This window comes from Anomaloglossus baeobatrachus, chromosome 4, assembly GCF_048569485.1.
Source record: "Anomaloglossus baeobatrachus isolate aAnoBae1 chromosome 4, aAnoBae1.hap1, whole genome shotgun sequence".
NCBI lineage: Eukaryota > Metazoa > Chordata > Amphibia > Anura > Aromobatidae > Anomaloglossus > Anomaloglossus baeobatrachus.
Genome location: NC_134356.1, coordinates 38,338,325 through 38,410,413, shown reverse-complemented (window position 1 = coordinate 38,410,413; position 72,089 = coordinate 38,338,325). Strand labels below are relative to the sequence as shown.

The 72,089-nt window shown below is 46.7% G+C and overlaps 1 protein-coding gene across 1 annotated transcript; it reads right to left on the bottom strand.

Annotated features, from left to right (window-relative positions):
* Positions 1 to 19,392: 19,392 nt before the first annotated feature.
* On the bottom strand, positions 19,393 to 46,165 carry FGF6 (fibroblast growth factor 6). Its single transcript, XM_075342194.1, has 3 exons — positions 45,486 to 46,165; positions 41,286 to 41,389; positions 19,393 to 23,872 (listed from the first exon to the last, which is right to left on the bottom strand). The coding sequence occupies exons 1-3, from the start codon at positions 45,820 to 45,822 to the stop codon at positions 23,696 to 23,698; spliced, it is 618 nt and encodes a 205-aa protein (XP_075198309.1). The 5' UTR covers positions 45,823 to 46,165; the 3' UTR covers positions 19,393 to 23,695.
* Between the last annotated feature and the right edge of the window lie 25,924 nt (positions 46,166 to 72,089).

Below are 72,089 nucleotides of genomic sequence, written 5' to 3'. Positions count from 1 at the left end.
AATAATGGCTGTGAACCCTGTACCCAGAATAATGGCTGTGGACCCTGTACACAGAATAATGGCTGTGATCCCTGTACCCAGAATAATGGCTGTGAACCCTGTACCCAGAATAATGGCTGTGATCCCTGTACCCAGAATAATGGCTGTGAACCCTGTACCCAGAATAATGGCTGTGGACCCTGTACCCAGAATAATGGCTGTGGAACCTGTACCCAGAATAATGGCTGTGGAACCTGTACCCAGAATAATGGCTGTGGAACCTGTACCCAGAATAATGGCTGTGGACCCTGTACCCAGAATAATGGCTGTGGACCCTGTACCCAGAATAATGGCTGTGGACTCTGTACCCAGAATAATGGCTGTGAACCCTGTACCCAGAATAATGGCTGTGAACCCTGTACCCAGAATAATGGCTGTGAACCCTGTACCCAGAATAATGGCTGTGAACCCTGTACCCAGAATAATGGCTGTGAACCCTGTACCCAGAATAATGGCTGTGAACCCTGTACCCAGAATAATGGCTGTGAACCCTGTACCCAGAATAATGGCTGTGATCCCTGTACCCAGAATAATGGCTGTGAACCCTGTACCCAGAATAATGGCTGTGAACCCTGTACCCAGAATAATGGCTGTGGACCCTGTACCCAGAATAATGGCTGTGAACCCTGTACCCAGAATAATGGCTGTGGACCCTGTACCCAGAATAATGGCTGTGAACCCTGTACCCAGAATAATGGCTGTGGACCCTGTACCCAGAATAATGGATGTGGACCCTGTACCCAGAATAATGGCTGTGAACCCTGTACCCAGAATAATGGCTGTGGACCCTGTACCCAGAATAATGGCTGTGGACCCTGTACACAGAATAATGGCTGTGGACCCTGTACCCAGAATAATGGCTGTGAACCCTGTACCCAGAATAATGGCTGTGAACCCTGTACCCAGAATAATGGCTGTGAACCCTGTACCCAGAATAATGGCTGTGAACCCTGTACACAGAATAATGGATGTGAACCCTGTACACAGAATAATGGCTGTGAATCCTGTACCCAGACTACAGGCTGTGAACCCTGTACCCAGAATAATGGCTGTGATCCCTGTACCCAGAATAATGGCTGTGAACCCTGTACCCAGAATAATGGCTGTGAATCCTGTACCCAGACTACAGGCTGTGAACCCTGTACCCAGAATAATGGCTGTGAACCCTGTACCCAGAATAATGGCTGTGGACCCTGTACCCAGAATAATGGCTGTGGACCCTGTACCCAGAATAATGGCTGTGGACCCTGTACCCAGAATAATGGCTGTGGACCCTGTACCCAGAATAATGGCTGTGAACCCTGTACCCAGAATAATGGATGTGAACCCTGTACCCAGAATAATGGCTGTGAACCCTGTACCCAGAATAATGGCTGTGAACCCTGTACCCAGAATAATGGCTGTGAACCCTGTACCCAGAATAATGGCTGTGAACCCTGTACCCAGAATAATGGCTGTGAACCCTGTACCCAGAATAATGGCTGTGAACCCTGTACCCAGAATAATGGCTGTGAACCCTGTACCCAGAATAATGGCTGTGAACCCTGTACCCAGAATAATGGCTGTGAACCCTTCCAAGCACCGCTCCTAAAGCTGCTTACCGTCTCTTGTGTTTTCAGTTGAGCAGATCCTTTTCTTTCCTACGGTCCCCCATCACTGGCCGACACTGTAGTCACTCACGCAAAAACCTCTTACTAGCAGGTATCACACACTTGCAGGTATCTTAGATATCTGTTCCCACTAAAACGTCCTTGCAGGACTTGCTCCCTTATCTTGACACACACACCCAACACTTGTCTCCTTACCAAAAGGTGTCTACTTAACTAAACTCAACCATAAACTGACTCACCCTAATCTCTATCAGTCCTCCTTCTCCCTGGCTGACTAGGTATTAACCCTGTCATTTCCAAACAAGAGTCTATATAAGAGTAAAAAGGAAGACAGTGACCTCTAGTGGCCGGTGGTTAGTACTGCAGCCCACAGGGAAATTAACACTAGGTATTAACCCTGTCCTTTTCAAACAAGAGTCTATATGAGAGTAAAAATTAAGGCAGTGACCTCTAGTGGCCGGTGGTTATTACTGTAGCCCCCAGGGAAATTAATACTAGGTATTAACACTGTCCTTTCCAAAAAAAGAGTATATAAAAGAGTAAAAAGAAAGACAGTGACCTCTAGTGGCTGGTGGTTAGTACTGTAGCCCACAGGGAAATTAATACTAGGTATTAACACTGTCCTTTCCAAAAAAAGAGTATATAGAAGAGTAAAAAGAAAGAAAGTGACTTCTAGTGGCTGGTGGTTAGTACTGCAGCCCACATAGAAATAAAAACTACGGTAGGTATTAACCATGTCTTTTCCAAACAAGAGCCTATATAAGAGTAAAAAGGAAGACAGTGACCTCTGGTGGCTGGTGGTTAGTACTGCAGCCCACAGGGAAATTAACACTTCTTACCACAGGATAACATTGCATAAATACAAAGATTACACAAAGACGATTAGTATCTTCAAGGGAAAGTGTCAGCCTGTCCACCTCTTTACATATGTATTTGACTTAAGAGATATATTAAAGGTTGACCTCTGTTCTTGGCAAATGATGGTCCATCAATGTGATCCTGAGCTTTTTTTATGGACTTTCTATTTCTTGATTGGTCGCTATTTGTAATTTTTTAATGCATTAGAGGAGGTAAAACAGGTTAAAGTGATTATTCACAAAAGATCACGTAGCCACCTGTATATTTTGTATATTTTGGCTGTTTGCATTGAAGTTCAAAGGATTCACCTGATCAAATGATCTTGGTCTTTTTGGATAGTTATTCCATGGCAATCATTAACAACACGTCTTCGCCAAGCTGATGTTAGATATTGGGTGAGTTATATCGATCACTCCATTTACTAATATAGAGTATCTTCTTTGTATCACCTGATCACTATCTCTAATGTTGTCATCCAAGTACAACATGGACTTTCTGGATCAGAGACAAGATTGACCTTGTTTGTTTTTAAAGCAATGGACAAGATAAGTCACGCAAACACGAGTTCATTCACGTCTGCAGAGTAGATTCGTCTTCAGCGTCTCTACAGAATGGTCTTTCGTTGTCAATACTGGTGGTCACTAATCTAGGAGGTAATAAGGGTAACCCAGTAATGCAATTGTGGCGCCCCTGAGGCTCTGCTCGCCACAGGATACTGCACCTCAATTAAGGTGCGGTATCTATCTCAGGTAAGGGGGTTGGTTAATCACCGGTGTTCCACATTCACACTCTACATACAGCTTAGGAGCCTTCACACAGAGTGGGTTGGCTCAGGGTAGGCAGGGGGATGGCCATCACGATCGTGGGACTTCCCCGGTCACTGAAGCCAGCCACCTGAGGGGCGAGTTCCACCTTGGGGTAGAAATAGGTGCAACACACTCAAACACTCAGATCCGTGAGGACCATAGTTCTATCAAGACATCTCTGGAGGGCTTGGACTTTATTAGGCCCGGGGCTTGGAGCAGGAGCTCAGCCATGGTACCTAACTGCTGAGGGGGACACCCTAGAAGTAGGACACTCTCTCTCTCCTTCTCTCTTCAAATACTGGTGGTGGCCCCTTGCTTGCCTGGGATTGACCAGAGCTCATCACGGAAGGGACCAGTGCTACTGGGATGGTGACCGAAGCTGTGAGTAAACTACACATCGAACCCACAGAGACTGTGTTGGCTTGTCCTTTCCGGCGTCGCCGCCCAGCGCTTAGGCGTCAACCGCCATTACCTTCCCTTTTCATCAACTCGAGGCCTGCTCTGCCTGTGGGGAGCGATAGCAGCCCAGCTGCCTTAATACCTGCCCCGGCGAGGAATCCTGCAGCGGCGGCTACTCCTGGCCACATACCATAGGTGACGTCACGACAAACTATCGCAAATACCTCGCTTTCCCCACCATCTACTGTACGCCTCAGGGCAACGGAACCAGGCAAGGCCACCCGTGACATCGCCTCACCTGACCCGCAACAACCCAGCAACGAGTAGGTTAACCACCTGCCCCGTGGGGCACTGCACAATAGTACAACTGTAATCAGGGATTATGTATGGGCCAATATGAAGTCTAGGTCGGAAAAATATCTTCAATGAATGCAATATCTTTCCAATTTTTAAAAGGGATGGACCATGGTGGCATCAGTGACTCCTTCTCACCAACATATATTCACAAGTGCGCATTTATGAAATGTCTTTACGTGTATGTCAATGTCAAGGAGACATCTTCTTGTGTATGAAAGACTGAGCTCTAAGTAGCTCTAAAGTCATCTTCTGAAGGTGTTATCTTCTATTGGACCTCACAGGACCTTGTATGGCCGAGCACCACTCGAGGACTAATATCTCGCTTGTTACTCAGTCTACCTAGTTTATTTTTGGTTTTTTTTTAGGTATTTTAGACTGCAAATATCTATTTCATGTTTACTAAGGTCATTTTGTGCTCCATTGGAACCCATATATTCCATTAGTGTCACGGCTGTCTCTCTGCATTATGATGCTTGTGACAGTTTCAGGGCTAGAGAGTCATTTCCATGCAAGACTCTCAATAGCAAATGTATTTCCTTTCTTTTGGCGGTCTAAGGGTTAATGTGAATTTTGCTTTCCAGCAGCTTCTGACTCCTGGCCTCAGATGTTTTCGATATGGGATCACTCCCAGTCCCTATATATACCCTCTGCTTCCAGCAGAGGGCACCAGTTATTCTGATTCATTTGGATGCTTGCCCTGGAGGTGGAAGTAGCTGGTGGAGCCCTGATTGCAAGGTGCTGTTTAGGTTGCAGTCCTGGTTTTGACTGCAGCTGTCTGTTAGTCATAGTCTTCCTTTGTTTCCCCTGGTGTTTTATTAGTGTAGCGGTGGGGCTAGCGTCCCTCACCTGCCAGCTCACTAGCCAGGGCTATTACAGGGTCTGCCAGGGTCTCAGGTATCTTGTTCGGCGACAGGTGCGAAACCTGTATAGGGATTGGTTAGGAGTGCAGGGTGCAGCTGCAGGTGATTGAAGGAGGTGTCCCATCTTCCCCATCACTAGCACTAGGGCCCACCGTTGTTATTGTTACCCTTTGTTTGTTGCCTGTCGTGTCGTACACCATACTTTCCAGTCACTCGCATGCCAATTAGGCAATAAATCTGCAACGTTGTGAAAATAGTACATTTATTTCCTTTGTACCCACTTTTCTGATGCCGTACCCCTGCTTGAAACTACAGCTGTTCTTCTCAACCTGTGGATGGTTCAATTCTTGTTATAAAATTCTGTCCAAGAATATTATTGCTCTCAGACTTTCTCTTCTTTGTTTCTTTGTTATAAAGTTTGAGATTAAAAATATCCATTATCTTTCTAAATAAAGAGTAAAACAATGTAGGATACAAAACCTGCGGATCAAGTAATAGTCATTTCACCGATTGTGCATTTTTATCAACTACTAAAATGCAATAGAAGTAATGGGAAGGAAACTGTGTGCTAAGAGGAAAGATAGGAATATGATATACAATGAGGGGGACACAAGATGTATGTGTAGATGGCCAATATACTAGGAGAAGGGTTGTGGTCTGTGGAAGAAATTTTGGCATGGTTGGATGACAGGCTCTGTAGGTCATTTAGTAAACTCTGTAATTATGTAATTATGAATGGAAAGATAAAGGCAACTATCATGGTTGTGTGAGAGTGTGAAGCTGACGCCTGCAGTGTCTCCTCCCAACCACCAGAGGGGCCTCTGTGCAGGCTGGACAAAAGACTGTGTGGTCAGGTACAGGGCGGTGTGTGGACCAGGCCCACAGAGTGCAGACTTTTGGTGAGCTGCTCTCGGCCCATTTATCAAGAGTACTGGATCTGATAGACTTCTGGTGAGCATGTGAGAGGTTGCCACAACGGGAAAGCATGCTCTTGTTGCCATACTGAGAACTGTATTCCAGAAGACATCCTTAGGTGTTGCTGGAACGCAACCTCTTGCTGTACCCATTTCTTTGGTGACCTTTTCTGGATAGGTGTTGGCCACCAAAGATACAGATCCTCCATTTGAATCTACCAGAGATATAGATACACCATTTAGATCTATAAATATCCCCTTCGACGAGTGGAACTGTAAGTCCTGAGCTCAGGCCCCGTACAGATATTCTTGGTGGGAACTGTGCTCACATCTGTTAGCTTTTGGCGCAAAACTAGTTTAGGACTGAACTTGTTCACACGTAAAACTAAAGTTACTATGAAACCTGGGCACTTGGGTAGCCTGTTACTGTGTGTGGGGTACAGGGGAGGTTAGCATTTTATTTAAGCTTGTAAGTCATTGTGCTGGCCCATTGACAGGTCTTTCTGTACACCCAGTGACTCTCACTGTGCACATAGAGTAGTAATTGTGCCCTTGTACTAGGCAGAGTGCCGGTTAGGTAAATTTATCCAGATATCTCCAGATACATTGGAGAGTGTCGCTGGGGCAGCACATTGGTCCTGGTCTTTCTTGGCCAGGTATATGTTATATTTAATCTCTGCAAGTTATTTTGCATTACTTATTTCAATCCAATTTGATCATAAAAACTTAGATCCCCTACATTGTCTGGTTCTTGATCTATGACCCATTGTATTCTGAAAGTAACGTCTCCAATTCACAGTGGGACGTAGTTTAACTTTTTTAGGTATGACTATGTCTTCCCTATTCTCAATAGGAGCAATATTGGCCCTAAGGGTTTGAGGGCAATTGGGGGTTGTAAGTTCAGGTGAAATTGGACCTTTGATTTTATTTTGTATTTCCTGAGTTGTTTCATCTTGTACTCTTCTAAATATCCACAATATGTACTCCAGGAGATAAAAAATTGCTCTCACATTCATTGACTCCATTCCAGCCCACGTAATGTTCAATATTTTAGCTGTTTGTATTGTAGTTCAAAGAACCTACCTGATCAAATGAACAGTCTTTATTAGATAGATATTCCATGACAATCATTAATATTTAAGTAATGTCTTTGCCAGGTAGATGTTTGACATGAGTGGGAGGTATATCGATGACGTAATTTAATAATATATTGTGTTTGCTTCATCTGATTGCTATCTCCTGACGTAATCAGAAAACGTGAGCGTCCCAATACAATGAGGACTTTGTTAATCTAAGGTAACAGTCAACCTATTTTGGAAAATAATACGATTAGTAAAAAAAATAAATAATTAACAGTAGTGGATTGTTTTCCATGTCTACGTTTTGTCAATGGTCTTTATGGAAAATCCTAAATTCTTTTTATCAATACTTCTTAGTGTTGGAAGAAGACACCACAATACAATTTTAGGCATGAGATCTGATTTGCATATGGAGTGATATATGTCTACCTGGAAAATATCTTTGAGGTTGACCAATCATTCTCATATTTTGAAAGGGAAGGACCATGGTGGCACCAGTTCTCACCAACATCTACAACTTTGATGGAACATTAGATTGAGTAATAAAAGGCTATTTCTATAGCTATTTATGAATTGGCATCAATAGGGGGTTGTCTTCTGTAGGACTTCTATCAAATCTAATATGCTAGACCCCTACTGTCAGAACTTGGGCCCGCTAAAGGATTCTCTTGCCCTTAGGGTGGATCCGTAGAAGCGCAGATCGGCGCAAAATGGCCATCGTCCGGCTCAGTGCTCCTATTTGTACCCTCTCCACTGTTTCCACGAATACTATGGTTGCTGTTTATTCACATACCTGGATAATTAAAAGAAGAAAGCTTCCATGACTGAAGTATGCCGCTGTTCTTCTGCGTTCTTGGATCTTAGAGCTTGTCCTTAAGGTAGTTGGTTCAAACAGTTGTGTAAGTATTTCTGAGAAATAACTATTACATTTTACCAAGATTATCCTTGCATCTTTGTCATCAATAGCTTAGGCATATCATCAAAAATAATAAAAAATAATGTATTTCATTACCTTTCCAACTCGTTTTCTGCTTGTACTTGCAGTTGCTTTTTCAACCTGTGAGTCAACTAATTTTTAGAGGATGAACAGCATGACTAGGATATGTGTGACGGGGAGACATGAATGGCACAGGGACTCCTAATGTAACCCTAAGACTGGGGACCCTGTGCTGTCCCTTATCCCAATGGTAGAGTTGAAGGTAGGCAGTGTCGAGCCTCCAACGTGGCCCTGTCTCCTATCCTGGATGTGATGACTGTCTGCACCACCCAAGGAACAGACCTGGACACAGATCCCAAAAACCCACCAACACAGAGCAACAGATGTGGGTAAACAAAAACACACACACACACACCGAAAACCTTCACCAGGGAATAACCAAAGGTGCACTGATAAGGGTACAAAGAACAGGATGTAGTAAAAACGACTTACTACAATCACAGCAGATAGCAACAGATACGTCCTCTCTGCTCCTGGGCTAGCTCCAACTGAGTTGAATATCAAGTAACCTCTCCAGGAAGCAGAGGGATTAATACAGGCCGGAAATGATCAATTGGATACAGAACTGCAGGTACTGTAACGAGAGTCTCACTCACGAGTATTATGAATGAGTAAAATAGTCACGAGTTACAAAGGAGGAGAGAAAAGGTTTTTTAGGTGTGATGGTCGGAGGGGAAAGTTGGGTTCGCAAACCCTGTTGAGGAATGTTACAAACTCAGAAGATACAGAACCAGTGAAGCTTTTAGTTACATTCTTGGCCCTTTTGGAGAGACACAATTGCTTAATAATGTTGCAAAAGTACTTATCATGGGGCACCTCCATCTCCAACATCCTATTCCAACATGTACTAAGGCACGAGCAGTTCTGGGTGCATATTGCTAATCCCTGCCTAACTGTCCCTAGTAGCATAGATAAAGAGATCTTTAGAAAAAGTATTTCTAAAGAACCTTTATAATATGTTAATGAGTGCAGGGACTAGTCACAAGGGCGTTAGTTCCCCTGACTAGTCCGCCCTCTTAGCATGTTAGCACACCCACAGGTCCATTTAATATGCATTCACTTGTTTGTTTTTTTGATCGCCAGTATGAGCGTAGTTTTTTGTTTTCTAGATGTTTGCAGAAAAATTCACAGCAAGAAAGGGCAACAATGTTTTACCTGCCTGGGCCACAGAATCAAATGCACTCACAGGATGGAGCAAAACCCCTTAGTAAAGATGGAGGCAAGAGGTGCAAAACACTGATGGAGCAACCAGTCACACATTGCAGTCCATTGAGGGGGTAATTGCTTAGTGTGATGGTGTGATATTGTGGCTTGTGTATCACTTTGTGTAGGATCGTATTTTAGGAGCCTTGCTTCATTCATTTGGTGTATTCCTTGTCTTGTCTGCAAGTTAATGATCTCAGCTCAGTTACCATTTGCTTACCTTGTGTGTACATTGCAGGTTAATCACCCTCTGCCAGGCTTTTGTCCCTAAGTCTGGGGGAGGTGGGCCTGGAATCCACCCAACCTCTCTGTTTACCTGGGGAATTATTCATTCTGGCTGAGAAAGACAAGAGAAAAGCAGTACGATTAATCCTCTGAGTGAGAAGCTGACACCCCACAGAGACTGTGAGAAGCCTCAATTTCTCTGGAAAAGGACTACTGAAGGATTGTGGCTCATCTCCGTGACATTTATGCCATTTCTGGACTAATTTACCCTCAGTGTGGTGGATTATTTTATGGACCTTCTAACTTGCTTTGAATAAATATTCTTTGGATTGTTCAATCATCCCTCGCTCTGTTGATTTTGTGATATCGGAGAAGGACCCCGTGACACTTCGAATTAAAATTGCTCGCAAATGGCTTGTATAGGGCGCCATTCACACATGTAGGTGCACAGTATCTGGCTTACAGCCTATGGATGAAGCCCATACTATTAGACTAGGCGGGCTGCCCAGCACTATAGAGGAACCGAGACCCTAGTTTACATGGCCCTACATTAATGGGCCTGGCTGCATCCTGTATAAAGATATGATAAGTGCAAAAAAATAGGTATGATAGCTCGCAACCGTATGTCAAGTGTCTTCATGCTTGTAAGTCCCTACACTAAATTTAAAAGCTAAACCACAAAAAGAGGAATTAATTTTTCCCCTAGGGTCTTCGTTCCTGTCTAGTGCACTTATATAGTGCTGTGCAGCCCGCCTAGTCTAGGTTGTAAGCCAGACACTGTGCACCTACATGTGTGAACGGCGCCCTATACAAGCCATTGGTGTGCAATTTTAATACTACGTAATCACCCCCTCCGTGGACTGGCCAGTGTGTAAGTGTTTGCCCCATCAGTGTTTTGCACCTGTTGCCGCCATCTTTATTAAGGGGTTTTGCTGCATCCTGCATCGATTCTGTGGCCAGGGCAGGTAATCATTGTTGCCCTTTCTTGCTATGAATTTTTCTGAATTTTTTAGGAAAATGTAATTCCTCTTTTTGTGGTTTAACTAGATGTTTGCAGCCAATTTATCAGTTGCCACTTTTAGAAAGAAAAAAAACTGCAAAGTTTGCAGCAAATGTACTCTAGATCCCTTCAAATGGCAAGCCTCAGCATTAACCTACTTAGGGGTTGCAGTTCCAGCTGATAGGTCCAAATTATTTCAACTTAACTACCTACCTCTCTTAAGGGGGCTTTACACGTTGCGACATCGCTAACGATATATCGTCGGGGTCACGGTGTTTGTGATGCACATCTGGTGATTTTAGTGACATCGCAGCGTGTGACACCACCAAGGAGCGACAGTCAACGATCGCAAAAATGTCAAAAATCGTTGAGCGTTGACACGTCGCTCCTTTCCATAATATCGTTGGTGGGGCTTGCCGCTGGTTGTTCCTCGTTCCTGCGTCGTCACACATCGCTATGTGTGACACCGCAGGAACGACGAACATCTCCTTACCTGCGTCCACCGGCAATGAGGAAGGAAGGAGGTGGGCGGGATGTTATGGCCGCTCATCTCCGCCCCTCCTCTGCTATTGGACGGCTGCCATGTGACGTCGCTGTGACGCCGCACGAACCGCCCCCAGTGACGTCGCAGGGAAGGTAAGTCCGTGTGACGGGTGTTAATGATGTTGTGCGCCACAGGCAGCGATTTGCCCGTGACGCACAACCGATGGGGGTGGGTATCCATGCTATATCGTAGCATGTAAAGCCCCCTTTAGACAAGTCCCTTAAAGATTTAAAAAATTATGCCAAAAGAAACTCTCTTGCTTCGGGCGAATCAATGTTTTAAAAATGGATATTCTCCCACGCTTTCTATATCTATACCAGACAATCCCTATAATCCCCCCCAACGTTTTTTTCTCCAAACTTCAGTCGGCTCTTAATAAATTTGTCTGGGGGGGTGGCAGACCCAGAATTGGAATTAACACACTATACAGAGCTAAGGAAGATGGAGGAGTGGAATTGCCTAATTTCAAACTATATCATAGAGCAGCAGTCTTAATGCGCCTAATAGATTGGCAGTTCCATAGCTCATCCAAACAATGGGTAAGCTTGGAACAGGAGTGCTCGGAGATTCCATTGAGGCTCCTTCCCTGGATCGGACCTGACCGCAGGGGGTTTGTAAAGCCGGAAGCAGAACTTCTGAGGGTGGCTCTAAGGTTCTGGAACTCGGGAGGGGGGTTCATGTGACGGGGTCGGGGCCCCATCTCACCCTTGTTCGCCAATCCGGATTTTCCCCCGGGTATGAAAGTTGAGAAATATCTCGGTTGGAGGAAAAGTCAAGATACACGATTTTTTCATATACTCAAGGGCTCAGATCCCCTCCCTCTCTCCGACTTGACTACCCCGGAGCAAGGAACCCCTTCCACATGGCTAGAATATCTCCAACTCCAGTCCTTTCTAAAAATCCAGCACAGAAACAAGGCCTACTCATCTATGCCCACGCCATTTGAAAAACTCTTTCTCCATCAAGATCCCCCTGAACATACCCTCTCGCTAATTTATAAACTCATTACCCAAAGGAGTAACAGCCAGGGGCTTCATTTCAAAAGGATTGAAGTTTGACTATCTCAGAGGAGGATTGCAGAAAAGCCTTTATACTTACCCACAAATTTTCTATCGCCTGTGCCTCGCAGGAAAAAAACTACAAAATCTTGTCACGTTGGTACCGATGCCCAGACACCCTTCAATCCATTTTTCCGTCTGTATCACTTAGGTGTTGGCATTGCGGTAAAGAGAGGGGCACTATGCTACTGTACCGCCCTGAGAGGGGTTCGGTTGCTCCGCTGCTCGGGCCGAGCCGCTCGTGGTCCGGGCTCGGGTTGTCGGTGGCTCGAGAGCCTCCGGACCGGGGGCACGTCGCTCTGTTAGAGAGAGGCAGTGGTGGCTGGTGGTGTCGGATGGGGTTCGCAGCCGGGAGGCCGCGTGGTTGCTGGGTGAGTCGTGACGCCACCCACGGGTCGTGGTGATATGGAACACCACCACTGCGGATGATGGCGGGGCTCCCGGTGAATGGTGTTGTGGCACAGCCTTGGTGTTAGCCCCTCCGTGGTTAGGGGCGGTGTGTCCTGGGGCCCGGTGGTTGGGACAGGCGATGTTGGGGGTCGCGGTGCAAGGGGCCGTGCGGCGGTGCCGTGCCGTGCCCGGGTGGCACCGATGTACTCACGATTAATTTGCACTCAGAGTCACTGGTAAACCAAAGTTCGGGGATGGTCGGGTCCCACAGCCGGCTGCCTGTGTCCCTTGTGAGGTTGATGGTAGTCCCTTTCCCTTGCACCTTTTGTTCTGTTTGGCTCCCCTGCCTGGACAGTGGTAGCCCGCTCCCCAGCGTTTAGCAGTCGGAGGAGCCCTCGGGCACTGATGTCTCCGGTGCTGCTGCTTCCGGGTCCGCAGTGCAGTGAATATTCATGAGCATAATGAGCGGCCCTGGAAGCAAGTGACAGCAACGCCGGAGACAGCAGTGCTTGAGACAAGTGAGTATAGAAAATAATTTTATTTCAAAGACACGTGGTCCATGTGACATCGATACTGACGGAGAAAAACTGACTTGTCTCCATTAAGAACACAAGGACACGCGTGTGCTCCATATTGACACACAGTTTTGTGAAAACACTGATGTGTGCACAGGCCCATTGATTTTAATGGGTTTGCGTACCGGAATCACTAACGTGTGAAGGAGGCCTAAGAAAAACTTATTATCCTCATAGAAACTCAAAGAAAAACACCGAAACGCAACACAATAGATACAAAATTTTATTTCAGGATTACATGAAATGTTTGTGCACAGCACATTTGTATAAAAAAATAGAAGCATAACCTTTTAGAAATACATGACTGGATATTTCTGCTGACCGAGAAATTTACAATCTTTTCCAGAAATCAGCGTTACTCCAAAATGAGGTATATTTCAGTGATAAGAAAATGATCAGTTTTTGTGTGTGCAAGAAATGTGGAATCGGAAACAATAAATTAAGAGGTAAACACCGGAGTGTTTCAAGGGGGTGATAACAAAATATACATGTTTGATCCATTTTGTTGGCTAAGACAGTGTTTAGGATGATTCCTCCTATGGGGGAAAGCTTCTAGAATCCTTCAGTGTGTCTCCTTCCCAGTGTTGGGTCAAGTCAACATACACTTGTCCTAGGGCAAGTGGACCCAACGTTACTTTACCTTCCAAGCCCACCCTAAAGTAGAAATTACCATAGAAAAGGGGTACAGATTCACACTATTCATATTCTTTTCTTCTGGAGCCACACTGCACCATGAGCCACATGGCACAATGAGGCAAACTGTACTATGACTCACGTGGCACCATGAGCCACCTTGCATCATGAGCCACATTGCATCATGAGCCACACGGCACAATGAGGCAAACTGTACCATAAGCCACACTGCACCATGAGCCACACGGCACCACAAACCGTACTGCACCATGAGCCGCACTACACCATGAGTCACAATGAACTACGATCTACATGACACCATGAGCGACACAGTACCATGACGCACACGGCACCATGAGCCACACGGCACCCTGAGCCACACGGCACCCTGAGCCACACAGCACCATGAGGCACATGGCTCAATGAGCCACATGGCCCCATGGGCCACACTGCACCACGAGCCACATGGCACCATAAGATACACTGCACCACAAGCCACTCGGCACCATGAGCCACAATGTACAATGAGCCGCATGGCACAATGAGCCACACTGCACCAGGAGCCACATGGCACGATGAGTCACACTGTATCATGACCCACATGGCACCAAGAGCCACACAGCACCATGAGCCACACTGCACCACAAGCTACATGGCACCATAAGCCACACTGCACCACAAGCCACACGGCACCATGAGCCGCACGGCACAATGAGCCACACTGCACCAGGAGCCACACGGCACGGTGAGGCAAACTGTACCATGACCCACATGGCACCACGGGCCACACAGCACCATGAGCCACACTGCACCACAAGCCATAAGGCACCACGAGCCATAATCTACCATGAGCCACACGGCACAATGAGCCACAGAATACCACAAGACGCCTCTTTCTACTTAATACTATGTTCATGATCTAGGTTTCAAGTGTAGACATGGCCAACTTTTTTCAATATAGGATCTACTTTTGTAGTGACTGAGTAACGAGATCTAAATGGGGTCATCAATAGTCACATACTGTGAGAAAGACCCTTTTGTAGATGCCTCATAATAGTGATCTTAGCTGGAGGTAATTCTATGTTGAAGGTAGCAAAAGGGAAACAGTCTGGTGAAAGAACAGAAAAATCAAGAGTTCCACTGGTAGACTGTCATCTACTATTCTCCACCGCTGGTTACAGTATTATTAATGAGTCTATAGTAGTATCAATCAGGGATGTAAGCGTTTGAAAACTGATCAAGCTGGAAAAGCAATTAATTTTACAGTACAAATGGGTTCACCCGTGTCAAAAAGTTTTTCTGATTTCATGCTCTTGAATAGAGTTGGCATAAATCGATTCGTGGGACTTGGTCCATTGGCCAATGCACGCTAGAAATCAGTGGCTGGTGGATGAAATTCTGAAGGCGGCCTCTTACCTCCTGGCATCTGCAGCCCTTCTTTTGATTAGTCAAATTAGCAAGACATCAGGAAGATCAGAAGAAGAGCTGAGGATGCCAGGAGGTAGGAGGACTTCCTCAATGCACCCTCCTAGTGGCCGCAGATTATTGACATTGCTGATGGACCAAGTACAGCAAATTGATCTTCACAAATACTCTACACATGAATTTAAGTTTAACCTACCAAATAAATCTCAATTCTCTTGAACAGCAGCTATGGACAATATAGGTGACCCATGGTATGGCTACGGACACCATGGTTCACTCCTATCAACTAAAGTATGGCTATGGACATTATGGTTTACATCTACAAGCTATAGTATGGTTATGGACACTATGGTTCACTACTATGACCTATATTATGGCTATGGACACTACAGTTCCCCCCCATGAGATATGGTATGGCTATGGACACTACAGTTTCCCACCATGAGATGTGGCTGTGGACACTACAGTTCCCCACCATGAGCTATATTATGGCTGTGGATACTACAGTTCCCCAACATTAGCTATGGTATGGCTATGGACACTACAGTTTCCCACCATGAGCTATGGTATGGCTATGGACACTAAAGTTCCCCACCATGAGCTATGGTATGGCTATTGGATGCTACAGTTACCCACCATGAGTTATATTTTGGCCATGGACAATACCTCCCCACCATGAGCTATATTATGGCCATGGACAATACAGTTCCCCACCATAAGTTATGGTATGGCTATGGACACCACAGTTCCCCACCATGAGATATGGTATGGCTATGGACACTACAGTTCCCCACCATGAGCTATATTATGGCCATGGACAATACTATTCCCCACCATGAGCTATATTATGGCTGTGGACACTACAGTTCCCCACCATGAGCTATATTATGGCCATGGACAATACAATTCCCCACCATGAGCTATATTATGGCTGTGGACACTGAAGTTCCCCAACCATGAGCTATGGTATGGCCATGGACTATACAGTTCCCCACCATGAGCTATGGTATGCATATGGACTCTACAGGTGACCACTATGATGCACTTAGGCTATCACATTCACAAATCATCTCACATTAATTAAAAAGGTCATCAAGTTCTTTAAAATTGGCCATGTTTTAGCATAGAATTTCAATATTAGATCAGTGGGTCACCAACTTTCGCTACTTTTAATCAGCTGCTCAAAGGGGACATGACGCTCTGGGGATTAAAGCGTCCCGTACATTGACTACAAGGCACAATTCCTCACATTAAGAAATGACTATGTGTGATTTCAATTTATTATTTCAGTGACCTTACACAGCCACTACCGAGAACATAATTGTCCTCAGTAAAAAGTGAAGAGAACTTGGTGCTTGTCAGAGTACCGCAACCCCATCAATTAACTGAGCGGTGGGGATGCTGCTAAGAGTTGGACCACGACCAATCTAAAATTCATAGCCTATCCTAAAGCCAGATAGTCAATTTTAGGAACCAGAAAACCTTTAAGAAAAAACAAACAAAAAAGCAGTAAAAGTGATACAAAAGCTATCTATCCGCTCTCTTCCATTTCAGCATTGAGCTACAGACATTGGGTTACGATAGTATACCGACACCGTAGGAGAAATCTGTAGCTGGATTGACACGCTAAATGACCACTAGCTGTTAACCAACTCCCAGCAGGTCACGGAGGCAAGAAAGATGACAATGGAGGTTTAAGGAGCTACTTTTATTCATTTTTATTAAAGAGAAATATCATATTGTCCACTATGAAAGTCAACGATTCCTTAGTTTTTCTTCTTCTCCATTCATCACCACCGAAAATTGGTCGGTTAACATGGAAAGGATAAAACTTTTTGTTTAGATTATTTTTTGGGAAAGGATGAAGTATGGACTTCCTTTTAGATTATTTTTTGCGAAAGGTTGAACAATGGACTTTCTTTTAGATTATTTTTTGGGAAAGGTTGAAGGATGGACTTCATTTCAACCCCAATTTTCCACCCCCAAAATGTTGTGTACCTTGGACAAAAAGATAATTTTTAGGCCTCATTCTCATTCCAGACCACAAATACCCATCATTAGGGTTGTGCATAATGTCTCTAGGTTTGGGGTAAACACATCTCACAACTAACATTCATTACCTGCACAATCCTTGTCTTTTTTCTTTTATTTAAGTACACCCCCTTGTAAAACAAAAATAACAGATTCTCACCTCCTGCTTTGGTGTTGATCCAGCATTGTCGATGCCAGGTCTCTCGGGGCTCCCGATATATTCTTATGCGACGTGACCCCTGCAGCCAATCAGCAATTGCTGAGGTCTCACTTTCCTCCGACAAATGTTGGACAAGCGGACAAATTGGGAGTACAGCAACCCAATAGCGGCCTCTGAGTGGCTGCAGGGCGCACGAGACATAAAAATATCACACAAGTGCCCAATAGACCAGACGCCAATATTTCCGTAACGGCACAGATCTCAGAGGTGAGTATCTTATTTTTACTTTGAAAGGGGAAAGTCTTAAAAAGACCTTTAGAGTTCACTAAAAACATACTTGACAACTTTCCGAGATAAGGCTATAGGCTACACACCCTCCATAACTTTGTCACTCACACTCCACAACATTTCTGTGTCCCCTGAATGTGCACATCAATGCTCGGGCTCCATCTGATGACATATCATAGAATCCTAATGTTACCCTCAAGAAACCTTTTGAAAGTGCTGTGGTGCTCTGGAGTTATGTCCAACTTTTCCAGGATGCCCCTTTTTTCGGAAGCCTCACAGGCATTCGAGGAGAGTTGGAAAGTATGGCATCAACCTTCACAACATTTTTATGTTTCTTGAATGCATCTCAAATACAAAAAAAGCAACTTTCCAACAGTATTCTATTAAGTTTCCACAGATCCTATACAGACTGATGTATCTCCATAAGTGATAAACGTGTGTGCACGCCACTACTCGTCGGTCAAGCATCAAGCATTGGAGTTTAAACATGCTTGCATTTCCCATCGACTTCCATTCTAATTGGTACTCGATTCGTGCCTGAGAACCCTCTATGCTTGATTGAGTAACGAGCAGTGGCGAGCATGCTTGCTCATCACTGTCTCCACGGTAACAGACTACAAACAAACCCTGTGTAGTCTGGCCAGCAAGGTGGCTCAGTGTTTAGCACTTTTGCTTTGCAGCCCTAGAGTTCTGGGTTCAAATCCCGCCTAGGAGTTTGTATGTTTTTCTCATGTTTAGGTGGGTTTCCCCAAGGTTCTTCAGTTTTCTCCCTCACTACAAAGACATACCGATAGGAAATTTAGATTGTGAGTCCCACTGGGGGGCAGTTGTAATATACAAAGCATGAATGTACAAATTACAAAAAAGAAGTGGCTCTAATTAAGGGAGGATAAGACCACACAAGTGGTATTTGTACCTCAAGTAGAAGTTCTCGAAAAGTTTCCTTAGAGGAGCATCTCATAAACACAACAGAGCTATCGGCTAATTATGGCTTTGATTCCCAGAACTTGTTAATGCAAATCTGACCTTTACAGTACGCTGTATATTTTTAGGCGATCTAAAAATGATTGGCATAAATTGGGACAGGATAGCGGGGAAGATCTTTAAGACGTCAGTTGAAGAATATGTGGGGTAGTTTCTTTTTCACTGTATGAGGGATGGTCATATAATGTATATAAAGAGAGTTGTGAGTCAGAACTGACCTATTCCTGGACCATAGACAGAATTTTATTAGATGTAGTCAAATACAGTCTATGTGTAAAAGACAGGGCAACCTCTACAAAAGCCTTTGAGAAGACCACTCCATTACCTAGACCAAATTTCCTTTGACACATTTTTAGTTCCATCATATTCCAGGCAATCTGGACATGTTAATTAGGAGGATCTCCTAAATATATTTCCTAAATTATATTGTTCATCGCAAGAAGATTGGTCAAAGCCGTAAAAGCTTCATGTATAATAAATTTTCTTAGTCTCTAAGATCTCATTCACATTAGACTAATGTAGACTCAATCTGCCAATATCGAGATGTCAATCCAACTTGTCCAATTTTGGACTGCCGATCATATTTTTTCCCTGTAGGCTCCTTTCACATAGCGTTCAGCTCTCCATTCAGTTGTCCCGTGGTAGCTTCCGTCCAAACCACCCGCAAAACGGGTTTTGGATGCATGCACCGACAGGGCCATTGACTATAAGGGTGCAGACAGAGTCACCGTGTGCTCTGTCGGGCACCATTTTCGGGAGTACATGCTTTCTGTAGGCGGACACCCAGACGCAGTCTAATACATCTGGGTGTCTGCCTCCAGAAAGCATACACACCCGAAAATGCTGCACGACAGAGAACACGGTGACTCCATTTGCACTACTTTAGTCACAGGCCCTGTCGGCGCATGTGTCTGAAATCCGTTTTGCAGGGGTTTCGGATGGAAGCCCCGACGGGACCACTGAATGGAGGTCACAACACAGTGTGAAAGCGGCCCTAGTTAAGCTGCCAGCTGATGTGTCACAGAGAACCCAAGACTCCAGTGTATGGGAGAATCGGATAGGATGGATGTCGGCTGAACCCTCAACCAAAATATTGTTCAGCCAACAGCCTCTAATGTGTATGGCCGGCCTTAGTTCTTAGGATCAGGCTGTAAAACTGGAGTAAAAGGTTGTCTGGCTTGAAAACCCAGAAGGAAGAGTACCTACAAAGAGCTTCTGCCATTGGAGGACCATGCCATTGGATTTCATTAACTATGTAATACTTCACTTTTCCTCTGGAGGTGCTACAGGAAGATTGAACACTACCTTCCAAGCTCTAGGGAGATTGCAACTGATTGTTGTTATTCTCCGCATTAAGATCCCTGAAGTCAACTTATTTTCAGGAATGCCTTATAACCACAATTTTTGTTCAAATTGCACAACCCCTTTGACTCAAAAGATTATAAAATTCTACAAACATTATAGACATAATTAGTAAAAAAAAATATATATATGGTTTCCTACTACTATCGCGCTCTTGGCATTGTGCACAGCCCATAGTTTAGAATCTGCACCTGCTGCGTTGTGAACATTCCAAGGATTCTACATCGTTAGGAGACCACACGGAGAAGCTATATTTTGTGTCCACGGCGAATATTTCAGGTTGTTTTCCATTAAGTGAGTGAATGCAATGGCCCAAAATGACCCTGATGTAATGCTATTGTATTGGTATGTCAGCTATTCCGGGACCTTCTGTCCATGTGTCAGTGGAAACAATGAAACCGTTTGGGATTAAGTAGCTGAGGACATGATGGGATGGTTAGAATCCGTAGTTAGAAAATAGGGCAAAAAATAGACTATAATTGGTATGCGTATTATTATTGGCACATTGCAAAGTAAATACTTATATTTCTACATCAGTCACCAATACTTGGGGTTAGCGGTCTATACAGGCCAATTGAGGCCAACTATACGGTAGCAATTTGACCTATGTTTGAGAAACTGCATTTTGCTCACATGGAGAGGTGTGGGGTAGTTGGATCCCTTGTTCCCACCAAGAGCATAGTTTTACAGTCTTTTCTATACTCTGGCTTCAGTTATATGAAAAGTAGAGTCCAAGGAGCTTGAGTCATAATGGACCTTCTTGTCCTTTCTTCCATGACAAGATTCTGCTTTTTCCCCGAATCTCATAATCACTGGCTTAACATGATTATGTATAATTGGTGGAGGAAGGTTGAACTAGTTGGACCTAGCTCTTCTTTCAACCTATGTAACTATGTAATATTCTGTAAAATTAATGTCCCCAATTTCACACTACAAGACCAAAACTGGGGATGGCAAAAACCAGCTGTGCCCACTCGGAAAAGTCCAAAGTGATCCCTAACAATGCTCTTTGTAGCTACTCCATGGTGTCTCCTCAGCCTATACATTGTATTAGATAAAAAGGTAGACTATGTCTACCAGTTGCCAAGTGTTGGAAGAGGCCGCAAAACAGAGTATACCCATTCACCTCCAAAATTAAACCTGCGGATCCAATTCCATTTTATATTAAGAAATCCTTCTACCAGATTAACTTGCTTCATTTTTGGTATGACCTTGGATCAACGGTGAAGCCTCGATCTTCAAAAACTTTCGGAAATACAATCTTAAAATGACCTCAGTAACTCAACCTGTGCATCTTATTAGATAAAAAGATAGACCATGTCTACCAATTGCCAAGCTTTGGAAAGGGGCTGCAACACAGAGTACACCCATTCACCTCCAAAATTACATTTCTGGTCAAAACCTGCAGATCCAATTCCATTTAACTTTAAGAAAACCTTCTAACAGATTAACTTGCTTTATTTTTGGTCACTCAAGAGAGCCCCGCATGACCTTGGACCAACAATGAAGCCTCGATCTTCAAAGACTTTCTGAAATACCATCTTAGAATGACCTGAGTAGCTTTCAGAGCAATCCACAATTCACCACATTCCACCAATTGCCAAGCGTTGAAAGGGGTCTGCAACACAGAGTACACCCATTCACCTCCAAAAATAAATTTCTGGGTCTATCTTGGCCAAAACTTGCAGATCCAGTTCCATGTTACATTAAGAAATCCTTCTAACAGATTAACTTGCTTCATTTTTGGTCATGCCCTAGGTCAGCCATGACCTTGGACCAACGATGAAGCCTAGATTTTCAAAGACTTTCGGAAATACAATCTCAGAATGCTGTCAGTAACTTTAAGATTAATGCACACGTCCTATATAATATTGAGATCTCTTCCAACTTTCTATATATCTTGCAGTTAGTTTGAAAGAACAATGTCTTGAGATGTTGTACGTCAATCACATTGGTAGACTCCAAGACCATCACTTGTCTCCAGATGAAATAGAAGGAAACCCCCAGGCAATACTGAATTGATTTAATTGATATTTGTCGTAATTTTAGGAAACATTTGCAGGTCTTGAATTGTAAACTCTACCAATGTAAGCGTCCACTATATCTCCATTTCCACTCTAAGACTAATTAGTTGACTTGTTTTCCAACTTGAACGGAGGACCTATTATTTTACATAAATATTTCCAAATGGATATTACACCACAAATGGGCAACACTTTGCACCGTATTTCTCCTATCCTCTTCTACCTACTTCTTTCATACAGAATATCCAGTATCTTTCTGGTCCAGGTAGCCCATATCTTACACTTCTCATTATCATCTCATCATAATGCAGAAGTCACTACCTTTCTGACCTTGAGAACCACATCCAGGTCTGAGAGAGGTTCACGAGCCACATCCAGTTCTGAGAGAGGGTCACAAGCCACATCCAGCTTCTGTCCCCCTCACAGCAGTGACACCCAGAGCCCACATGACTGGTATAATGACAGCAAAAGCTTTTCCACAGAAATCACAACAAGGCGGTATACCAAGATCCAGGGGTTCCTACCTTACCCCTATTCTGATCTACTCTTCTATGTGGGGCTACTCGTAGAAGTCAACGAATTGAGACCTCCTCTTCATAGCTGTTTGCTATGTTTGAACACAAAGCTGGAAGACAGCCGTGAGCCACACACCAAGGGCCCATGAGCCACAAGTCTCTTCCAAGCCACAGGTTGGGGACCCCTGTCGTAACGCAATCAATAGCGTTTCTACCTCTATAAACCCATTCTCTCTCAGTTTGTAATGCCATCGAGGGTCGGGAGGAATGGATCCGATCATGAATGAAACAAAGCTACCAGGGTACTATGGTGGAACCATGCTGACCTATCTGATGAACATAGACAGTGGTGGCCCAATTGTGAATGAGCAGTAGGGCTACCCTATAGTTCTACAAGGCGTATCTTGTATACTATGGTCTCAGCATACATCAAATTTGACCTCTACTAACTAAAGTAATGATAATAGTCTTTGAATAAGATGTTGGTCATCAACAAATGCACAGTACTGTTTCATTTACCCCCTTGGGCTAAGGGTTCACCATTCTCTCGTAATCGGTGATGGTCAAGTTCTTTTTTTACCTCTAGGTTCTTTTTGACCTCTAAGGCCCTGAACGTCATACGTGAAAGTTTTTGACTTGAATGTTCATCTAAAAAATACATAAAATATATTATTATTTCTAAATTTTACATTTCATCTTCCGTGTAAATTCAATTTTTCAGTATTTTTTTTCTTAGCAATTTTAAGAATTATTCAAAACGTTGGTGTCAAGTCTTAAATTCAACACAGTTTGGCTGCCAATGTGACTTTTCCAAAAAGTCCTTCACCCTAAATTTTACCGTTACTAATAAATAAAACATTGTAACCACCATATACCTTAAATAGTCTAATTTTTTTACAAACATAGAAATTTAGCTTAAGAATTTCCAAAAAATTGAAAAAACAATTCTAATAATAAAGTAATAGTACATGCAGAAGCTTAATACCAAAAACTTGCGTTTCGAGGTATGGGAAGTATTTCATATACTTATAATAAAGGCTGAAGGACTGTGAGTTTATTTTTCCTACCGGAAAAAAAGAAAATGATATAAAGTCCTTTGGAAAACAAGGTTCTCAATACGTGTCCTCTATCCATCAGGGATAAATTAAGTTACTGTACTAAATATAGCACATTTTTTATTTTCTGTCTTTCGACTTGTGTGTTTAGTCCGGTAAGCAGATTACAGATGGGTACAGGGTGCGGTGATCCGGAAGAAACATCTCCATCCAAATATACATATATTCTGCTACTGTATAAATATTTTACCTGGGAGATTATTCACATGTGCAAAATTACAAGATGCATCTGGCCGGACTCATGTCATATTCGCGGAAGGAAATGTGTCACTGTCATGGCCGGAGAAATTTTTGTTCCTCTTTTTATTTTTCCGTGTTTGCTTATTCCGAGATAGGCACCTTGATACATTTTGGACTCGTACGCATTGTAGTTGTTAGATAGCAGAATTTCTTTAAACTTGCATTCATCCTGAAAGGTTGGCTGGAAAAAAGAAGATTATTATTATTATTATTATTATTATTATTATTATTATTAGCATTATTATTAGTAGTATTATTAGCATTATTATTTTTGTTATGATTATTATTAGCATTATTATTATTAGTAGTATTATTAACATTATTTTTTGTAGTATTATTATTATTATTAGCATTATCATTATTAGCATTATTATTAGTAGTATTATTATTAGCATTATTATTTGTATTATTATTATTATTATTAGCATTATTATTAGTAGTATTATTAGCATTATTATTTTTGTTATGATTATTATTATTAGCATTATTATTAGTAGTAGTATTATTAACATTATTATTTGTATTATTATTATTATTAGCATTATTAGCATTATTATTATTATTAACATTATTAGCATTATTATTAGTATTATCATTATTATTTGTATTATTATTATTATTATTATTATTATTATTATCATTATTAGCATTATTATTATTATTATTATTATTATTATTAGTAGTAGTAGTAGTAGTAGTAGTAGCATTATTATTTGTATTTTTATTGCTATTATTAGTAGTAGTATTATTACTACTATTATTATCTCCATTTACACCTTCGGCCTGGGACAGCTCATAGAGTCCCACGGCTTTCAGTATCATCTCTACGCTGATGATACGCAGATCTACCTCTCTGGACCTGACATTATCTCCCTACTAACCAGAATCCCACAATGTCTGTCTGCTATTTCATCCTTCTTCTCTGCTCGATTCTTACAATTGAACATGGACAAAACAGAATTAATTGTCTTTCCTCCTCATCACTTAACTCCCCCACCTGACATATCCATCAATGTCCATGGCTGCTCACTCTCCCCGGTCCCACGTGCTCGCTGCCTGGGAGTAACTCTAGACTCTGATCTCTCTTTCAAGCCACACATCCAAGCCCTCTTCACCTCCTGCCACCTCCAACTCAAAAATATTTCCTGGATACGAACATTTATTTCCCAAGAAGCTGCAAAACCCCTAGTACATGCCCTTATTATCTCCCGCCTGGATTATTGCAACCCCCTGCTCTGTGGCCTTCCCTCTAGCACTCTCGCACCCATACAATCTATTCTAAACTATGCTGCCCGGCTAATCCACCTGTCCCCCCGCTACTCCCCGGCCTCTCCTCTCTGCCAATCCCTTCACTGGCTTCCCATTGCCCAACGACTCCAGTTCAAAACACTAATCATGACATACAAAGCCATCCACAACCTGTCTCCTTCATACGTCTGTGACCTAGTCTCCCGGTACTTACCTGCACGCAACCTTCGATCCTCACAAGATCTCCTTCTCTACTCCCCTCTCATCTCCTCTTCCCACCATCGCATCCAAGATTTCTCCCATGCCTCCCCCATACTCTGGAACGCTCTACCTCAGCATATCAGACTCTCACCTACCTTGGCAAGCTTCAAAAGGAACCTGAAGACCCACCTCTTCCGACAAGCCTACAACCTGCCATAACCCTCAGTCTGATATAACGCCGCACAACCAGCTCTACCCTAACCTACTGTATCCTCACCCATTCCTTGTAGACTGTGAGCCCTCGCGGGCAGGGACCTCTCTCCTCCTCTACCTGTCTGTGTCTTGTATTGTTTATGATTATTGTACTTGTCCCTATTATGTATACCCCTTTCGCATGTAAAGCACCATGGAATTGATGGCGCTATAATAATAAATAATAATAATAAATACTACTTTTATTATTATTTTTACTTATGTTATTATATGTATAATTGTTATTATTATTTTAATATTATTACTATTATTAGCAATAATGTATTTGTATTTTTATTGTAATTATTAGTAGTATTACTATTACTACCATTATTATTATAATTATTATTATCATTGTTACTTATATTATTAGTAATGTTATTATTTGTATAATTGTTATTATTATATTATTATTATTATTACTATTATTAGCTCTAATTTATTTGTATTTTTATTGTAATTAGTAGTATTACTATTACTACCATTATTATTATTATTATTACTATTATTATTATCATTGTTACTTATATTATTAGTAATTTTATTATTTGTATTATTACTATTATTGCTATTATTATTACTACTATTATTATTATTTTATTATTTAATACTATATTAGTAATATTATTTTCTGCAGAAGGAAGTGAACGGTGACATCACCTATTGTGTATCGTGGATCCTGTGTTATCTACTGTATATAGAGGTGTTATCAGTCATGGTACAGGGGTGGAGGAGGTGACCTGTGATATCACCTATTGTGATTGGTGGATCCTGTGTTATCTACTGGCTATAGAGGTGTTATCAGTCATCATACAGGGGTGGAGGAGGTGACCTGTGATATCACCTATTGTGGTTGGTGGATCCTGTGTTATCTACTGGCTATAGAGGTGTTATCAGTCATCATACAGGAGTGGAGGAGGTGAGCTGTGATATCACCTAATTGTGATTGGTGGATCCTGTGTTATCTACTGGATATAGAGGTGTTATCAGTCATCGTACAGGGGTGGAGGAGGTGACCTGGGATATCACCTAATTGTGATTGGTGAATCCTGTGTTATCTATTGGATATAGAGGTGTTATCAGTCATCGTACAGGAGGTGGAGGAGGTGACCTGTGATATCACCTAATTGTGATTGGTGGATCCTGTGTTATCTACTGGATATAGAGGTGTTATCAGTCATCGTACAGGGGTGGAGGAGGTGACCTGGGATATCACCTAATTGTGATTGGTGAATCCTGTGTTATCTATTGGATATAGAGGTGTTATCAGTCATCGTACAGGAGGTGGAGGAGGTGACCTGTGATATCACCTAATTGTGATTGGTGGATCCTGTATTATCTGCTGGATATAGAGGTGTTATCAGTCATCGTACAGGATGTGCAGGAGGTGACCTGTGATATCACCTATTGTGATTGGTGGATCCTGTGTTATCTACTGTATACAGAGGTGTTATTGTGGCGTCCCCGAGGCTGCCATCGCCACAGAGGTACTGCACCTCAGTCAGAGGTGTAGTGCCCCATCCTGGGTAAGAAAGAGGGCATCTATCGGTTTACGCACAAAAAACCTGCAGACACCCAATTATTAGCTCACACATTAGACCAGGGCCGGGGCAGGGGCCATTAATGCTTAGCGACCAGTAGTCTGGTTATGGCACTTAAGCCCCATGCACTGTCTCTAGAACCATCCAGGGGGTGGAGCTTAGTGGGTGAGCTGTCTGAGGTAAAAGGGGCGGAGCTAAGTTTAATCCTTAACCGTTGACAGAGTCAGTCAGTCATGAGGAGGGAGGAGACCGATGAGGGGTGAGGACCCCGGGGTCCTGTCAACTCTGAGGAGAAGGAAGAATGAATCCTAGTGATTTAGGGGAAGTGTGTCAGACCCCCTATAGTCACGTTTCACAGACAATAGCTCAAGGCGAAGGGAGTGGTCGCAAACGGGGTCCCGGCCCCTAGGCTAGGACGATACTTCAGGACTTCCTAGTAACCCCGGAGGCCAGGGGGGCTGTACACACCTTTGGGCCACAAGCAGCACACAAATCTGCTGGAAGAGGGCCACAGAGGACCAGGGAGCCAGGCAGACCGAAATCTCTTTGAAGGTCCCCACAGGGAGCCAGGCAGGCAGAAGTCCCTTACAGGTCCGCAGCCCCTGGCTCAGGGCACTGTGTGTGGAGGCGCAGGACAGGAGGGAGAGAGTCAGCGCAGAGAGATGGCCAGGAAAGGCAAACAAAAGAGAATGGTACTGGCCTCGGACTTTTCCGGGATCGGTGGTTGCCCATCACGGAGGATCCCAGCGCACTGTGGATGGACTAAAAAGGCTGTAAAGCTGGAATCAGTACAGCGAGTATAAGACTTGTTGCAAGGCCCTGGTGTCGTCTCCATTCCTCCTGCGTCACAGCCTGCCATCATAGACTTTCATTTAATCAACGGTTATCTCAGGGTCTCCACCTGTGGGGAGTAAAACACCTCAGCTGTGCCCTCATCACCTGCCCCGGGGAACACGCAGCGCAGCGGCGACTCACATAGCTGCACAACCACAGGTGGCGTCACAAACTTTATTCCACCGTAATATAATCATCATCCCCCCTTTATTTAAAAGACACCGCCAGGGTCACGGAGCCGGACCCCGCCACCGCTGACGTCCCCCAACAAGTCCGGCCCTGTTCCAAGTACCTCCGGCTCTGGAGCAGGGCGTGTCATTATCAGTCATCGTACAGGAGGTGGAGGAGGTGAGCTGTGACATCACTTATTGTGAATGATGTATCCTGTGTTATCTACTGTATATAGAGGCATTATCACTCATTGTACAGGGGGAGGAGGTGATCTGTGACATCACCTATTGTGTATAGTGAATCCTTTGTTATATACTGTGTATATTTGTCATTGTACAGGAGGGGGAGGAGGTGAGCTGTGACATCATCTATTGTGAATAGTGGTTTCTGTGTTATCCACTATGCTAAAGGTGTTATTAGTCATTGTACATAAGGAGGAGAAGGTTGGCTGGAAAACAAAAGATTATTATTATTATTATTATTATTATTATTATTATTATTATATGTATTATTATTATCATTTGTATTATTATTATTATTTACTTTTTACTATCACTTACAATATTTACTATTTATATTTTCTTTTTTATGTTTTATCTACTTTTTAATGTAATATTTTATTAATAATAATAATAATAAATAATATAATTATTATTAGCATTATTATTTGTATTTTTATTGTTATTATTAGTAGTTGTATTATTACTCCTCTTATTATTATTATTATTGCTACTTATATTATTAGTAATGTTATTATTTGTATCGTTGTTATTATGTTAATATTACTATTATTAGCAGTAATTTTTTTGTATTTTTATTGTAATTATTAGAAGTATTACTACTATTATTATTACTATTATTATTATCATTGTTACTTATACTATTAGTAATGTTATTATTTGTATTGTTATTACTATTATTGCTATTATTATTACTGCTATTATTTTATTATTTATTACTATTATTAGTAATTCTATTTTCTGCAGGAGGAAGTGAGCTCTGACATCACCTATTGTGTATGGTGGATCCTGTGTTATCTACTGGATATAGAGGTGTTATCAGTCATCGTACAGGAAGTGGAGGAGGTGAGCTGTGACATCATCTATTGTGTGAATAGTGGTTTCTGTGTTATCCACTATGTTTAAAGGTGTTATTAGTCATTGTACAGGAGGAGGAGGTGAGCTGTGACATTACCTATTGTGAATGGTGGATCCTGTGAGTTATCTACTACATATAGAATTATCAGTCATTGTACAGGAGGAGGAGGAGGGTAGCTGTGATGTCACTTATTATAATAGGTGGATCATGAGTTACTTATTTTATATGTCTATATCTATCTATAATTTTTTTTATCTATGTTAAAAAATCTATTGTATAGCTTAGCTATCAATTGTTAATTATATCTGCTGAAAAGTTATCTCTCTACAAAACAGGAACTATCGGCCTACTTTACGATTCCAAGTGAATTACAAGAGGAAATAACAGATGGATGAGATTGTTTTGTATGTGTTCTGGATTTATGTACCAAGAAAGCCTAAAAATACTAAGAATTCAATATAAACATCTTAGATATTAAAAAAAACAACATAAAATGTTTCAGGATTCATAATCCCTATCACCCCCCCACCACCTAAATAATCTGTAATCTCAGAATAACTGCCAGTACATGAGATATTTTCAAAAGGCAATGGCCGGTCTGGCGGGGACGGCTCAGCCCCACTTTATATAAGCCTCTTAGTCTTCTTGACTAATTGCAGAACAGGAGAAGAAGCACAGACACAAGTTGTACTTATTACTTGCATGTTCTTGTGGTAACTTCTTTAAGTGAGATTAATGGGAAGAGCTCGGAGTGACCGAGGCAGATTCCTGACATCTTTCTTGGGACACAAATAAGTCTGATATCCATAAAGTGGACACCAATACCGAGTCCCATTTACTTGGACAGGAGCAATGTGAGAGGGAAAAGGTGAAAGGCCACAACGCTCCTAGTCCTCAGGTGTCCCGTAAGTTTAGGTTCACATTTCCGTTGTTTTGCATCAGTCACATGCGTTGCTTGACGCTTGTGACTGATGCGTTGTACAACGGATGACAAGAATAGAATTCATTGTCGGACTCCGATGTAAAAGAGAGAGCGATCAGCTGATCGTTCACAATAGCCGGCCGGCTTTTGAGAGCGAACAGATGATCTCCCGGTGGCTGGCTAATGAGAGCGATCAGCTGATTGCTCACAGCAGTCAGCCGCCGAGAATGTGTGCGGACGGCGGAGTGCGAGGTGGGTGGAGCCGAGCGGGGCCATGTGTACGGGCGGCGTAGTACGAGGTGGGTGGAGCCGAGCGGGGCCATGTGTACGGGCGGCGGAGTGCCAGGTGGGTGGAGCCGAGCAGGGCCATGTGTGCGGGCGGCGGAGTGTGAGGTGGGTGGAGCCGAGCGGGGCCATGTGTGCGGGTGGCGGAGTGCGAGGTGGGTGGAGCCAGCGGATTGCGCTGCTCAAAAAATGTTACAAGCTGCGTTCCTTCCGCCCGGCGGTCAGTCGTTCCACGACGGATCAGTTGGGCGGAGGATGCGACGCAGCGTCATCAGTCACTCCGCCGCTCATACAAGTCTAGGGGAACAACGGAATCCACCAAACGGATTCCGTTGTTTACCAGAGCCGCGGATTGTGACTGATACAAATTGACGGAAATGTGAACCTAGCCTAAGGTGGACACACAACCTTCAGACAATGCTTCTGTCGCGGGCGGGGAGGAGGGTGTCAGCACACTACGCTCACCCCTTCTGCTCGGGTCCGGCGGCTGCTGCTCAGTGGTGGCTCGAGCTGTGGGCCGGATCCCGGGGGTTCTCGAGCGGCACTCCTCGCCCGTGAGTGAAAGGGGGGTTGTTGGGTGTGAGAATAGTTTATTGTCCGTGACGCCACCCACGGTTGTGGTGATTTCACCACCGCTGCTCAATACGGGGATCCCGGGGATGGTGATGCGGAGCAGCCAGGTGTTGTGTTGCCCCTCCGTGGGTAGGGGTTGGTGATCCCGGAGCCCGGGGATGGTGAGGGAGGTGCAGGGCCTGGTGGGCGCAGGGACGCGGGGGCAGCGCTGTGCCTTGCGGCACTGTGGTACTCACTCAGCCTGAGACGTTGACACAGTTTTACGGTAAACCACACGGCTGGAAAGACGGTTCCCACGGACGGCTGCACTTGCTCTCCCAGTAGGTGACGGTGATGTCCCTTTTCCTTGCACCTTTGTTTCTGTGTTGGTAGCGATGGATTCCCACCTGTAACCCGCTCCCCGGCTTCAAGCTGGACCGGAGGAGCTCTACTCTTTGCCCGCAGGCGCTGGCCCTGAGAGACTGGTGCCTTGGCGGTGGCGGTGTCTCTCCTACTCTGGTTGGGCTGTTGCCTTCAATCGGGACTTGGTTGTTGGGGGATCTACGTCCCCTTCACTGACGGATTTGGCAAATTATGGCGACTCCTAGCCTTGCCAGGGTCCGAGAGGCCCCTGCCCTGGTGCTGACTGTCCTTCGGTACACTGCTCCAGACCGCCGGGCCACTACCTGTCCGCGGTCCTTCCAGGAACTTCCAAACGGTCCCCCTCCAGACAGTCACCGCCGTTGCTGACCTTGCTGACCTGTCCTGCACACAGCTGGACTACTTCAGGCTTTCTTTCTGTCACCACTCTTGCTTTCCTCCTTTACCACTTTTCTACTTTCACTACTTGTTTACTCCTCCACTTAACTCCTCACTCAAGCTCCCCCTGAGCTGAACTCTACTCGAGCCCTGCCTGGGCTAATCTGCCTGGTTTCTCCCGCCTCCAGAGCTGTGAACTCCTCGGTGGGCGGAGCCAAACGCCTGGCCCACCCCCTGGTGTGAATCATCAGCCTCTGGAGGAAGGCAACAAGGATTTTTGGTTAGCTGTGGTGTTCCTAACTGGGATGTAGGGTGTGGTGGTGTGATGACCTGTGTCCCCTGGCTTGCCCAGGGCGACACATTCCCCCTTAGCAAAATGCAGACCGTCCGCGGGTTGCCGTCCAACACCAGTTTTATTTTTCTGTAAAAGATAACAGGGCAAAATAACATATTTACATTTTTAATGAATCTTCCCATAACGGGAGGCACATTTCTTAAACGTTGCAAACGGTTTACGGTTACGGTTTCCGCTCTCTCCCACCCAAGCAACCTGGCCCTGATGCTGCCCCTAAAGCCCAGGCAGCACCCCTTGACCCACAGTCCAGCACAAGTTACCCGAGCGGGATCTGTCCTTCCCCTCCAGAGGGTAGCCACCGGTTCCTTTGGTGGCTGGGCCCCAGCCTGCTCTGCTGAGGGCCCTCCCTCCAACCTGCCTCTCCGGAGGCGGCATTGCGGAAACGGTAACGGCAAACAACTTATTTACAAGCCACTAACGTTTGTGGTTGCCCTGCAAGTTCACGGGCTTGTCCATGGATAGTCCTCCATGCAAAACAACTTTTTAAACGGTCCCCACGGGGACAACGGTGCCGGCTCCGGCCGGTTGCAAATCACGCAGATAATCAGGTGAGGTACTCGGTATCATTTTCATCATTAGCAGAACTTTTTCAAACTTTTCAACTTTCAAACAAAATGGTGGTCCTAACGGGGACTGCTGCAGCAGGCATCCACTGCCCTACTCGTACTTTTCTGCTGAGGCGGACCCGTCCTCTGCCACCGGCACATCAAACATGCACTGACATGCCTGCGGTGACAGGGGCACCCGGTACCCATTTCCACCGGCACGCGGGGTATGGACAACCACGGGTTCTCCTACATAGCGGGAACGCTCACTTGCCTCTTCAAGCTCAGCAGCAGACCCGGGACTAGGGCCGGAGTCGTCATCTCGTGCTTCTGCGTCAGGCGGGTTGCCGCCAGCTGTCGCAGCCTCCTGGCCTCCAACATCCAGCACTTCAGCCCCTTCTGCGGTAGCACGGAGCAGCAGATTAGGCGAGCTGACATTAAGGCGCCCCATAAGTAACGGCAAGGGTGATGCATAGGCCGAGACTAGGCCGGGCCCCTCAGCCGCAGCGGCCGGTCCTGGTAGGACATAGGGACGTGGGTCACCAGTCGACTCTGCTACATCCATTTCCCCTCCGTACCTCGGGGCAGTTGTAAGCAGCTCCTCCACCTCGTTGGTCCACTGCTCCATCATCCGGAAGATCTGATCCTGCTGACGCTGGTGGAATTGCATCACCCGGGCCTTCATCCAGGCCATAGTCTCGGGCTCAGGGTCTGGCACAGTCTCTATTGGGACTTCTGGCACCATGCTGTTAAGGGGTCGCGGTTCCAGCGGTTCCCCCTGGTATACTTCAGGGACGTCCCGGACGTCTGCAGCCGGCTGGTCCGCTGGAGCGGCTGGGCAGGGTATCGCTACCGGTTGGGTAGGTAGCGGGCCTAATGGTGGGGCGGCAGCAGCTATTACGGGTAGCAGGGAGAGAGGTAGGGTGAGCGGAAGCCGGCCGGGCCCCTCAGCTCCAACGGCCGATCCCTCAGGAATACAGGGGCGTGGGTCGCTTACCCGCTCCTCCAAATCCTCTTCTGCCTCGCGTCTCCACATAGCAGCCACCACATCCGCCATGTCGGTCTCCCACTCCTCCAAGAGGAGTTGCATATGGGCCTGCAGACGATTACTCAGCGGGACGGTCCGGTCCCTCAACCACGTCACCGTGCCAGGCGCGGGGGCTTCCTCCTTGTGAGCAGGGTTTTGCATCATGATAACGAGGTCTTCCAGGAACCCAATATCGCTGCAGAGTCCTGGCGTCCCTGCTTTTATAGCTGCAGCTACATGCGTCCAGCCGCCATCGCGTCCCCCTTAGCTCTTTCCGGCCCCTCCTCTCTCGGGGCGGGGTTTTGGCCTTCGCGCCTCTGCTACTCGAGAGGACGCTCGAGCGGGAACTTTTCGCGCCAAAGATGGCGGCTTCTGAAATTTTCCTGCCGGATATCTCCGGCGGTAACAAGGCGCACCTCTACCTAACGGCAGAGCGGTAAGATCCTGTTCGTGACGCCAAGTTGTCGCGGGCGGGGAGGAAGGTGTCAGCACACTATGCTCACCCCTTCTGCTCGGGTCCGGCGGCTGCTGCTCAGTGGTGGCTCAAGCTGTGGGCCGGATCCCGGGGGTTCTCGAGCGGCACTCCTCGCCCGTGAGTGAAAGGGGGGTTGTTGGGTGTGGGAATAGTTTATTGTCCATGACGCCACCCACGGTTGTGGTGATTTCACCACCGCTGCTCAATACGGGGATCCCGGGGATGGTGATGCGGAGCAGCCAGGTGTTGTGTTGCCCCTCCGTGGGTAGGGGTTGGTGATCCCGGGGCCCGGGGATGGTGAGGGAGGTGCAGGGCCTGGTGGGCGCAGGGACGCGGGGGCAGCGCTGTGCCTTGCGGCACTGTGGTACTCACTCAGCCTGAGACGTTGACACAGTTTTACGGTAAACCACACGGCTGGAAAGACGGTTCCCACGGACGGCTGCACTTGCTCTCCCAGTAGGTGACGGTGATGTCCCTTTTCCTTGCACCTTTGTTTCTGTGTTGGTAGCGATGGATTCCCACCGGTAACCCGCTCCCCGGCTTCAAGCTGGACCGGAGGAGCTCTACTCTTTGCCCGCAGGCGCTGGCCCTGAGAGACTGGTGCCTTGGCGGTGGCGGTGTCTCTCCTACTCTGGTTGGGCTGTTGCCTTCAATCGGGACTTGGTTGTTGGGGGATCTACGTCCCCTTCACTGACGGATTTGGCAAATTATGGCGACTCCTAGCCTTGCCAGGGTCCGAGAGGCCCCTGCCCTGGTGCTGACTGTCCTTCGGTACACTGCTCCAGACCGCCGGGCCACTACCCGTCCGCGGTCCTTCCAGGAACTTCCAAACGGTCCCCCTCCAGACAGTCACCGCCGTTGCTGACCTTGCTGACCTGTCCTGCACACAGCTGGACTACTTCAGGCTTTCTTTCTGTCACCACTCTTGCTTTCCTCCTTTACCACTTTTCTACTTTCACTACTTATTTACTCCTCCACTTAACTCCTCACTCAAGCTCCCCCTGAGCTGAACTCTACTCGAGCCCTGCCTGGGCTAATCTGCCTGGTTTCTCCCGCCTCCAGAGCTGTGAACTCCTCGGTGAGCGGAGCCAACCGCCTGGCCCACCCCCTGGTGTGAATCATCAGCCTCTGGAGGAAGGCAACAAGGATTTTTGGTTAGCTGTGGTGTTCCTAATTGGGATGTAGGGTGTGGTGGTGTGATGACCTGTGTCCCCTGGCTTGCCCAGGGCGACACACTTCCATATTTTATCTCCTTTCCTGAACAAGTCACAAAGCCCCGATAATATATGTTTCACGAGTCTACTTTTTTTTTAAATTTTATATAGTATGGCTGATGGGTTGCAGCTCATAGATTTCCACCATTTTTTTTCATTTTTCAAGCTTGTGCTGCTCCAACTAAGCTGAGTAGCAGCGCTCAATGTCAGGCAGCAGCTGCGAAAGCAAACAGGAATTTAGGGGATATCTCTCGGGCCATTCTCTCCTGGTTCTCTTCCTATCTCTTGGGATGCTCTCCTTGTTCTCCTCCTATCTCTCGGGCCGCTCTCTCCTGGTTCTCTTCCTATCTCTCGGACCGCCCTCTCCTGGTTTTCCTCCCATCTCTCGGTCCGCTCTCTCCTGGTTCTCTTCCTATCTCCCAGACCCCTCTCTCCTGGTTTTCCTCCTATCTTTCTGATCGCTCATTCAGCATATCATTTGCTGGCTCCACATCTTCTCCTCTTCCCCTCACTGTTGTGGTTGCTCAAGGTTCAGTGCTTGGCCCTCTCCTTTTCTCCCTCTACACTGCCCCAATTGGACAGACACTTGGCAAATTTGGCTTTCAGTACCATTTTTATGGTGATGACACACAACTATACACCTCATCCCCTGACCTTACCCCACTGTAGTACAGAACACCAGTGACTGTCTGTCCGTAGTTTCCAACATCATGTCTTCTCTCTATCTGAAACTTAATCTTTCCAAAACTGAACTTCTCCTCCCTCCATCTTCTAAACCTGACATCTCCTTCTCTGTATTGTTACGTCACCGCCGGAGTCTGCTCCAGCGACTTCTGCTCCGATCGCCAGGCGACGCCGTGTTCCTGCCGTGGATGGTGCTGGTGATGGGAGAGAAGTCGATGCCAGCGGCACCAGTGGGCGCAGGCTCTGATCATCCACTGGGCTGGGTTAGCTTGGGATCTGCAGTACCACTGGCTGACTGTGGGTGGCATGTGTCTTCCAGCTGAAGTTGCCAGCGTTCAGCTACAGCCAATGGGAAGACACCACACCCTTCTTATTTCCCCTCCTGTCACATGATTACTGCCAGATATAGTTCTGATTTCCTGGCTCCTGGTCGACCCTATTCTGTTGGTGATTCCTGTGCTGACTTCTGCGTGTTTTGACTAGTCTTCTGCCTACTGTTTTTGTACCTTGCTGCCCGACCCGGATCTGACCTCTGCTACGTTTGCTGACTACGTCCTTGCCTGCCGATTCTGTCCCTGTTCCGCTATTCCTGGTTTGACCCTGCCTGACTACTACTCTCTTGGACTGCAGCCTTCCACAGGTAGTGATCTCCAGTTCCCTGTGTAATTACAAATCCCTGTATAGGGGTTAAAGGGTTTCAGGGTTCTGGGGGTCCTACTTGGTGAGTGGCTTCCCTCTAGCCTCCCCGTTACAGCCCATCTGAGTCTGTGGATCCAGGCAGGCGTTACATGTATGCAGCACTACGATAACGCCTAGGCTGCCTAGGCCTCTGGGTATTATGCTTGACATTGATCTCTCCTTCACCTCCAGTATACAATCTCTTTCGTCCGCACCTCTCGCCTGTACCTCAAGAGCATCTCTAAAATCCACCCATTTATTACCATGGAAACAATAAAAACCCTCGCCGTGGCCCTGATCCATTTTGGCCTTGATTACTGTAATCCTGTATTAATTGATCTCCCCCTCACTAGACTTTTCCCTCTCCATTCCATCCTAATCATTATTCAGACGCTTCTGCTCTGTGCCAGTCCTTGCACTGGCTGCCCATACATCATTGGATCCAATTTAAATTGCTTGTTCTCACCCACAAAGTCCTTCACAGCATGGCACCCCCCCTACATCTCCACCCTCATCTATGTTTATCACCCTACTGGTTATCTATGGTCCACAAACGACTTTCGACTAACAGCCACACTAATCCGAACTTCCCACTCCCGGCTCCAAGACTTCTCCCGAGCTACACCAATCCTCTTGAATGCTCTAACCCAAGAACCTAGGACGATCCACAACTATCTATCTATCTATCTTTCTATCTATCTATCTAAGTACCAGGAAACTAGTCACAGATGTATGGAGGAGACAGGTTGCTGGTGGCTTTGTATGTTGTGGTTAGGGTTTTGAAATGGAGTCTTTGGGCAATGGGAAGCCAGTGAAGGGATTGGCAGAAAGGAGAGGACGAGGAATAGTGGAGGGAAAAATGGATTAGTCGGGTAGCATAGTTTAGGATAGATTGGAGGGAAGTAAGAGTGTTAGAAGGAAGTTCATAGAGCAGGGGGTTGCTGTAATCCAGGCGGGAGATGATAAGGGCATGCACTAATGTTTTTGCAGATTCTTGGTCAAGAAATTTGCGAAAATATTATTGAGTCAACATGAGCTGATATCACTCCTATCTTACAAGGCAAATATATAAATATAGCTTTATCTATCTATCTATCTATCTATCTATCTATCTATCTACCTATCTATCTATCTACCTATCTATCCCCAGGATCTCAGCGCAGAACGACCTTCCATAGAAAATCCAACCCGGCATTAGGTTACCGTTAGGATTACGGCAGGTTTGCTGTTTCACAGGACATGAAGTGGTCATTTTATAGTCGCCTCCTCTGTGCAGACCTTAGCATAGGCCGAAGCGGCGGATGAATGCGGATAATCCTTAACACTAATAGCTATAACGGTCTAAAATAGTGGCCTCATATCTGTGTATGAAGTCAGGCGGCACTTATAGCGCCTGCCAGGATTACGGTGACGTCAGTGCTTGTGGCTGTACTGCAGGGTGCCTCTATCCTGGGTGACCTTACCAGCTAAGTACAGTATCCTCCGATTTGGTGCCTTTACAAGACCCTGTAGAAAGTCATTATTCGTAAAGGATAAGAGTGTTATGACAGTCGGTGCCTGAGAGTCTACATCTAACAATAAATCTCGCTTCTGCGCTCCCAAGATGCTCGGGTCAGATGCCACCTGTTCCCCTCGCACCCTCTGCTCGCTGATATACATTAGCAAGTTGCTCTTTTATTCGCCTGTAATCTATATTTATAGTGCAACTTATATTTGACCACAAACGCGGGATCTGTGACTGGATATGAAATCCGGATTAGAAAACGTGACATTTAATATTTTATGCTGTAAGCAAAGATGCATTTACTGATGGCTGTAATCCCGGTTTTCTAATCTTATCCTCCACTCACTATTTAAAGGGGCTTTTATTACATTGCCGTTTGTGTAAAAAAAAAAAAATATATATATATATATATATATATATATATATATAGGAAAGGAACGGTATAAATAATTTTGGAATGAAAGTCGTAACACTACTTCTCCACCATCCAGCTCCGTCCATCGCAAAGCATGTACTGTATGTACTAATTTGTGGAGGAACATGTGATATTGGACATCTAGTGGTCATTAATGGATATTTTTGGACATTTGGAAAGGGGATAAGCAGCTGTCAGATATAGATAGTGGCACTGATCGTGGGCTATAGTAAAACTTCACTAATACACAGTATTGTTCGGTTCTGTTATCTAATGCTTAGTGTAAAGGTGTCCAAAAACTTTAGATATTGGTCAGCGAGATGGTTATTCAGTCCACCAATCTCTACTGATTGCCACATACACATGAAAATTCGGTTCAGCCAAGCATGCATGTATTTTTAATAGGGAGAATACATTAATCCGTTGGCCCACACCTATGGCGGCAACCAGGAGAAACAAAGGAATTTGCCATCCTTCTCTCTCCTGACATCATCTGTTGGTGAAGAGTTGGGACGCCCCACATAGATGATATAGTTGGCCGATCCTGACAAAATTGTCTGGTTCAGTCAAAAACCATCCAATATGTTGGAGACTTTAAAGGGGTTGTCCAGTTAAAAACTATTATTGCCTAGCCACAGGATAGGGAATAACGTCCTGGGACATGCACTGGTCAACAGAATGTGGAACTTTCATCATCAATGGGATCATTAGTTCCCAGTTCGAAGATGATTTGGCAGATTGGACACTTGTAAGTCACGCCATTCATTCACGATTGGGTCAAGCAGAGCGTTCGGCAGCCCAATAGAGAATGAATGAATGGCAGTCTATAAAAGTTCCCCATTTCGCCATTCAGTGCGGCTCCGAACAGTCAGATCCCCAACAAACAACTACTGTTGTGGTGGGTGCTCACCACTCATTCATATCTTGAGGTTCCCACCAGTCTTAGGCTATGTTCGCACGTTGCGTTTTTTACCGCGTTTCTGCAGCGTTTTTGGCAGCAGCGTTTTTGGGCAAAAATGCATGCATTTTTGATTTCCAGCAAAGTCTATGGGAAAAGCAGAAATCCTGTCTGCACTTTGCTTTTTGTTCAGCAGCGTTTAATTTGCATATTTGTGGTCAAAAACCATGCTGAAAAAGAAGCAGCATGTCAGTTGTTTTTGCCATTTCTGCAGCGTTTCCTTAACATTGGAGTCAATGAGAAATGGCAAAAAGCAACCAAAATCACAATTCCTGCGTTTTACATGCTTTTTACCTGCTTTTCATCTGCGTTTTTGGCTCCAAAAACGCATGCTTTTCTGGGCAAAAATAAATTGGTTCTAATGTTCCTTTACACACACACAATAACCGAAAATATAAATGTAAAAAAATAATAAACTTTAGCTATTTTTCTGTTAAAATGTGCATAACCACTATTATTACATTAAAATTGATAATTTCCCATATAATTTTATTAAAAGTTAATTTTATACTTTTTTTCTCTTTTTTCATTCTTTTTGACTAATTCAACTTTATTTATCAGTGTCTTGATCTCAAAAACGCATCTGCAGAAACGCAGGTGAAAACGCAGGTAAAAAGCGCTAAAAACACACTAAAAACGCGGTAAAAACACATGCGTTTTTAGCGCTAAAAAATGGTCAAAAGCCATTTGGTCAAAAACCAAGGGAAGGAAAACGTGCAGAATAAACAGCAGGTACTCCGACGCAACGTGCGCACATAGCCTTAATCTGTTTTGCTAGGCTCATATTGATTTAATAGATGGAGGTCCAATCTTTAGGCTCCTGTTTTGAAAGCCTATATTGAAGTAATTGCAGCTACCACCCCATCACATGTTCGTTCATGCAACACAGTCCCATAAATTTAATTGAACTGACTGATCACAAAATCAACATTGATATTTTTTCGAAAAAAAACATAACAATGGGTTCAAAGCAATTTGTTCTAGTGATCATAAAAGTTCCTGAGATCTGTCATTGTCTTCTTCAGGTTGAACCTCCTCCTTGTCTTCTTCAGGTTAAACCCTGTCTTTCTCTCCTTGACATCACCCATCTGGAGTTGGGAGGTCCCTTACACGCAATATGGTTGGGCGGTACTACTCAAATTGGCTGGTGGAACCAACATGTTTGGGGGCCTTAATTTATCCATGACACTGTTACTAATGCTGAGACCCTCATGGATTTTCTTTATACCCAGGAGATTTCACCAAGCCTGGTCTGGCTTGATAGATGAGATGGATAGAGGTCCAAACTCTAGATCAAAGGGATCACAGCTATCACTCCTTATAGATTTTGGAACAGAGTCCCATAAATTTCACAAGACCGACCTAACAGAAGATCAAAAAGGGAGCTTATTTAAAAAAAAAACAACAAAAAAAAAAGCCAAGGGGGTGACGACGACTTTTTTTCTAATCATTGTAGGAGATCTGACAATCAGACATTGATGGTCAATCCTTAAGGTCTAAATGCACATTAAATGGAAATTGGCCCAAACCACCAATTTCGGTTGGACCAGCTGACCGTCTAATGTGCATGTTGGCCTTCTGACTCTCCCATGACAGATAGTATTGGTGGAGAGAAGGATTGGGCAGCTGGATTATCAATTTTCAATCCTTTATTTTTCAGTGGAAAACCAAGTAGAACGCTCATGTGTATGGGGGAGACGAGAGAGATCGGTCTACAGATCTAAAGCTGGTAGCGTAGGGTGATGAATATTTTCAGACATGGTAAGCCTCTACTTTTTTCACTCTATGCCAAGTAAATATACATTTCCATCATTACTATAAATATTAATTTTTATGCCATGACATTTCATAATGTGCACTTATATGAAGTACTCACCGAAGCATATACTCGGCCTTTGCTGTTCATTGCTACAAAGAAGTTTGCTTTCACACCAAACAAGCTTATAACTCCTCGCTCTACTGTTGAAACTTCTAAGAGGCCTAAAAAAACAAACATAAAGACCCCAGTTAATACCTATAATTGATGTGTACGGTATATAGACGATATTCCAGTCAGGGGAGGTGAGATCTGTGTGTCCTCTGCATGAGAACCATGTAGTATGAGTCTTCTCCACATCCTCCATTGCCCTAGATCTTGGTGTCTACCGGGCCTTGCTCTCGTTCAGACACCTACCCTCTCCATATTCATGTACCACTAACTGGGGGCGAAGAAGGGGACGGTAAAATTTTAGGTGTTTCAGGTACCACCAACAAGCCAAGGCCAGAGAATTGAACCCATAGTTGCCAATAGTCCTGAAATTGCTCGGACTGTCCTGATTTTTCAGAAACAGTCCGGCTAAACCGATGGCAGTCGCAAGATGGAAACCCCTTTGTAAAAGTGGGGGAACCTGTTCTGTTTTATGGGTGTTACCTGGCAGGGTTGGGACTTTCTGATGTTGAGTTGGGGCATTTTTAGGCAGGACTAAAGTGGCTCTTAAATGTCCTGATTTTGCCAAAACAATTTGGTAAGTATGTGGGTGAAGAAAAGCCTTACTACTGCTCTGACCAATCATCGGCATAAGCAGAAGGGTTAGCAATTTAGGAACAGGCACACTTATAGGACTTCTTCCAGTTAATCCGAATTTCCACTTATAGCAGTTGAACAATACACGGGTATCCTTCCATGAGGCAATGTGAGTGGTTCAACTTTACCATCCTCAATTCACCAAGGAGAGGTGGCAATACTTCTCTTCATGGTGCAAAATATTGTGTGAAAAAAGGCAGAAAACTAGGAAATGTTCCACATTTCAGTATCAGTGGTTACAATTGATATCTCTAGGATAGGCGGCGCAGTGTGAGTTGCCAATGCCCAGGGAAACGCGAGTACCGTATTTTGTGCCCTTTAATCCATGGAAAATTCATACTCCCTGAGTTTTTTCAACCAGTCCAGTATTGAACCCCTGATCCCAAGGACATGAATTGTATGTCAAGAAAATACTGATGTAATAATTGTTTGCTATTGACCATCAAGATTTATTGTTTTTTTTTCGGTAAAATCTAATGTAGAATGAAAAAAAGTTAAACATTGTCATATAATTTTTTTAGATTTTATATTTTTACATTTTTTTTTTAATATAACTATTACCTTAATCTTAACCCTAGTATTAGCCCTAACCCTAGCACTTTCCCTAACCCTGGTACTTGTACTCTCTCTAGTACTTGCTCTAACCCTAATACTTTTCCTAACTCTAATACTAGCCCTAACCCTAGTCCTTGAACTAACCATAGTTTTCTCTTAACCTTATTACTACCCCTAACCCTAGTACTTGCCCAACCCTAGTACTAGTCCTAACTCTAGTACTAGCTCTAACCCCAGCACTTGCCCCAACCCTAGTATTTGCACTAACCCTAGTACTTGCCCTAAACTTAGTACTAGCCCTAACCCAAGTACTTGCCCTATCCTTATACTTTCCCTAACCCTAGTACTTGCCCTAATCTTAGTACTTGCCCTAACCCTAGTACTTGCCCTATCCTTAGTACTTGTCCTAACCCTAGTATTTGCCCTAACCTTAGTATTTGCCCTAACCCTAGTACTTGCCCTAAACTTAGTACTAGCCCTAACCCTAGTACTTGCCCTATTCTTAGTACTATCCTTACCCCTAGTTCTTGCACTATCCCTAGTACTAGCTCTAACCTTAATACTTGCCTTAAATCTAGTACTAGCCCTAACCGTAGTACTTGCACTTAGCTTTGTAGTAGCCTTAACCCTAGTATTTGCCCTAAACTAACATTAGTACTAGCCCTAACCCTAGTTCTAAGCTTAGCCAATAATATTTAATGAATGACAGAAATAGTGAATCGTGCGCAGTGCAGAGCGCGATTCAGTACTTTAGTCACTTATTAGCTTCTCAGCCTCTGTCATCCTCGCTCTTCGCATATGCAGAGAGCAGCAGCTGAGATTAGTTTTTTGGCTGCTGCATTTTACGTAAGCCATGATCAAGATGACAAAGCCCATTTCATTTTACTGAGTTTTGTCATCTTGTTTGCTGCCTATGCAGAGCACAGTAGATGACAAATTAATATTGACTTCTGTGCTCAACACAGGCAGCACTGGAGGGCAATGACTGAGTGAGGGTGTTCCTCCAAGAAGATGCGGGGCTTACCTACTTAGCTCGTTTGACAGTAGAGTCTTTGACACATGGGCAACTACCCCTCTGTCCCTTTCCCTCTAGAACTATGCCATTGCTTAGAATGATCGATCAATATATGGGGTTTCCACTCCAAGCACCACTTATGATCACCTGATTAATATGGCCACGATGGTCCTCTTCATTGTTTATCCAGTCACAGCACCATAGATATGTTTTTGGCTGTGCCAGGTACTGCAATTCACAGAAGCTTATTCCTATTCAGTTGAATGAGAATGAGCTGTAGTATCAACCACATGAAATGTTGTATCCTAACTAAAGAGTATAAATTACTGAAATCACCAGTCACATGCAAAACGGTCTACTCCAAAAACCAAGAGGAGCAAATTAACCTGCAGCAAAAGTTGTCATAAAATATCATATAAACCTATCTCTACACAACACATCAGCTGCAATACATCTAAATGTGTACAATATAGGACAACTAAATTACAATGTATCCAATGACTCTATTTTAACATATATTACCCATAGGTTATATATATATATATATATATATATACATACATATATATATATATATATATATATATATATACACACACAGTATATATAATGACTCACAAGCGGCACTGTCATCTAGGATCAATAAAATATAAAATATATAATAAATATCTTCTGAAACTCTAACTACTAGCTGGATGTCGGCATTTACTACTACCATCATTTCCATGATATGTCTTGTGTTACACAATTTTTATTTTATAGTTCAATTTTTATATATATATATATATACATATATATAATATAATATATATATATAGATAGATATATAGATCGATATATATAGTTTTGCTTTGCTAATTAAAAACTTTTTTAATCAGGATTGACTTAATGTCACATGAAAAATTTATGTAAAGTAAATAAAATAAGAAAAAATATCTGGGAAAAAAAGAAGAAATGTGATGTTAAAATGTAATAACAATAGTAATCATATTATTATTATGATTATTATTATATTTTAATATTACTTAAATGTTTCCCTTTTTTTCTAATTTTTGTTTCCTACTTAATTTACTTTCAGCAATTTTTATGTAATATTAGGTCAGTGACAAATGACTAATAATAATTATTATTATTATTATTATTATTACATCTTAACTTTACTTAAATGTTACCCTTTTTCCTATTTTTAGTCTTCAATTTAATCTACATTCCAGCTAATAGTATTATTATTTAAATTTTTCTGAATATTTTTCCTATTTAATTTACTTTCCAGCTATTTTTATGTAACAATAAGTAAATCCTGATTTAAAAATAATTGTATTATTATTGTTATTATAATTAATATTATTGCATTTTAATACCACTTCCATTTTTTTCTTTAACTGATTTTTTTTTATTTACTTTACTTTCCAGAAATTATAATGTAATATTATGTCAATTCTGATGAAGAATAAATAATAATAATATATTAATATTTTTTTTAATTTACAATAACTTTTTCTTTATTTTTCATTTACCTTGTAATGTAATATTTAAATAATAATAATAATAATAATAATAATAATGCATTATTATTATCATTATTTTGAAGAAGAATGCAAAAAAATCAAATAATTGAAATTAAAAAATCAAACAATAACTTTATAAGTTAAAAAATACACTATTATGATTATATCATTAATGATAAAAGTAACATATTTTAAAATAATGCTAAAAAGAATAAAATATAAAAATCTATATTATAAAAATGATATAACATAAAAATACTAATATATATATAATATTAATAATAAAATAATATTATATAATAATAATATAAGATAATAAAAATATAAAATAATAATAATTTTATTTTTTGCACGAATGAGACTTGAATTGATTAACTTGCCAATATATTACATGCATGACATCACTTTCTGATGGAATTTCAGGATGTAACTCACTATGTGGACTTTCACTGTGCACACCATTTATCATTCCGTCTTCAAGAACCTGCAGGTGAAACCCAATCCCGACATTACAATAAAGCCTCCGTTGTCTCTTAATACCCTGCAAATAATCGCTCTTCCACTTTGCATCCAACTTGTCGGAAGACAATCCAATCGACCTGGAGAATAACGATTCCAATGTCCTTTCCAGTAATGTTCCATTAGCCCTGTAGGGTATAGGGTACGACGAAACAAGGTCTCCCACAAAACCCAACAGAAGAAAAACAGGCAACGTCCAGTGAATTCTGGCTCCGCAGGACATAGTGATGAGTAGTCTTTGTGCGACGGCCATCCGGTTCACCTTCTGGACACGTGGTCAGAATTAATGGCCCTAAAAATACCGCCCTCCTTGTTTTTCTCTCTTCAGCATGGCGGTAGGAGCTTATTTTTGGAAAGCAGATAGAAATTGCTGACATGAAACCGAAGCCTGGGAGAAAATGAGTAGAGAATCCGTAGAGCCCAGCAAACATAAAAGTGGTGGGGACCATGTTTTGTAGCTCTCGAGTACTTGTGGGCAGCCGGATATATTTGCTCGGCCTATCTTTATACTTCAGAGGCTGTCCTATACCCCGACGTCATTCTGACATCAACGCCATGCCAATGATAGAGCCGGTCCACCATCACTAACCTGAGGAGCCACCTCCGATGGTCGTCCCGGATGCCCAAGCCGGGGGAATGAGCTACTTGGGACACTTTATGAAAATGTGAAATCTGAAGGGGAGCTCCAAGGACCAAATTGGTTGAATGGTCATATGTCTGACAGGCAGTTTCCTTATTTAGAGAGCAAGAAGCTATAACGGTTCTTTGCCTCATCACTTAGCAATGATAATCCTGCAAGCACTTCCTCACCAGTATGTTCACTGAGAGAACGGCATGGGAAAGCCAAAGGGGAATTGTACGCTGCCGTCTCCAGCCATAAATTCACACTTATAATTGCACCGGAATGAGACAGTCACCGCCAGGGATTATTACATTAGACCCTCACAAACCTTCTCTCATTTTGTACTTGCTGCAATCACATTGACATGAACGTCCAGCAGAGCTTTACTCCCGAGGGGACGGGTAAAGAAGCCTCTTGCATGTAAAGGGTATTTAGAGGCTGTCATGTAATATAGCAAGTGAGGATCAGCTGTTTCCGACCGCGTGGAGGTAATGAATTCATTATATGCGTATATCGGCGGCGACTGCTGATGTCTTTGGAGTAGATGAAGGGAGGTTGATTTCGGGAACGTAAAAGTTCTGCAACTTTCTACTTTACATTGAGCTTTGATACCTTGCTGTCAGTGAATGGGAACATTTAGGTTTTGGGTTTTTTTTTTAACAAAAAACAAAAGGTATCAGGGAATTTTACATATATTATACAGTGGGGGAAAAAAAGTATTTAGTCAGCCACCAATTGTGCAAGTTATCCCACTTAAAAAGATGAGATTTGCCTGTAATTGACATCATAGGTAGACCACAACTATGAGAGACAAACTGAGAAAGCAAATCCAGAAAATCACCTTCTCTGATTTGGTAAGGTTTTTTATTTTTTGGGGTTTTTTTTGCAAATTATGGTGGAAAATAAGTACTTAGTCATCTACAAATATGCAAGATTTCTGGCTCTCACAGACCTGTAACTTCTTCTTTAAGGGGCTCCTCTGTCCTCCACTCATTACCTGTAGTAATGGCACCTATTTGACCTTGTTATCAGTATAAAAGACACCTGTCCACAACCTCAGTCACACTCCAAACTCCACTATGGTGAAGACCAAACAGCTGTCGAAGGACACCAGGAATAAAATTGTAACCCTGCATCAGGCTGGGAACACTGAATCTGCTATAGGCAAGCAGCTTGGTGTGATGAAATCAACTGTGGGAGCAATAATAAGAAAATGGAAGACATAAAAGACCACTGATAATCTCCCTCAATCTGGGGCTCCACACAAGATCTCACCCCGTGGGGTCAAAATGATCACAAGAACGGTGAGCAAAAGTCCCAGAACCACACGGGGGGACCTAGTGAATGACCTGCATAGAGCTGGGACCACCGTAACAAAGACTACCATCAGTAAAACACTACGCCGCCAGGGACTCAGATCCTGCAGTGCCAGAGGTGTCCCCCTGCTTAAGCCAGTACATGTCCGGCCCATCTGACGTTTGCTACAGAGCATTTGGATTATCCAGACGAGTATTGGGAGAATGTCATATGGTCTGATGAAACCAAAATAGAACTGTTTGGTAGAAACACAACTTGTCATGTTTGGAGGAGACAGAATGCTGAGTTGCATCCAAAGAACACCATACCTACTGTGAAGCATGGGGGTGGCAACATCATGCTTTTGGGGCTGTTTCTTTGCAAAGGGACCAGGACGACTGATCTGTGTACATGAAAGAATGAATGGGGCCATGTATCGTGAGATTTTGAGTGCAAACCTCCTTCCTTCAGCCAGGGCATTGAAGATGAAATGTGGCTGGGTCTTTCAGCATGAAAATGATCCCAAGCACACTGCCAGGGCAATGAAGGAGTGGCTTCGTAAGAAGCATATGAAGGTCCTGGAGTGGCCTAGCCAGTCTCCAGATCTCAACCCCATAGAAAACCTTTGGAGGGAGTTGAAACTTATGCTGCCCAATGACAGGCCCAAAACATCACTGCTCTAGACGAGATCTCCATGAAGGAATGGGCCAACATACCACCAGCAGTGTGTGCCAACCTTGTGAAGACTTAGAAACGTGTGACCTCTGTCATTGCCAACAAAGGATATATAACAAAATATTGACATGAACTTTTGTTATTGACCAAATACTTATTTTCCACCATAATTTGCAAAAAAAAAAATCTTCCCAAATCAGACGCGGTGATTTTCTGGATTTGTTTTCTCATTTTGTCTCTCATAGTTGTGGTCACCTATGATGTAAATTACAGGCAATCTCATCTTTATAGGAGGGAGAACTTGCACAATTGGGGGTTGACTAATGACTTTGTCCCCACTGTATATATAAAAATCTACAATGGGGGACACACCACAAGGACATCACTGGAGGGGAAGAAACATGAGGTAGGATAAGGGGTGTGTGTGCATGTATTATATTTACAATATATTTGACAGCCAATGGGCCTAGTAGCATTGGCCTTTATCCATCAGTCCACCATGTATGAGTCCCACGGGATCCATATTTTCTCTAAAGAGTACAACCGATTTTTAATGGAGACAGTGAGGTATTCGGAGGAACGTTAAGTATATAACTAAGTGGATCCAAACCGACCCTGAGGTTTAGGACTCTATGAATCAGGTCGCCCACTCCCTTACAAAAAGTTGCGAGGGCCCTACGCTTCCAAAAGATGTGAGGTAGAGTCCCCACCCCTCTCATACACCTCCAGCAGGAATCCGACACTGTAGGGAAGAGTGTATGTAAATATCGGGAATGTGGTACTAGTGCATCAGGATCTTATACTGATTTTCCTTATGAGCCGTACACACCGACGTCTATGATGCTTTTTTCCATATAAACTGCTAAATCGAATTTGTGAGTTCCCTCCCCAGAAATGTCTCCCATTTGACCATGTACGAGTGCCGGATTTCCACATGCGAATCAGTCCCCTCTTCAGAGTGCCCTGCCTGCAGGCTCTCAAACGGGGTGGGCTTGGAGAATGTCGCAGGCCTTATGGAAGATAGAGCTAAATGTCTTATATGTCCATACGTAAAATACGCTGTGGTCGGGATCCTATATCTCTCCCTTAAGACAGAAAAAGGCAAAATCGTGTTTGAAAAGGGGTCAATTATATTGGCATACCAGAATATCCCAGCCCCTACCTATGGGTCAGTTGTCCGCCCACTCATACTGCCTGGTAACGCGGGGGTAACAAGAAATGGCGCTAATGAGGGATGGGACAAAGCTAGGGAAAAGGTCCCTGTGGCCAACATTCACACCTGCCTGGTGAACTTCATAGGCCCCAACAGAACTGGTATTGACTGAAGTTGGAATGTAGGGCATAATAACTCATTAAGATGGATCGAGGCTAACCAGACACGTTCCACCTCCATCCATTTACTTGAGAAGGTCAAAGCAGTCCATGGAGGAATACGTCTCAGGTATGTGTCGAGATAGTACTTCCACATGTCTGGGAAGGCCAGCCCCCCCAACTTCTTGGGGGTCACTAAAACCGAGTGAGCTATCCAGTGGCGATTGTGGTAAACATTTATGTTTACCATCCAAAGCTTAAAAACATACAATGATTCCCGATCCCAAGCAGCTGGACTCGATCAAGGCTGGTTTAGAATATTTCAATGTACAGTATGTATGAATGTTTTCATTCTTTGAACGCAAGCAGAGATTTTTCATTTTTTTCCTCTGTTATTTTGATTTTTGTTTTCTGCCTCCCACAATCCCTTATGTGGATTCTAAGGAAGCGGCTCGGGAGAACATATCATTGGTGCACATGAAGGCACAGACGTCAGGCCATATGAGCGCCACTCTTCTTCACCAAGAAGAATCCGTGTACAGGTGTGACTTTGGGTGGGGTGCACGGCACTTACTGGTTTCTTAAGGCTGTTGTTCATCGCCCTGATGCTGGTCCTCATCATAGACGAAATGGTAACCCACGTAACTATAGAGTCCACTTGGCAGCCCAACTTGTTCAGTTTATTCTTCTCATTGTTATGACAGACATGGTATCACTTCTCATTGTTCTGATTCTTCTGTTTCCGGGGTACTTTTTCTCGTCCTGTCTTCCGCTATCTTTGAAGACTTCCTCAAGCTGCCAGGCCTGTGTCTCCATTCCCCCCTTTCCTTACACCACCTTCTCTGGTCGCATCACTCTCTAAGCCGTTGGCTTTGGACCTTACGGTTCCCTAACCAATGGATTCTTTGGTCGTATCACTCTCTAAGCCCGCCGGGGTGAGCCGAAGGTTCCGTACCTCATAAGGTTACTTCAAGATTCCCTGACCGGCCCTGACATTGTGGCCACATCTTCCCTTACTCGAACCCTATTCAAGACTGGCCCCCCATGAGGCCTGTACTACCAACCAACCCAATTGCCACCTGTCACTCCTAATCTACCACAACTTAACCCTATCCTATCTGATATCTAATCTACCGCTGCTCTGGCCTGCTGCTAGGTGGCGCCCACTGGCAAATGGCCTTGGCTCTGCTATATCGAGAACACAGACTCCGCTAGCAGCATTTACATGTTAACACTAGTGTTGGGTGGACCCAGACTGTAAAAGTTCAACCAGATATGCCGAGACTGTCAGTTGGCGGGAGAAGCAGTGAATATGCATGAAGTAGCATTACAGTCGCGTTGAGACTGGTAAGTATAATGCGCCTGCTACAATCCCCTATCCCTTCTACGACCATTTTTAAGCGCCTGTGTGGCGCCCTGGACTAGCCAGGTCATCACAGGTAACACACAAACACCCCCACCCCCCACTAGACAGTAACATTAGCCAAACTCAAAACCCTTGTTGCCTCCCTCCAGGGTCTGATGTCCACACCAGGTGGGGGCGGAGCCAAGCGGTTGGCCCCACCCACCGAGGAGTTCACAGGCCTGGAGGCGGGAAAAAGTGAGGAGAACAGTTGAGGAGGTTAAAGTGTGAGGAGTAACCACTTGGGTGTCTGGGTTTGTGGCCCAGGCACTGACAGCAAGGTTGGCAGACGGTGGTGGCCGTCTGCAGGAGACGTGAATCGACGCGGAACCGTAGGACCGGGGTCGGGTGTTGGCCCGCCGGTACCGACCGGGGAGCGAAGTGAAGCCAGCACACACAGGCAGGGCCATCGGACCCCGACCAGGCTTGGAGCCGCCGACAACAGTCAAATCCGAGTGTGACAGGAACCCCAGGGGTTTCCTAACAGCCAAAGACCCGATTGAAGGCAACCGCCCACACCGTGAGGATATACAGCTACCGCCTAAGGCTAGAGACCCAAGGGCCAGCGCCTGCGGGCAAACGGGCTCCTCCGACATCCATACACCGGGGAGCGGACTACCGTTGGGAATCCATCATAGTCAAACAAGTACACAAAGGTGCAGGGAAAGACAGCCGCCATCACCTGTCCGTGGAGAGACACTGCAGCCGGCTGCGGGACCCGCTCCGTTTGGTTTACCGAGGACTTTGTGCATCTCTTGCTGAGTGAGTACACCCGTGCCATCCGGCACCGCGCCGCGCTGTCCCTACAACCCTGCACTTCACCAACCCTGCCTCCCCGTCTCACCACCGGGCCCCGGGACCACCGACCCCTACCCACGGTGGGGGGAAACAACATCCCAGCTGCTCCCTGCCATCGCTCCCGGGATCCCCGTCACCAGCAGTGGTGGTGCCTATCTTCACCACAAACCGTGGGTGGCGTCACGGACTAAATCCCCCAAACCAACCACCCTTTTCACTCACGGGCGAAGAGCGCCGCTCGAGTCCCCGAATCTGGCCCACCGCTCGAGCCACCAAGCAGCAGCAGCAGCCGCAACAGCGCCGGACCCGAGCACTAGCGAGCGCAGTGCAGTGGCGTCCTCCTCCGCCCGCGACAACTTGGCGTCACGAACAGGATCCTACCCATCTACTTACCAGTAAAAGTGCGCCTTGTGATCTCCGCCAGCGGAGTCCGGACGAAAATTTTGAAGCGCCGCCATCTTTGGCGAGAAAATCTCCCGCTCGGGCGTCCTCTCCGAGCAGGGAAGGCGCGAAAGCGAAGTCCCGCCCCCAACAAGCGGGAGTGCTGAAGAGAACCAAGGGGGGACGGGAAAAAGATGTCTGCGCCCGACAGAGCTGATGGAGGAGTGGCGGTTGCAGCTGCCGCCGCACCCGTAGTTGGAAACGGGGTAGTTCATGCTCCGGCCGCAGGAGCGGGGGAGGCCGCGGGCTCAGCGGTCGCCCAGGTGATGCCGTTCTCCCTGCCCTATGTGCCCGGTGCTACCTGGTTACCACAGTACGATGGGAAGCCTGATGCTTTGCAGGTGTTCCGGAAAAAGATTAGCCCGGTCCTCGATTTATATCCCTTGGCTGATAGGCAACGGGCAGCGGTAGTGTTAGGGCAGCTAACCGGCGCGGCTGAGCAGGAGGCGGAGACCTGGACCGACGCAGACCGGGCCTCGGTGACTACCATTTTCGAGAAACTACAAATCGCTTTTGAGACCCGCACAGAAGCGGAGCTGCGGATGCAGTTTTATCAGTGCCGACAGCGGCCTGCGGACAATGTAAGAGACTATGCCCTGCGCCTGCAAACAGCCCTCCGTACACTGAAGCAGGTGGACACTATTAATGATGCAGACAGCAATAAGATGCTAGTAGAACAATTCTTGCAAGGGCTGGGGTCCGTAGAAGACCGCAAGCAGCTGCGGCTGTGGGCCCTAGAACACCCCAATCTGGACTTTGCAGTGCTGAAAGAGCTGGCCATCAAGGCCCTGCAGGCCCCAACGCCAGACGCCCCTGAGGCGGCTTCATGGCCGGCTGAGACCGCTCCTATCACGGTGGCACCTCCACCCCCGACTCTACCGGCCCCTGCAGTGCCCGTCGGGATGATGGAGGAACTAGCGGCCCAGGTCCGCCGCATGGATGGAGACCTAGCCAAGATCCTCGCCGCACTCCAGCTTCCGACGAGAGTCAAGCCCCCAGGAGGGATCCAGCTCGCCGACAGCCCGGAGGACGTCCCCTGGATGCAGCGGAGAAGGACCAATGACTCACGGTATGGGCCTCCTATTTGCTACAGGTGCAGCTAGCCTGGCCAGTACTCTAGGTGGTGCCCGTTAAACGAGCAACTCCTGGGGCCAAGGGACAATCCTCAGGAGTAGAGGAGCTCGCCCCATCATCCCCCTGGCAGTGGACGGCGTCCCGCTCATGGCCCTCTTGGACACAGGATCACAGGTAACCACTATACCATATACACTGTATCAGCAGTATTGGGGCACTGACAAACTTGCCCCCTCTGATGATAGCCTGACTCTTGTCGCAGCCAATGGACTCCCACTAACCCAGGTGGGGTACAAGCAAGGGACCCTGACTGTGGGACGTGCAGAGCTAAAGAATCAAGGGATGATTGTGGTAATGAATGAACCCAGTGATCATACCCCGAAAGTAATCTTAGGGACCAATGTGATGGAGCATTGTATGAGTGAGGTGCTGAATCTGTTGCAGCAGTTGGCCGCCACAGCAGGAGGAGGCCGACAGAGGGCTGTGCAGTGTGAGAGCCGGGCCCTTCTGTATTGGCAGTGTGTCGCCCTGGGCAAGCCAGGGGACACAGATAACAACACCACTACACCCCACACTCCAGGTAGGCACACCTGCTAACCAGAAATCCTTGTTGCCTTCCTCCAAGAGTCTGTTGATGCACACCAGGGGGTGGGCCAGGCGGTTGGCTCCGCCCACCAAGGAGCTCACAACTCTGGAGGCAGGAAGCTATCAGGCAGAAAGCTCAGGGAGGAGCAGGAGTCCAGTCAGGGACATGAACGAGTGAACAGCAGAGTAGCCCAGGCAGGGGCTAGAGGAAACAACCAAGAAGTGAAAGTAGAGGAAAGAAAAGGAGTAAAGGAGGAAAGCAAGAAGTGGTGACAGAGCAGAGAGTGTGCAAGCCTGAGAGCCCAGCTTTGTGTAGGGCTAGAACAGTAAGGTCAGCGACGGCGGTGACTGTCCGGAGGGGGACCGTTTGGAAGTTCCTGGAAGGACCCCGTTGGCTGTGTGCCCGGTGGTCTGGAGCAGTGTTCCGAAGGACAGTCAGCACCAGGGCAGGGGCCTCTCGGACCCCGGCAAGGCTAGGAGTCGCCCAATTTGCCGAATCCGTCAGTGAAGGGGACGCAGATCCCCCAGCAACAAAGTCCCGATTGACGGCAACAGCCCGACCATTACCGGGGAGACACCGCCACCGCCAAGGCACCAGTTTCCCCAGGGCCAGCGCCTGCGGGCAAAGTGTAGAGCTCCTCCGGCCCAGATTGCAGTCGGGGAGCGGGTAACCGGAGGGAATCCACCGCTACCATCAGTCAAACAGGTGCAAGGAAGAGAGACGTCACCGTCACCTACCGGGAGTGCAGGTGCAACCGTCTGTGGGACCGTCCTACCAGCCGTTGGTTTACCGTACAAACTGTGTCCGTGTCTCAGGCTGAGTGAGTACCACAGTGCCGCAAGGCATAGCGCTGCCCCCGCGTCCCTGCGCCCTCCAGGCCCTACACTTCACATCTCTTCACCGGGCACCGGGATCACCAACCCCTACCCACGGAGGGGCAACACAACACCTGGCTGCTCCCATCACCATCCCCGGGACCCCCACACTGAGCAGCGGTGGTGCCATCACCACAACCGTGGGTGGCGTCACGAACTATAATCCCAACAAACACCCCCCCTTTTCACTCACGGGCGAGGAGTGTCGCTCGAGACACCCCGGGATCCGGCCCGCAGCTCGAGCCACCAGGAGCAACTGCCGGACCCGAGCAGAAGGGGTGAGCGCGGTGTGCTGACACCCTCCTCCCCGCCCGCGACAACTTGGCGTCACGAACAGGATCTTACCGCTCTGCCGTCTGGTAGAGGTGCGCCTTGTTACCGCCGGAGGTATCCGGCAGAAAAATTTCAGAAGTCGCCATCTTTGGCGCAAAAAGTTCCCGCTCGAGCGTCTTCTCGAGCAGTAGAGGCGCGAAGGCCAAAACTCCGCCCCGAGAGAGGAGGGGCCGGAAAGAGCTAAGGGGGACGCGATGGCGGCTGGCGGCATGTAGTCGCCGCTATAAAAGCAGGGACGCCAGGACTCTGCAAACATCCCGTTCCTGGAAGCAAACAGCAAAGACACCATGTGGATGCCGTCCCGAAACACCGTGGCCCCCGCACCGGGAACCGCAGCGTGGGTGGAGATCCGGACCGCGCAGCTCCATCTAAGGCTGCAGGTCAAAATGCAGCTCCTCCTGGAGGAGTGGGGGACCGACATGGCGGACGTTTTGGCAGCCGTGCGGAGACGCGAGGAGGAAGCGGAGGAAGGGAGGGTGAGTGACCCACGCCCCTATGTCCCGGAGGGACCGGTCGCTGCGGCTGAGGGACCCGGTCCAAGCCCTCTCCCCCCGTTGCCTCCTTCGCCACCCGTCTCGGAGGCCGTGACCCCGCCACTAGGCCCGCTGCCACCGCAACCGGTAGCGATACCCAGCCCGTCCGCCCCAGCGGACCGACCTGTAGCCGGAGCCCGAAGCAAACCGGAGGCATTGCCATGGAAGGCCCCGAAGATTGCGCCAGAGACAGTCCCCGAGCAGTTCCCCGAGCCGGAGCCGATGACACGCTCCGAGCCGAAGGCCCAACTGCGGAAAGCCCCTGTGCCCATCCCCCACACCTCGGCTGAGGTGGCGCCGGGTTGTTGCTGCAAGGCAGCGCCCAAGGCCATGACACCGCGGGATACGCCACCCACCTTCCTGACAGTGGGTAACGTGCTGAATGTCCCGCGGGGCTCAACCCGTGCGCCGGAGCCATACTGGGACAGGGAGCCGACCAAGCTGGGCCTGGAGATCGCGGAGAGGGAGCGTAGGAAAGCCGAGCTGGTGGCCCGAGTCATACGGGAAAAGGAGAACCTGCGGCAAGCGACCTTCCGTGTCCGGGGCCCGTTCTACGAGGGGCAGGTGAGGCGATTCGATATCCGCCGGGGCTACGGGTTCATATACGAACCGGGCCTGGAGGCCGAGGTATTTGTAGCCCGGCGGGATGTGCATGCTCACCTGCCCGAAGAGCATCCTGGCCGCAATCTTATCCCGGGAGACATGGTGCGGTACACTCGGCACTGCGGAGAGAGGGGGTGGTTTGCCCTGGATGTAAAGCTGAGGGGCAGCCCGGAGGGCAAGATGAGCTCTGCACCCCCTCCCTCGGATGAAGCAGCAGCAGGACCGGAGTAGGGCAATGGAGGTCCGCAGCACCGTCCCCGTAGGGACCAGCGCTTTGTTTGTTTGAAAGTTTGTTGAAAGTTTTGAAAAATGAAAAACACTGATTGAACGGAGTTTTCACCTGATTGTCTGCTGTGATTAGCAACCGGCAGGAGCCGGCACTGTTGTCCCCGTGGGGACCGTTAAAAGTTTAAAAATGCATGGGAACTAGCCATGGACAAGCCCGTGAACTCTGCAGGGCAACCACAAACGTTAGTGGCTTGTAAATATGTTGGGTACCGTTACCGTTTCCGCAATGCCGCCTCCGGAGAGGCAGGTTGGAGGGAGGGCCCTGAGCAGAGCAGGCCAGGGCCCAGCCACCAAAGGGACCGGTGGCTACCCTCTGGAGGGAAGGACAGATCCCGCTCGGGTGACTTGTGCTGGACTGTGGGTCAAGGGGTGCTGCCTGGGTTTTAGGGGCAGCATCAGGGCCAGGTTGCTTGGGTGGGAGAGAGCGGAAACCGTGACCGTACACCGTTGAAACGTTAAAAGTAAAATGTGCCTCCCGTCTTGGGAAGAGTTGATTGAAAATGCTTATGTTTTGTTTAACCCTGTTATCCCCTTTTTACAGAAAAATAAAACCGGTGTAGGACGGCAGCCCGCGGACGGTCTGCATTTTGCTAAGGGGGAATGTGTCGCCCTGGGCAAGCCAGGGGACACAGATAACAACACCACTACACCCCACACTCCAGGTAGGCACACCTGCTAACCAGAAATCCTTGTTGCCTTCCTCCAAGAGTCTGTTGATGCACACCAGGGGGTGGGCCAGGCGGTTGGCTCCGCCCACCAAGGAGCTCACAACTCTGGAGGCAGGAAGCTATCAGGTAGAAAGCTCAGGGAGGAGCAGGAGTCCAGTCAGGGACATGAACGAGTGAACAGCAGAGTAGCCCAGGCAGGGGCTAGAGGAAACAACCAAGAAGTGAAAGTAGAGGAAAGAAAAGGAGTAAAGGAGGAAAGCAAGAAGTGGTGACAGAGCAGAGAGTGTGCAAGCCTGAGAGCCCAGCTTTGTGTAGGGCTAGAACAGCAAGGTCAGCGACGGCGGTGACTGTCCGGAGGGGGACCGTTTGGAAGTTCCTGGAAGGACCCCATTGGCTGTGTGCCCGGTGGTCTGGAGCAGTGTTCCGAAGGACAGTCAGCACCAGGGCAGGGGCCTCTCGGACCCCGGCAAGGCTAGGAGTCGCCCAATTTGCCGAATCCGTCAGTGAAGGGGACGCAGATCCCCCAGCAACAAAGTCCCGATTGACGGAAACAGCCCGACCATTACCGGGGAGACACCGCCACCGCCAAGGCACCAGTTTCCCCAGGGCCAGCGCCTGCGGGCAAAGTGTAGAGCTCCTCCGGCCCAGATTGCAGTCGGGGAGCGGGTAACCGGAGGGAATCCACCGCTACCATCAGTCAAACAGGTGCAAGGAAGAGAGACGTCACCGTCACCTACCGGGAGTGCAGGTGCAACCGTCTGTGGGACCGTCCTACCAGCCGTTGGTTTACCGTACAAACTGTGTCCGTGTCTCAGGCTGAGTGAGTACCACAGTGCCGCAAGGCATAGCGCTGCCCCCGCGTCCCTGCGCCCTCCAGGCCCTACACTTCACATCTCTTCACCGGGCCCCGGGATCACCAACCCCTACCCACGGAGGGGCAACACAACACCTGGCTGCTCCCATCACCATCCCCGGGACCCCCACACTGAGCAGCGGTGGTGCCATCACCACAACCGTGGGTGGCGTCACGAACTATAATCCCAACAAACACCCCCCCTTTTCACTCACGGGCGAGGAGTGTCGCTCGAGACACCCCGGGATCCGGCCCGCAGCTCGAGCCACCAGGAGCAACTGCCGGACCCGAGCAGAAGGGGTGAGCGCGGTGTGCTGACACCCTCCTCCCCGCCCGCGACAGCAGCAAGTGAACTCAACTGGCGAACAGATTGGTGGAGTGAGGGTGATGGATGTGTCCCCCTTAGTAGTGCCACCCTGAAGTGAGATGATGATTTGGTGCAGGGCAGCAGTAGACCCCCAGGGGCGCGACTTCCCGGCGATGGTGGAACCCACACCTTCTGAACACTGGCCCACGGTGATGGCGGCCAGAGGGGTGGTTGACGTTAAAAAGGGAAGAGTGCCTGTAAGAGTGCTTAATTGTGGAGAGGAGGAAGTCAGGCTTCCCCCGTTACGCTACCCTCGCCAAGTTGCTTACCCTAGACCCCCATACCATTCACGAAGCCGCCCCTCCTACCTCAGCATCCCCTGCCAGTAACCATACACCCCCTGAACAGTTAGAGGAGTGGTGCCAGGAACTACACGTAGGTACTGAAACCACACCCACGCATCACAAAGAGGGGGTATACAGGGTCGTGCAAGAGTATGAACAGGTTTTCAGCAAGCACCCATTAGATTTCGGGAGGATTAAGGGGATTCAACACCATATCCCCACAGGCCTACACCCGCCCATCAAGGAGAGGTATAGACCCATTCCGCCAGCACACCATCAATGCGCTAAGGACATGTTGAGGAACATAAAGGAGGCAGGGGTCATTCGGGATAGTTGTAGTCCCTGGGCAGCTCCACTGGTGCTGGTAAAGAAGAAGGACGGCACCATGAGAATGTGTGTGGATTACCGGAAGATCAACCAGATCACGCATAAAGATGCCTATCCTCTCCCCTGTATCGAAGAGTCGCTAGCTGCACTGAGAACTGCTAACATCTTCTCTACCCTTGACCTTACTAGCGGGTACTGGCAGGTAGCGATCGCACCAGAGGACCGTGAGAAGACGGCATTCGCCACTCCCATGGGACTCTGCGATTTTAACAGCATGCCGTTCGGGCTGTGCAATGCCCCTGGAACCTTCCAACGGCTCATGGAGTGCTGCCTGGGACATCTCAATTTCGAAACGGTCCTACTGTACCTGGACGATGTGATCGTGTATTCCCAGATGTATGAGGCCCATCTGGAACATCTGGCTGAAGTGTTCGCGTCCCTAGCCAAATATGGGATGAAATTGAAGCCCTCTAAGTGCCACCTACTGAAACCCCGGGTGCAGTACCTTGGACATGTGGTGGGCGTGGAAGGCGTCGCCCCAGATCCCGAAAAGATCACTGCCATCCAGGACTGGCCAAGGCTGACCACGGTGAGAGAGGTGAGACAGTTCCTGGGCCTGGTGGGCTACTATCGCCGCTTCATTAAGGGATACACGAAGATGGCCGCCATCATGCAAGACCTCCTCGTGGGACAGACCAAGGGTGGCAGGCCCTCTGGAACCCCGTTGGCGTGGGAAGGTAAGCATGAAGAGTCCTTCCGCCAGCTGAAGACGGCCTTGACCGGGGAAGAGGTCCTGGTGTACCCCGACTATAGTCTCCCATTCATCCTCTACACCGATGCCAGTAATGTAGACTTGGGAGCCGTCCTGTCCCAGGTCCAGAACGGAAGGGAAAAAGTGATCGCCTACGCCAGCAGAAAACTCCGGCCCACGGAGAGGAACCCTGAGAATTACAGCTCCTTCAAGCTTGAGTTTCTAGCCCTGGTGTGGGCCATTACCGAGCGATTCCGCCATTACCTAGCAGCGGCTAAGTTCACCGCCTATACGGACAATAATCCGTTAACCCATCTGGACACAGCCAAGCTGGACGCATTGGAGCAGCGGTGGGTGGCCAGGCTGTCTAATTATGACTTCACGATCAAATACCGAGCCGGCCGCAAGAACACCAACGCGGATGCACTATCCCGGATGCCCCACCTATCGGATGAGGGATCGGAAGGCGATGATCTCGAAGAAATCAAGCTGCCCGCATTTCACCGACCACCAGTCAAGAAGTTGCATGTCCAGCAGCAACAGGCGAGCCTGGACCCGCTACCCAGTCAGGGGTGGCAAGAAGCCCAAGACCAAGCGCCTGCCATCCAAGTGGTCAAGACCATGATTGAACAAGGTTTCACTAGAATGGACCCTGCTGCTCCTCCTGAGGCCCAACGGCTGTGGAAAGAACAAGCCCGGCTGCATCTGGACCAGGGGAAACTGTATCGGGAACTGATCAACCCGAAGACCCATGAGAAGGTTCGGCAGCTGGTGGTTTCTCAGGCTAGTGTGCCCACAGTTCTACGGGCTTACCATGACGGTGCCGGGCACTTTGGGTGGAAGAAGCTGGAGATGCTGTTGAGAGAGCGGTTCTATTGGAGTGGGATGCGGGAGTCTGTGGAGGCCTGGTGCTGAGAGTGTGGTCCCTGTGCACTGAGAAGAAGGGACGAGGCTAGCCAGAAGGCCCCTCTGCGCCCATCACCCATCAGCCGCTGGAGTTGGTCGCCCTGGACCACGTTAAACTCACCCCTAGCCGAAGTGGGTACACCTACGCCCTGACCATCGTAGACCGCTATTCGAGATTTATGGTGGTTGTCCCAGTCAAGGACCTGACCGGCCGTGCCGCCGCTAGAGCATTCCAGGCCTATTTTTGCTGACCGCACGGGTACCCGGAGAGGGTGCTTACCGATCAGGGTCCGTCTTTTGAAGCGGAGGTGTTTCAAGAATTCTGCCAGTTGTAAGGCTGCAAGAAGATTCGGACCACGCCTTACCATGCCCAGACTAATGGCATGTGTGAAAAGATGAACCATCTGGTCCTGGGTCTCCTCAAGACGTTACCGTTAGAAGAGCGGAACCTGAGGCCAGAGAAACTGCCTGACCTGGTCGATATGTACAATAACATCCCCTCTAGCTCTACCAAATGTACACAAGCATATCTGATGAGAGCTCGGCCAGGCCGGTTGCCGGTGGACCTAGAGATGGGCTTGGAAGCTCCAGAGGCCCTCCCTTCGACTGCTGGATGGGACACTCGGCGGAGAGCACAGTACCGACAGGTCCAGGAGTACGTAGAAAGGAACCTGTGTCGGAGCCGGGACCAGCAGGAACAGTACTTCAACATGCGGGCTTCAGCTGGCCCCTTTAAACCTGGGGATGTAGTGCTGAAACGAAAAAGAAGAACCCATAAGCTTGATGACCAGTGGGAAAAGACCCCGTATGTCATCCAACCCACTGAATTGGAGAATGAGAAGGCCTACCAGAATAGTCGTGACCAGGGGAAGACTTCGGCCACGGTGTCCAGGGACCACCTGAAGCGGTGCCCATCGCCGCTGAAGGTGGCAGCCGAAGTTCCAGCCCCCAGACTCACCGGGGAGAAAGAAAAAGAGGTGATCCATACAGTGATGGGTGATTTCCCAGCGGACTGGCCTACACAGAATGGCGCGGTGCTTATTCCGGTAATAATGTTCCCACAACCCGTGGAGGAAAAGGAGACGGAAGTATCCGCCAGTGAACCAGTGCCCAGGGCTGCACCTGTACCCAGTTCCCCTGAGTCTCCGCTGGCCCCACACGGTAGACGGGAAGAGGAACTGACTGTCTCTTCTGTCCCCTTGCCCTCCACTGATAGCATTGGGCCCAGAAGGTCCACACACCCAAACCTAGGCCAACCCCCGCTTAGGTACAAGGAAACTACCATTTAGGGGTGTCATATGTTAAGTGTGTAAATATGTGAATGAATGACAGAAATCAACCGAAGATCATCTGATTAGCTACAGTGATTATCCCGGCCGTTGCCGGCAAGTTGTCCCTGGAGGGACTCTGTGTGTTTTTGCCCCCCACAAGGAACTACTCATGAACATGGCAGAGAACTGGCAGGCCACCCACGAACTGGTGGGCTTGTAAATAGTTTTGTGGGATGGAAACCGTTGCCGCCTCCGGAGAGGCAGATTGGAGGAAGGGCCCGCAGCAGAGCAGGCTGGGGCCCGGCCACCAACATGACCGGTGGCCATCCTCCGGGGCTCGGGGTTCCCCCTGGACGTGGGGTCCCCTGAAGTGACAGTCGGGTGCGAGTAACCGTACCCGTTCCCGCTCGGGCAGCCTGAACTTGGACTAGGGTCAAGGGGTGCTACCCACTTCTTAGGGGCAGCATCAGGGCTAGGTTGCTTGGGTGGGAGAGCGAAAGACATCCGTCCGTCATTATTAAAAATGTTTTTTATGTGCAACGTTTAAGTGACCTAACAAAAATGCTTATGTTTGAAATGTTTACATGTTATTTATGTTTTTACAGTTTTGAAAAAAAAAATAAAACCGGTGATGGACGGGCAGCCTGCGGACGGTCTGCATTTCACCAAGGGAGAATGTGGCGCCCTGGACTAGCTAGGCCGTCACAGGTAACATACAAACACCCCCACCCCCACTAGACAGTAACATTAGCCAAACTCAAAACCCTTGTTGCCTCCCTCCAGGGTCTGATGTCCACACCAGGTGGGGGCGGAGCCAAGCGGTTGGCCCCACCCACCGAGGAGTTCACAGTCCTGGAGGCGGGAAAAAGTGAGGAGAACAGTTGAGGAGGTTGAAGTGTGAGGAGTAACCACTTGGGTGTCTGGGTTTGTGGCCCAGGCACTGACAGCAAGGTTGGCAGACGGTGGTGGCCGTCTGCAGGAGAGGTGAATCGATGCGGAACCGTAGGACCGGGGTCGGGCGTTGGCCCGCCGGTACCGACCGGGGAGCGAAGTGAAGCCAGCACACACAGGCAGGGCCATCGGACCCCGACAACAGTCAAATCCGAGTGTGACAGGAACCCCAGGGGTTTCCTAACAGCCAAAGACCCGATTGAAGGCAACCGCCCACACCGTGAGGGTATACAGCTACCGCCTAAGGCTAGAGACCCAAGGGCCAGCACCTGCGGGCAAACGGGCTCCTCCGGCATCCATACACCGGGGAGCGGACTACCGTTGGGAATCCATTGTAGTCAAACAAGTGCACAAAGGTGCAGGGAAAGACAGCCGCCATCACCTGTCCGGGGAGAGACACTGCAACCGGCTGCGAGACCCGTCCATCCAGCCGTTTGGTTTACCAAGGACTTTGTGCATCTCTTGCTGAGTGAGTACACCCGTGCCATCCGACACCGCGCCGCACTGTCCCTACAATCCTGCACCTCACCAACCCTGCCTCCCCGTCTCACCACCGGGCCCCGGGACCACCGACCCCTACCCACGGAGGGGGGAAACAACATCCCAGCTGCTCCCTGCCATCGCTCCCAGGATCCCCATCACCAGCAGCGGTGGTGCCTATCTTCACCACAAACCGTGGGTGGCGTCACGGACTAAATCCCCCAAAACCAACCACCCTTTTCACTCACGGGCGAGGAGCGCCGCTCGAGTCCCCGGATCCGGCCCACCACTCGAGCCACCGAGCAGCAGCAGCAGCCGCAGCAGCGCCGGACCCGAGCGTTAGCGAGCGCAGTGCAGTGGCGTCCTCCTCCGCCCGCGACACCTGATTCTGGTCCCAATAGACTTATGGGGATCGAAGTCTGGGCAGATATCCGGGAACAATTCTTATCCCAAACTGCCAATCACATTTATAACCATTAACACTATATAATTAATTTGGTATAAAAGATCTTTCGCAGTACAGATAAACAACATATACTGTATGTCTTCCACTTTCCAATACATTATACCATAGTCAGTCCCCTTCCAGCTTTGGCAGGTGTAAATATAGACTTTAGAAATTCACATAGTCAATTGCTTTCCCCTGTATATCATAACCATTCACTCTACTTTTCCTTCTGGCAGTTTGTTCCCTGGTCAGTCTCCTCCCCCTCTGGTAGCTGTTAATAAGGTTACCAATAAATTCCTAAGTTACTCTTTATGTCTGACAGCTGTAAATAAATACACCATTAAGCTGCCTAGTCAGTCTCCTTCTCCTCCTTGCAGCTGTAACTATATTACCCAGTAAGTTCCCTAGACAATCTTCTCCTCTTACAGCTGTTAACAGAGGACCTAGTAAGTTTCTTAGGCAGTTTGTTTCCTCTGATAGCTGCTAATAAAGGATCTAGTAAGTTTCTTGTTCAGTCATCTTCCTCTGACAGCTTTTAGTAAAGTCACCAAGTAGTCCTTAGTTAATTTCCTTCCCCCTCTGGCAGCAGTAAATATATTTCCCAGTAAGTTCCCTAGATAATATTCTCCTCTTACAGCTGCTAATAGAACACCTAGTAAGTTTCTTAGGCACTCTTCTTCCTCTAATGGCTGCTAATAAAGGACCCAGTAAGTTTCCTATGCAGTCTTCTTTCCCTGACAGCTTTTAGTAAAGTCACCAAGTAGTCCTTAGTTAGTTTCCTTCCACCTCTGGCAGCTGTAATTCTAGTTCCCAGTAAGTTCCATACTCAGACTTTCTCCTCTGACAGCTGTTAATATAGAACCTAGTATTTCCCCTAGTCTGTCTACTTGCGCCAGCTTTTAGGTTAGTCCTAAGTAACTTTCTCAGTCAATCTCCTTCCACATCTGGAAGCCATAATTGCAGTTTGATCTTACTACTTACCTTGACAATTTCATAGGCCCTTACACATTCTGGCACTGTCTAATCAGTGATGACCATATTAGAGCATTTAGGGATGTGGCCACTGACAATGATTCATCCACAGATTTCCAATAATCCCAGGGGTCTCAGAAAATGGACCCCAGAAGCGTTGGCCACTGTTGACAATTACTTTTTAAGGGGTGTAAAGCTAAAAATGTCCACCTATGGGTTTGGCCATGGCTTCATTGACAAGCATAAGGAACCAAAGACAGAAGTTGACCAAATCTGTGTAATAGTGGTCGGTGACTGGGTGACCAAGTAATAGGCTCCATAGACTACAAAAATGGCAGTTGTAAATACAGAATGAAAGAAGAGAGTAAAAAAAATACTTCCTATAACAAAAAAAAAAAAGAAACTCAGCCTAATACTCCACAAAGATCAGTCACGGGTAAGATGATCAATTTTGGGGTGATGACAAGCGCAGTCAGTAGGAGGAATGCTTCAGATGTCAGGGATGATGACTTATTCTGTGCTTAGACCTCTAGAGGTTCACCAATTAACTGATGATACAGGTGAAATGGGAGCATCTCTTGGCAGGTGGCCACTTCTTATGCCGCCAGAACCTTATATCACGTGGATGAACTGGACTGGCGAGAAAGCATGCGAGCGGCTCCATCTTTTGATTGATAGACATGTCTAGTATGCCTTTGATGTTGCTCGGCCTTAGACAAAAACACGTATCTGCCACCGTGCAAATACCGCACATCACTGCTGTAAAATTAGAACAGAAAAAACAGAAGCTACGTGCTGAAACGGTCCCCATTAATACTCATAATACTCATTACATATATTGTTAAAATTAAAGGAATCTTTGATGTCACTGGATACTTAAAAGTGGGAATAATCATTGGAAATTAATGTCAATAAGCTGCTGTAAAGCCAAGGGAAAAATGTAATTTCTGCAGTTAACCCCCCCCCCATTACTACATACCTGTAGATCTGATCTAACATGTTGACCATTTTGGTATATGCACGGTTTTACTTGTCTCTTACTAACTCAAATCTCCCAGCAGTTCTAGTGAGGATGAAGTCAGAAACTTGGGGTTTTGTTCTTAAAGGGAATTAGATCATTTTGATTGTAATATAAGCAAGTTATGAAAATGCAACAGCGCAATGACTCAAAAAGAGATATTTATTTACACAAACAAAGGAGTGGCGGTCTTATGCGGGCGTCACACGATACGATCTGTCGTACGATCGCACGAGCGATCGTACCCGCCCCCGTCGTTTGTGCGTCATGGACAAAACGCTGCCCGTGTCGCACAAAGTCGTTAAACCCCCATCACATGTACTTACCTGCTGAGCGACCTCGCTGTGGGCGGCGAACATCCACTTCCTGAAGGGACGTTCGGCGTCACAGCGACGTCACTCAGCCGCCGGCCAATAGAAGCGGAAGGGCGGAGATGAGCGGGACGTAACATCCCGCCCACCTTCTTCCTTCAGCATTGCCGGGGGCCGCAGGTAAGCTGCAGTTCATCGTTCCTGGGGTGTCACACGGAGCGATGTGTGCTACCCCGGGTACGATGAACAACCGGCGCAAAGAAAAAGAAATGATTTTTTATAAACGACGTGTACATGATACACGATTTGAAACCTATTTGCGATCGTTCTGAGACGCTCATAGGTGTCACACGAAACGACGTCGCAAACGATGCCGGATGTGCGTCACGAAAACCGTGACCCCGACGACATATCGCACGATAGATCGTCTCGTGTGACGCCTGCATTAAGGTGCGATCAGTGAACGGCACAAGTGATTATTAAAGGGACTCTGTCAGCAGATTTCTGCAATGTACATGGAAGACAGTGTGCTGTAAGTGTTAAAACAAAGATTTCAGCCATGTGTCTGTTATGTCAGAATCTTTTTTTCATTTACCTGCAATGTTAGTTTAAGCCTCTTATCTGTATCATTAGTGGGTCTCAGCAGAGCATGAGTTATCTCTGTGACTAGCAGCTTCTGAAAGCCTGGTGTGGGAGGGGGCAGCTCCCAGAGCTCTGCTACATGCCCAATCTCAAGTCTTTTGCTGTGTCAGAACAACTGCAGCCACTAATCTAAGTGATATATCATTGAACTCAGGGCCTCTTTCCTTACATCATGCTGCTGAGATGAGGTAGCAAAAACCTGCTGACAGATTCTCTTTAAAGCAATTAATACACAGAAAGAATTATGCAAGGAATGAGTGCAATAATCCTTTACGCTTAGTTTCTTATAACACTAAAAAACAGGTGCTGCTAAGTTTAACCCCTTCACGACCATGGACGGATCTTTCCGTCATGGATCGTGTCCCGGTAAGCCCCGCCCCCTGCCGCGGGCAGGCGGCGTGGATCGGCACACATATTAGCTGTTTTCAACAGCTGACATGTGTGCCTACATGTTCCGAGTGGAATCGCATTTCACCCGGAACATTAACCCCTTAGATCTCGCTGCCAAAGTCTGTCAGCGAGATCTATATGCGCGCGGCCATGTTTTTTACTTCCGCCGCCCCCTCCAGACGTCACGTGAGTGATCACGTGACGTTCGGTGGTTGCCATCGTAGCACAGGGTCATGTGATGACGCCTGATGCTATGAAGTTTCATTTTCATTCTTCCTCGGCACGGAGCAGAGGAAAAAAAAAAGTGACTATTTCTGCTGTTTACAGCGGTATAGCTGTGATCAATCGGATTGCTGATCGCTATAGCCCCCTAGGGAGACTAGTAAAATAAAATAAAAAAAGTTAAAAAAAAGTTTTAAAAAATTAAAAAAAAAACAAAAAACCTAAAAGTTCAAATCACCCCCCTTTCCCCCCATTGAAAATTAAAGAGTTAAAAAATAAATAAATATACACATATTTGGTATCGCCGCGTTCAGAAATGCCCGATCTATCAAAATATAAAATCAATTGATCTGATTGGTAAATGGCGTAGTGGCAAAAAAATTCCAAACGCCAAAATTACGTTTTTTGGTTGCCGCAAGTTTAACGCAAAATGCAATAACAGGCGATCAAAACGTAGCATCTGCGCAAAAATGCTACCATTAGAAACATCAGCTCGAGACGCAAAAAATAAGCTGTCACTGAGCCATAGATCCCAAAAAATAAGAACGCTACGTGTTTCGGAAAATGCCGCAAAACGTTCGCCACTTTTATTGGACAAACTTGTGAATTTTTTTAACCCCTTAGATACAAGTAAATCTATACATTTTTGGTGTCTACAAACTCGCACCGACCTCAGGCATCATACCCACACATCAGTTTTACCATATAGTGAACACCGTGAATAAAACATCCCAAAAACTATTGTGCCATCACACTTTTTTTGCAATTTTTCCACACTTGGAATTTTTTTGCTGCTTTCCAGTACACCATATGGTAAAACTTATGGTTTCATTTAAAAGTACAACTTGTCCCGCAAAAAACAAGCCCTCATATGGCAAGATTGACGGAAAAATAAAAAAGTTACGGCTCTCGGAAGAAGGGGAGCAAAAAACAAAAACGCAAAAACGGAAAGTGCCCCGGGGCTGAAGGGGTTAACTAAGGGGTGCTTCACACATAGCGAGATCGCTGCTGAGATCGCTGCTGAGTCACGGTTTTTGTGATGCAGCAGTGACCTCATTAGCGATCTCGCTGTGTGTGACACTGAGCAGCGATCTGGCCCCTACTGTGAGATCGCTGCTCGTTACACACAGCCCTGGTTCGTTTTTGTTATTGTTGCTCTCCTGCTGTGACGCACAGATCGCTGTGTGTGACAGCGAGAGAGCGACGAAAGGAAGCGAGCAGGGAGCCGGCGTCTGGCAGCTGCGGTAAGCTGTAACCAGGGTAAACATCGGGTAACCAAGGTGGTTACCCGATATTTACCTTCGTTACCAGCCTCCGACGCTCTCACGCTGCCTATGCTGCCGGCTCCTGCTCTCTGCACATGTAGCTGCAGTACACATCGGGTTAATTAACCCGATGTGTACTGTAGCTAGGAGAGCAGGGAGCCAGCGCTAAGCAGTGTGCGCGGCTCCCTGCTCTCTGCACATGTAGCTGCAGTACACATCGGGTTAATTAACCCGATGTGTACTGTAGCTAGGAGTGCAGGGAGCCAGCGCTAAGCAGTATGCGCGGCTCCCTGCTCTCTGCACATGTAGCTGCAGTACACATCGGGTTAATTAACCCGATGTGTACTGTAGCTAGGAGAGCAGGGAGCCAGCGCTAAGCAGTGTGCGCGGCTCCCTGCTCTCTGCACATGTAGCTGCAGTACACATCGGGTTAATTAACCCGATGTGTACTGTAGCTAGGAGAGCAGGGAGCCAGCGCTAAGCAGTGTGCGCGGCTCCCTGCTCTCTGCACATGTAGCTGCAGTACACATCGGGTTAATTAACCCGATGTGTACTGTAGCTAGGAGTGCAGGGAGCCAGCGCTAAGCAGTATGCGCGGCTCCCTGCTCTCTGCACATGTAGCTGCAGTACACATCGGGTTAATTAACCCGATGTGTACTGTAGCTAGGAGAGCAGGGAGCCAGCGCTAAGCAGTGTGCGCGGCTCCCTGCTCTCTGCACATGTAGCTGCAGTACACATCGGGTTAATTAACCCGATGTGTACTGTAGCTAGGAGTGCAGGGAGCCAGCGCTAAGCAGTGTGCGCGGCTCCCTGCACATGTAGCAACGTTATGATCGCTGCTGCGTCGCTGTGATTGACAGCTAAGCAGCGATCATAACAGCGACTTACTAGGTCACTGTTACGTCACAGAAAATGGCGACGTAACAGCGACGTCGTTGTCGCTGTCACTATGTGTGAACCCAGCTTTAGTCCCAGTCTTTGTTAGGGAAGTGTCACCTTAGCCCTTGTTAAAATCCCACTTCTCTAGATAATTCAATCTTTCAATACAAAGGTTGTAACAGGACTATAAAGCCGCCAGTCGAATTTCAGTGTGTAACTCCCCTGGCTTAGTACCGTTTGTCTGGACAGCAAGTAAAGGCTCGGCTCACTTGGATCTACTTCAAGGAACATTGTTTGGTCGTTGTTTTTTGGCATTAAAGGGAACCTGTAACGAAATTTGGTGACTATAAGCTGTGGCCATCACTAGTGGGCTTTTATATACAGCGTTCTAGCATGCTGTATATAAGAGTCCAGGCCACTGTGTAGAATGTAAAAATCACTTTTTAATACTCACCTTAACGGTCGGTGCGGTGCAGACTGGTTGGATGGGTGTCTCCGTTCTCTTTCGACCATCTTTGGCTTCCTTCTTCTGAAGCCTGGGTGCTTGACGCGTCCTACATCATCCATACTATCCGGCATTGAGGTCCTGCGCAGGCGCATTTTGATCTGCCCTGAGCAGGGCAGATCAAAGTATTGTAGTGTGACTGCGCAGGACCTCAATGCCGGCTAGTATGGATGACGTAGGACGTGTCATGCACCCAGGCTTCAGAAGAAGGAGGGCAAAGATGGCCAAAATAGGAGGCGCCGGTACCGGAGAACGGAGATACCCATCCGACCAGTCTGTTTAGGTGAGTATTATAAAGTGATTTTTATGTTATACACAGCGGCCTGGGCTCTTATAGACAGTATGTTAGAATGCTGTATATAAGAGCCCACTGGTGGCCGCAGCTATAATCACCAAATCTTGTGACAGGTTCCCTTTAAGTCATTGGTGTTCGGTTTCGGTGTTTGATCTTCGTTTTTCGGTGTTCAATATGTGGTTTTTCCCTGGAGCCGATATAACTGAGATCAGGGCGGCACGGTAGCTCAGTGGTTAGCACTGCAGCCTTGCAGCGCTGGGGTCCTAGGTTCAAATCCCACCAAGGACTCCATCTGCTGTTTGCATGTTTGCGTGGGTTTCCTCCGGGTTCTCCGGTTTCCTCCCACACTCCAAAGACATACAGATAGGGACTCTAGATTGTGAGCCCCAATGGGGACAGTGTTGCCAACGTATGTAAAGCGCTGTGGAATTAATAGCGCTATTTAAATGAATAAAATTAATATTATTATTATTATATTAGTATGAGATTATTCACGGCAACCCCTACGGTAATTTCAGAAAAAGGTTCACTTACAAGTCTTGGTGCTCCCCACCTTATCTGTCTCAGGCTAGTATACTAAACAACTGTGCCACAACTCTCACCTAACCTGACCTCTTTTCTAAACTCTTCCCTCAAGGAAACACACACTGTATAATTCAGTTCCTGCTTCCCTTTCTCAGCCAGCAGATGGCGATGTTCTCTTGCAGATACTCTAAGATATTAACTGAGTGTGTCTTCTGATCACCACCCCCTTACAGTAAAGCGATAGCTATCACATTTAAAGGGCTTGTTCACCTTAGTCAATCATTTTTTGATAAACGTATCCCATATTGATATGGGTCTGCTTGGACCATCCAAGGACTATCTGGAGGTCCCCATACACATTACATCAATAGAAAATTTTGCCAAAAGTAGTAGGATCTAATGACAGAAGACTAATCCAGTAAAAATTTAGCTTGCCTTTGGACCCAAATAGGTATAACAGGCCCCTTTATAGTAATTTTTAATCTTTCGGTACTATCCAAGGATTGAGTTTGGCTGCGACTTCCTAGAACTATACCTCGTTAAACACGTGCCATAATATTACTATGTGGTCAATTTTACATGTAATTATTTCATATTTCATTAGATATACCAGTAATTTAGCAACCACCAATTAGGTCTGTGGGTTTTCGGGGCTTTGAGGTCCTGTTCTGGCAAACAGGCAGAAATCAATTGCTATTGGCAAAGAACGGCATGTGGGGAGACTGACTGAGCATGTGTGTCCACGAGTGATCAGCTCATAAGGTGGACGTGTTCACTGCTATACACTTTGAACACCAGATGGCGCCATACTATGTAAGTAAATGTCATAATTCTTCACTGAACCAAATATTTCTTGGTATGTAAATGGAAAACAGTGGTATTAATAATCTGAACTGGAGATCAAAATTAGAGAACAATGTATGATCACTTGATTTTTTTCAGAAATAATGTAATCTACATTGATGAACATTTGAAGATTTTTTTGTAAGGGGTGCACCATGCCACTAGAACAGGGTTTTACAAAAGATCCAAAGTTTATCAATGTAAACCCTTTATTTTGCCCAAAACGTGATGATTAGAGGACAGAAATGACTGTAGCACAGAGAAAGATGACCAGTAAATCTTCTGCAGGTAACAACAGTCACCAATCAGTAGGGCGTGCACCGCCCGTCGCTGTGAATGACTTCAGCACATCTGTGGCCACAGGACATCACTAGTCTCTCGCACTGCTCTGGTGTGATTTTGGTCCACTCTTCTTCCAGTCTCTTCCACAGTTCTTTGACTGTTGTGAGTTTCTTGGCCATAACTTTGTCACCAAGGATTTTCCAGAGATTTTCTATTGGGTTTAGATCA

Coding starts and splice junctions, on each gene's coding strand:
- FGF6 (XM_075342194.1), bottom strand. CDS start 45,822: ATGGCCGTCGCACAAAGACTACTCATCACTATGTCCTGCGGAGCCAGA. Junction 41,390..45,485: donor GCACAGTGAAAGTCCACATA/GTGAGTTACATC, acceptor TTGTTTTTTTAG/GCCTCTTAGAAGTTTCAACA. Junction 23,873..41,285: donor AAGGCCGAGTATATGCTTCG/GTGAGTACTTCA, acceptor TCTTTTTTCCAG/CCAACCTTTCAGGATGAATG.